The sequence below is a fragment of the Podarcis liolepis genome (genome assembly GCF_965112155.1).
Source record: "Podarcis liolepis genome assembly, chromosome: 11".
In the NCBI taxonomy this organism is placed as follows: Eukaryota; Metazoa; Chordata; class Lepidosauria; order Squamata; family Lacertidae; genus Podarcis; species Podarcis liolepis.
In genome coordinates, this window is record NC_139565.1 from 35,408,875 (window position 1) to 35,469,822 (window position 60,948).

The window sequence follows — 60,948 nt, forward strand, 5'->3', positions numbered from 1 at the left end:
ATTCTCTCAGAGAGCAACTCTGTGTCTCTTTCTATACTGATTCCAATGCAGTAATGTTTAGTGGTGAGGTAAGACAAGTTGAATATGAAATAGTTTTATTTAAAAAGTATGTACACCAGGTCTTCTCTCCTTTAGCTACTTTCTCATTGTGCTTCTAGCCCTGCCTCCTGCTTGGGCCTAATATTCTGAACTAGACATGGGAGGTATCCAACTGGGCTCCAAACTCAGTGTTATAGATTATTTGTTTAGTGGATGGCTCAACTTGCACTTTTTGCTCCCCTTTCTATACCCACTACCCTCTCCGTGCTTAAATTTCTATTCCAGCCATGCTCATAACAATTTCTAGCATACTCTTGATTTTCCCATTGATCCCTCAGATTTGCACAAACCAGAACACCGGACAAGCAAACCGCATAAAAAAATCACCGTATTTTTCCGTGTATAAGGCAATGCTTTTTGCTAAAGAAAATTAGGCAAAAATTGGGTGTCGTCTTATACCCAGATAGTGAATGCAGAAGGGGGACTTTCAATTAATGGCAGCAGCAAGCAGGAGATTGGCAGCAGCGACTGGGCAGATGATTGGTTGCTGTGGCAAGGCCTGCTGGCAATTGGCTGTGGCTGTGGCAATTGGGCAGGTGATTGGCGGCTGCGGCAAGTGGGCAGGTGGGCTGTTGGTGGTGGTGAGCGGGCAGACAATTGGTGGTTGCGGCAAGGTGTGCGATTGGCAGTGACTGTGGCAAGCGAGTGGCGGGCAGGTGGGTGAGCGATTGGCAGAAGTGACCTCCCTCACAGCCCAAAAAAGCTAAACAACTTGATTTCTCAATTTTGCGTTAAAAAAAAAAGGGGGTTCTCTTATACATGGGGGCATCTTATACACGGAAATACGATAATTCTACAGCAAAAATTACACAGCATTTTAATCTGAAAAGTATGTACTGAGGATTTACAACTGCTTTAATTTCTTTGACAGCTGTGGTCTACATTATTACCATTGCTCCTGAACAGAGGAGCATGCCTCCCTGTGTTTTATTTCTCAGATTTGCACAAAACCAGAAAACTGTACAAGCAAACCATACTAAGGGGAAAATGTAACGTGACTTCCTTGTACAATTTTCTGGTTTTGTGCAAAACTGAGGGATCAAAACAAAAATAAAATACATCAGATATTGCACAGCTACCTTCCCCACACCTTGTTGGTACTTAATCAGCATAATAGAATCAACAGATCAGAAGGTGGAGACAAGCACAAAAGGGTATAAACAGTAGAGACCGCAGTTGCTCCTCATATACAGATTCAAGGACGTATGGGTGTAGACAACTCTGGTATAATTCAAATGGGTGAAAGTGGATTAACAGCTTCTATAACGCTCAGATGTGGACATGCCCCTCACTCCTAGCCAGCAGAGGAAGGGGAAAACATCCCCTCTTCTGCTTATTTTCTGGAAAGATCTTCAATTGATTTAGAATACTTTCATTTGCAATCACATGGCAGTATACAGTAAAAAGAAAGAAAGAAAGAAAGAAAAGCATTTAATTACAAAACAAAAGAGCAGCTAGTAGGCCAAGAAAGGCCTAACATTAATTTGTTGTTCTTGTTGTTTAGTCGTTTAGTCGTTTCCGACTCTTCGTAACCCCATGGACCAGAGCACGCCAGGCACTCCTGTCTTCCACTGTCTCCAGCAGTCTGGTCAAACTCATGCTGGTAGCTTCGAGAAAGACTCTCCTCCCTGAAAGAGAGGGGAGTGGTTGTGGACGGGAGCCCGAACACCGCTCCTAGCAGGGGGCGTTGCCCCCTGCCTCCAGCTCACCTGGCTGGCGCTCACGCCCCCCCCCGGTGGCCGTCCAACCAGGTGCCATGGGGGGGCGTGTCCAGCAGCCTTTATGCTGCAGTGCCAGCCTCTCCCCGGCCTCATTTCTCTTTGTCATCCTGTGCGAGTCAGGAGGATACTCTCTCTTCAGTGTTCCTGCAGCGAGAAGCGGCCACGTGGAGCTAACTTGGAAGAGGACTTCTGAGAAAGGGAAGCCTTTAATTCCTCCTTTGCTTTTACCTTACCTTTACTTTACCCCCTTTACTTTGCCTTTTACGTTTACTTTAATCCCCCCCCAACTCTCCACCTTTAATTCCCTCTTTACTTTTCTCCAAATACCTCCTAATTGTTCCTAATTTCATCTCTGATCCTGAAGCCTTTGCTCTGTGTGTGTGTGCTTCTCCGACTTTAAATCAGTCACTCTGTGTGTGTGTGCTGCTCTTCAGGCTTCAAAACAGACACTCTCTGTGTCTTTGCGGGCAGCATCTCAGCGTGCTTGGAAGGGGGGAAATCTGAGCCTTCACTAGCAGGCTCCGTGGTTTGGCTTGGAGCCCTTCCTCCCCCTCTCCCCACGTGCTGCCTTCTCCCTTTGGTGTTGCTCCCCCACGCCTCCGCGATTTCAGGGGGCGGCAGCTCCATTTAGTCGTGTCCGACTCTTCGTAACCCCATGGACCAGAGCACGCCAGGCACTCCTGTCTTCCACTGTCTCCAGCAGTCTGGTCAAACTCATGCTGGTAGCTTCGAGAACACTGTCCAACCATCTCGTCCTCTGTCGTCCCCTTCTCCTTGTGCCCTCAATCTTTCCCAACATCAGGGTCTTTTCCAGGGAGTCTTCTCTTCTCATGAGGTAGCCAAAGTATTGGAGCCTCAGCTTCAGGATCTGTCCTTCCAGTGAGCACTCAGGGTTGATTTCCTTAAGAATGGATAGGTTTGATCTTCTTGCAGTCCATGGGACTCTCAAGAGTCTCCTCCAGCACCATAATTCAAAAGCATCAATTTTTCGGCGATCAGCCTTCTTTATGGTCCAGCTCTCACTTCCATACATCACTACTGGGAAAACCATGGCTTTAACTATACGGACCTTTGTTGGCAAGGTGATGTCTCTGCTTTTTAAGATGCTGTCTAGGTTTGCCATTGCCTTTCTCCCAAGGAGCAGGCGTCTTTTAATTTCGTGACTGCTGTCACCATCTGCAGTGATCATGGAGCCCAAGAAAGTAAAATCTCTCACTGCCTCCATTTCTTCCCCTTCTATTTGCCAGGAGGTGATGGGCCCAGTGGCCATGTTCTTCGTTTTTTTTTATGTTGAGCTTCAGACCATATTTTGCGCTCTCCTCTTTCACCCTCATTAAAAGGTTCTTTAATTCCTCCTCACTTTCTGCCATCAAGGTTGTGTCATCTGCATATCTGAGGTTGTTGATATTTCTTCCGGCAATCTTAATTCCGGCTTGGGATTCATCCAGCCCAGCCTTTCGCATGATGAATTCTGCATATAAGTTAAATAAGCAGGGAGACAATATACAGCCTTGCTGTACTCCTTTCCCAATTTTGAACCAATCAGTTGTTCCATATCCAATTCTAACTGTAGCTTCTTGTCCCACATAGAGATTTCTCAGGAGACAGATGAGGTGATCAGGCACTCCCATTTCTTTAAGAACTTGCCATAGTTTGCTGTGGTCGACACAGTCAAAGGCTTTTGAATAGTCAAGGAAGCAATAGTAGATTTCTTTCTGGAACTCTCTAGCTTTCTCCATAATCCAGCGCATGTTTGCAATTTGGTCTCTGCTTCCTCTGCCTCTTCTAAATCCAGCTTGCACTTCTGGGTGTTCTCGGTCCATATACTGCTTGAGCCTTCCTTGTAGAATTTTAAGCATAACCTTGCTAGCGTGTGAAATGAGTGCAATTGTGTGGTAGTTGGAGCATTCTTTAGCACTGCCCTTCTTTGGGATTGGGATGTAGACTGATCTTCTCCAATCCTCTGGCCACTGCTGAATTTTCCAAACTTGCTGGCATATTGAGTGTAGCACCTTAACAGCATCATCTTTTAAAATTTTAAGTAGTTCAGCTGGAATACCATCACTTCCACTGGCCTTGTTATTTGCAGTGCTTTCTAAGGCCCATTTGACTTCACTCTCCAGGATGTCTGGCTCAAGGTCAGCAACCACACTACCTGGGGTGTACGAGCCATCCATATCTTTCTGGTATAATTCCTCTGTGTATTCTTGCCACCTCTTCTTGATGTCTTCTGCTTCTGTTAGGTCCTTACCACTTTTGTCTTTTATTATAGTAATCTTTGTACGAAATATCCCTTTCATATCTCCAATTTTCTTGAACAGATCTCTGGTTCTTCCCATTCTATTGTTTTCCTCTATTTCTTTGCATTGCTCTTTTAAGATGGCCTTCTTGTCTCTCCTTGCTGTTTTTTGGAAATCTGCATTCAATTTCCTGTATCTTTCACTATCTCCCTCGCATTTTGCTTGCCTTCTCTCCCCCGCTATTTGTAAGGCCTCATTGGACAGCCACTTTGCTTTGTTGCATTTCCTTTTCATTGGGATGGTTTTCGTTGCTGCCTCCTGTATAATGTTGCGAGCCTCCATCCATAGTTCTTCAGGCACTCTGTCCACCAAATCTAAATCCTTAAACCTGTTCCTCACTTCCACTGTGTATTCATAAGGGATTTGATTTAGATTGTATCTTACCGGCCCAGTGGTTTTTCCTACTTTCTTCAGTTTAAGCTTGAATTTTGCTATAAGAAGCTGATGATCTGAGCCGCAGTCCGCTCCAGGTCTTGTTTTTGCTGACTGTATAGAGCTTCTCCATCTTTGGCTGCAGAGAATATAATCAATCTGATTTCGATGCTGCCCATCTGGTGATGTCCATGTGTAGCGTCGTCTCTTGTGTTGTTGGAAAAGAGTGTTTGTGATGACCAGCTTGTTCTCTTGGCAGAACTCTATTAACCTTTGCCCTGCTTCGTTTTGAACTCCAAGGCCAAACTTGCCAGTTGTTCCTTTTATCTCTTGACTCCCTAATTTAGCATTCCAATCCCCTATAATGAGAAGAACATCCTTCTTTGGTGTCAATTCTATAAGGTGTTGTAAGTCTTCATAGAATTGGTCAATTTCAGTTTCTTCAACACCAGTGGTTGGTGCATAAACTTGGATTACTGTGATGTTAAAAGGTCTGCCTTGGATTCGTATCGAGATCATTCTATCATTTTTGAGACTGCATCCCAATACAGCTTTTGCCACTCTTTTGTTGACTATGAGGGCCACTCCATTTTTTTACGGGATTCTTGCCCATAGTAGTAGATATGATGGTCATCCGAACTGAATTCGCCCATTCCCGTCCATTTTAGTTCACTGATGCCCAGGATGTCAATATTTATTCTTGCCATCTCATTTTTGACCACATCCAACTTACCAAGGTTCATGGTTCTTACATTCCAGGTTCCTATGCAATATTTTTCTTTACAGCATTGGACTTTCCTTTCGCTTCCAGGCATATCCACAACTGAGCGTCCTTTCGGCTTTGACCCAGCCGTTTCATCAGCTCTGAATCTACTTGTACTTGTCCTCCGCTCTTCCTCAGTAGCATGTTGGACGCCTTCCGACCTGAGGGGCTCATCTTCCAGTGTCATAACTTTTATATGCCTTTTGTCTTTGTCCATGGAGTTTTCTTGGCAGGGATACTGGAGTGGCTTGCCGGTTCCTGCTCCAGGTGGATCACGTTTGGTCAAAACTCTCCACTATGACCTGTCCATCTTGGGTGGCCCTGCACGGCATAGCTCATAGCTTCTCCGAGTTATTCAAGCCCCTTCGCCACAGCAAGGCAGTGATCCATGAAGGGGCTAACATTAATAAATACTACCAACTGGTATCTGTGGCAACTCATGGCTCTAGCTTGCACAATGAAACAGATACTTACCAGATCTGGCCGGGATAATTACTTAACATGGAAACTGGTGTGTCTATTTTTTGTAGTTCTTTCCAGTGAAGGAGCCCAGCCCAGTCTGCCCCCAGCCATCCCCTCACCTGTCTGCCATTTGAAGAGGTGGCACTATCAACTTCCTTGTCAGGGTGAGAAGTATCCCTCACCCATTGCAAGTAGCACTTTAGGATCCCATGGCCTAGCCCATTATATGAAGAAAACATCAAAGTCTGACCCTATATCTCTGTGCTGAGTCAACCAGTGCTTAGTTTCTGCCCTAGGACAACTTCTAGGATGCACGTGATGGAAGTTATTTTTATTTTATTTATAATGTTATAAATCTATTTAGTTATATTATGCTTTCAAAGCACTCAGGGCTCTGCTAGGAGCTCTCCAGATTCCAGATTCTATCAACAGCTTATAAGTTTCTTTAATACAATAGGCAGAAATAAATCTACGCTATCAATGAGACAGAACCGTCGGTGTAGATGGTGTTGTGCAAGACTCAATAAAATATACACCCTGAGCTACACGTCTTAAAAAAGGAATTTTCACAACTATCATGATCATAATACACATCTCATTGCCTTTTAAATTGAGTTTAAAATAAAGGTTCAGAACTGAGCTCTACAACATTGCGCGTTCCCTCTGTCATGCTTTGAATGTGGTTGTGGATAGCATAAGATAGATCATTTCATGGCACCACTAGCATACATATTCACGGAATTTATTACTGAGCTCATGCCAGCTGAATTATGGATGTCGGCCAAAAGACGCTTGAACACAGAACTCTTGGAATGTGTCCCTTGTGGTGGTTCGGAGGCAGTGAGCTGCATTAGGAAAGAGCGCGGATACCGAGCGAGGCAGCAACTGTTACATTCCTGGATAGTTTGATTTAGTGCAGAATTTTTTATAGACAGATTCAGTGGTAACCCTTTCATTCCCAGTGCCCCACAGGGACTCAAGACACTTTCCATGGTGCACACTTTAAAGTTCCTGCAGTGTTTGGAAATGTGATATTGCCAATGTTCCCTGGGGCACTCAATTATGAGATCCTTCTGTGGCTGTCAAAAGCCAGTCGTTCAGAAGATTACTCTTTTCCATTCTTAAAAATGATATGGGGAAAGAACCAAATATAGAATCGAGACTTGGTTCTTTCTCTCCTAAATATTTTTGGGGAACATTTTGAAATGTTTGGGTTTCTGAAAAGGCTGTGCTTTGTGCATGGGTGCCAACTTGAATAAAGTATTGGGCGGGGCGCAGGTAAGTCCCCGCCCCACCTAATCGATCACAAGCACCATCTGAATGGCAATGCCCATCAAATGGGGTGCAGCTCCCTCAAATATTTTATTGGGGGGACAAAGGGACCTCAGTCCTTAGAAGTTGGCTCCTGTGCCTTCATGTTTACAACTAGGCATACCTTGGAATAGCTGAGTTGGTAGAGCATGAGACTTTTAATCTCAGGGTCATGGGTTTGGACTTCATGTTGGGGTTAAACTAGATGACCCTTGTGGTCCCTTCCAAATCTACAATTCTATGATTCTATGATCTGTATGAAATATGGGTGTATGTTTGTGTATATAAATGGGTAATCAGTACAGTGGTACCTCAGGTTACATACGTTTCAGGTTACATACACTTCAGGTTACAGACTCCGCTAACCCAGAAATACTGCTTCAGGTTAAGAACTTTGCTTCAGGATGAGAACAGAAATCGGGCTCCAGCGGTGCAGCAGCAGCGGGAGGCCCCATAAGTTAAAGTGCTGCTTCAGGTTAAGAACAGTTTCAGGTTAAGTACGGACCTCCGGAACAAATTAAGTACTTAACCTGAGGTACCACTGTACCATCTCATATTTTGAGCTAATTGGACATTTATCTTGGAGAAAAGCTAGTTTTCGTATCTGGTAAAGTGACCTGTCAAATATTTTCAAAAGACACAGTGATGAAACATTGCCAAATATTCTATTAAGCCGAAGATGCCACTTTTGGATTTAATTATGATGTCCTTTGTTAGGAGGGAAGGAGCGTGCAATGCTTGCCCCCTAGCTCTGCAGCAGTCTGAGGAAAACATAGCAGTACAGCAACACTTCTCTTATGGGCTGCTTGCAGTACTTGCAGACATCACCAAACAAGAACAGCATCTCTCTGTCATCAGTGGCAATAATAATAGTAGTAGCAGTAATAAAAATAAAAAATTATTATTTATATCCCGCCCATCCGGCTGGGTTTCCCCAAACAATCTGGGTGGCTCCCAACAGATTAAAAACAGAATGAAATATACATCCTTAAAAACTTCCCTAAACAGGGCTGCCTTCAAATGTCTTCTAAAAGTCAGATAGTTGTTTATTTCCTTGACATCTGACAGGAAGGCGTTCCACAGGGTGGGTGCCACTACCGAGAAGGCCCTCTGCCTGGTTCCCTGTAACCTCATTTCTCTCAGTGAGGGAACTGCCAGAGAAGGCCCTTGGTGCTGGACCTCAGTGTCTAGGCTGAACAATGGGGGTGGAGATGCTCCTTCAGGTATACTGGGCCTAGGGCTGCCCATGACACCATCTTGATTTTTCTGCAGGAAATGAGAACACCCCTCATTGAAACCTCAGTGTTGAAACAATTCCCCTCCCCCAAACAATGGAAAATTGGACAATGACTAGTGAAACGCTAGAAATGCTCATTTCAATCTGAGCAAACCTTTGATTTTTAGAAGTCAACAATAAATATAATGACAATGTGGAGAAGCAGAAGAAACAGAAATGGATAGTCGTAGCTCTGAAAAATGAAACTGATTAAATTCCATGTAGTTTTAATTCAGTCCAGTTTATCTCTTTTTTCTAGCTCTTTCTATGAAAATGGGTGTTTTATATCTGTTGGGCACTGTGGAGGACTGAAAGGAAATGAAACCTCATTTCCTTCAGTCCTCCACAGTGCCCAACATATATAAATGCTAGTCCCACTATGAGTAGACCTGCTGATGTTAATAGACAGAAGTAAGTTAGGATCATTAATTGCAAGGGCTCTACTTTGAGTAGGAATTCTTCAATAGAACCCATAATATTTAAAGTTTCTTTACTATAATATTGATGGTTTCTTCTACTTTTGTTGTTTTTTGCCTCCTCATAAACTGGCAAAATGAAAGAGATGCTAGGTTCCTTACTGTTCAGCAGCTTATAGCTTATAAAAAGCAAAATCAATTGACTGAATAAATTGACTAAATAAATTATATTTTTTTAATATACCAAATATTTAGTTGCAAACAGGTTGTACATAATACATATTAATGTTCCTAAAGTAACAAAATGACTTTTGATCTGCAAGGGGAGATGGGTGGCACGTCCCCAGAGGCAGGGAGCTGTGGTCCTGTAATGAAGGCTAGCTGTATAAATGATTTCATGAAGGAAGTATGCAGGACAAAATTGCATTAGATTGCCCTGGTGTCTAGACAAAGAACCATGCCCTGTTCCGTGACATGGAGCATCTCATAGTAATCTATGAAGACTCACTTTCTCACTGTATTAGGAATTATTTGCAAATATGAATATGAAATATGAAAGTAACAATTCCCCCCAATTTTTTAGCTGCACAGCTTGACTGCTTGAAATTAAGTGCAGCAATGGATAACTGAAATAATTTCCTTCTCATTAAATACCACCTAGCACATGCCTGACTATAGGTAGTATAAATCTTTATAAGCTTTTCCAACATATGTGGAGTGCTTTTCAAATATTTTAATTTCAAAAGGGGCTATTAAGACCCTCTCTTCAGTTCTCCCACATTCTGCTGAAGTAACTCCATTTAGAAAGATGCAAAAATGTATTTCAAGCAAAGAACTTCAAATCCATAGCTTTTCTGTAATGCAAGAGACTGTAGGTGAGTCACAAATACTCTGCATCAGCAAAGGGCAAACATAATCCCTATTCCTTTTATAACATATGGTAAATGTTTATTGAATACATATATTTTCATACTATGGCAGGAATCCACCCAACGCTCATAGGAAAATATGGCATGACCTTTTAGAGTACATAATCAAATGAAACTTTATTATATAGCATGACAAAAGTCTGTTATTTTATCAGAACAAGTTATTTGTTGTTTACTGCTGCAACAATTTTTTTCTCAAAATGTATCTTCTGTACCTTGAAAAAAAATGTTATTAAAAACACCTCAGAAATGCTCTGCATAACATAAATGAATCCAGAATCGTCAAATAAGTAGTATCCACTCAGTACGGGTATAACCCACTCCTAACTAGCTCCTGCTAGTAAATGAACTTCTCAAAAGGGATAATATATTTTTTTAATAGTGAGCAAGGAATTTTGATGATACATTGAGACAAAATTCCAAAGTGCCAAGGTTGCCAGTGGATTTGACTCCAGGTGAATTTGGAGTTTACCTTTGAAACATTTTTTGTTGTTGAATCATAACATCCTGGGAGACTTAAATGCTACTGTCTGAGCACAGCGGGGGGTTTTGTGGGTTACTTTGTGTTCATGCAATATCTTGCTTAGCATCACTCAGGTTGGCCCATACATGGCAAACAAGTTCTGAAGATGAGAGTGCTGGCGGCAAAGGGATTGAAGATTAAGGATCCACATAAACACCCTTGCTGTGAGACTGTCTAGGCCGGACATTTCAGCCCCAACTCTAAACCAAGGTGAGGCCCACCAGACTTTTGGACTGGGCTATTGTTTATTTGGTTGTGTACTTTTGGTGCTTTGTCTATTGCTTATAACTACTTTTGTTATGTTTGTAGTTATGTGATTTTTAAAAATATTTTGGAAGCTGCCTTAAGCATGGTTTTAACTGCCTCAATGAGGGGGAAATCCCCTAACTGACATCTTATAACCTTGAAAACATCCATTAATCTATAACATAGTATAATGAGCCTGAGGAGACTCTTGAGAGTCCAATGGACTACAAGAAGATCAAACCTATCCATTCTGAAGGAAATCAGCCCTGAGTGCTCACTGGAAGGACAGATCCTGAAGCTGAGACTCCAATACTTTGGCCACCTCATGAGAAGAGACGACTTCCTGGAAAAGACCCTGATGTTGGGAAAGATGGAGGGCACAAGGAGAAGGGGACAACAGAGGACGAGATGGTTGGATAGTGTTCTCGAAGCTACCAGCGTGAGTTTGACCAAACTGTGGGAGGCAGTGGAAGACAGGAGTGCCTGGTGTGCTCTGGTCCATGGGGTCATGAAGAGTCAGACACGACTAAATGACTAAACAACAACAACAACATGAGATAGAAAAGAACTTAAGTGTCTTAGTTCCATACAATAATCCTTTGAACAATAATCATGCATATGTAATACAAATGCTTATGATCTGAAATCCCAGAGAAGTAATAAACTGTTGTAATCCTGGTAAGATTAGATTAAGTGGTTTGATAGGATGGCTAGCATAGGGACATTTGCTTTCATCAGTGCTTTTTTCTGGCTGAATGCTCCGGAATGCAGTTCTGGGACCTTTTTCTTTTCCCAAATCAGAGCCTCCCATCTTCTTCCCAAAGCCTAGGAAGCTTCTGCCATCTGAGGGAGGGAGGCGCAATGCTCCGGCAGAGTCTGAGAGCCCTCCCACCTCCTTCCCAAAGCCCACCCAGGCAGATTCTACCAAAGCAAATTCCCATGGAACTGCCCACAGACCAGTGCATCAAAATGTGGCCACTCCTTGCTCGCCTGCCATGTGATGTAGACTGGCATACGTGCGAGAGCATATTATATCAATAAGAGTATTCAGAAATGCTCTGCGGCAGCTGAAGACATACACAGGTCATTCAATATTTTTTACGAAGTAGGCTACATGATTCCTGTATCGAGTGTAAAAATGCCGTGGTTGGCGCTGCAGTGTTGCAACTGCCACCATCAATATTTAGCCTTGCATATCTGATGATGCAACTGCTCTGATGGAAAAATACAAGCATATCTTAGCCTGAGCAGTTGTCATTAGTGACATTTATCTGGAAATGTCACTAATGACAATGTGTTAATGGAAGTGGCTGTTACAGTACCATCTCTCTTCTCACCTCTCTTTCCAAAAAGCTTAATGGAGAGGCAAGAGTGATGAAAGTTAATAAATGTTGCTGTCGGGTCAGGGAGCCTTACCTGTCCATTTGAGAACAGTTTCTTAACTGCATAGTGATTTGCTATTCTAGATATCCAATGGTTGTATTAAAGTTTTTCAAATTAAATTATGTAATACTTTGGACTGGAGGAACATAAAAAATCATGAAAATGTCATGATTTACTGTTTATTTCTGTTTCTCCAAACTTTACTACACTAAGATTCTAAAAATGAAGTATACTTAGTTTTCTTCCTTTCAATGAAGGTTTAGAAGGTGTGTTTTTACTATTATTATTTTTTAGATCCACAAGGCATGGGTGGGGCAACCCAGTCAGATGGGCGGCATATAAATGATGTATTATTATTATTAAGGGCCAGATCTAGATATTATTAAAATATGTTCTTTTAAATCTTATGTAATATGCATTGTATATTTCTGAAATATGGGGGAGGGTTATGCACTGACCACAGGTGCTGGTATCTTTCTATAATATTCAGTTTATGTGGCAATATTGACTCTTGAGTTTTTAACAAATCCAAATTTGACACAAAGCGTATGGCCGCTTTAAGTGCAGGGCTGTTATCCCAGACTGTACTGAATTTGAAATTGTGTTACATATGAAACTGTTTTATATGTATTTATTGTTAAATTACTTTGAATGGTTTTGGCGAAGCAATTCACAATTGGAATTAAATAAAAAGTAAATAAGTATTTATAGGATGGCAACCTAAGAACAGGAATTTCTGAAGTTTATTGCACCTATGTCATATTGGGCCACACACATGCTACTCTTACTGCAAATATGGGAGAGAATATGGAATAAATATGTACTTCTGAATAAATATGCATGTGATTGATGGCACTGTATCAATGTAGCTGTAACTATTAAAGTGGACGTAAGTATAATTTATCTGGGGATTCAGCTAGATTGATAAAGAAAAAGTGCTTTATATACGTTGTATATGTGATAAAACACTGTGACACCAGATGCTATGAAGTCCTGCCCTTCCCTACCGGATTTCTCCATATGCGTTTACAACGTGTTTAACTGAATTGCTACTTTGACATGTCTGTATGTAGCCTGGGATTGACTGTTAAAAGGAAACCTGCTTAGGATCAGGTTGTTGGTTGGATATGAAAAAAAAATTAAAATCAAGAAATAAGGAAGAATATGTTACTGGTTAAGAAGAGCTGAGATAGCAACTGGTAAGGGATATTCAGATAAGATATCCAGATATTTAGTTGTGAAAGTTGTGTGAGAATTGTCTGAACAGCAGGTGAAAGGGAAGAGTCCTGGTTGTTTTTGCAAAACTTGAGGTAATTTTACAGAAAGTAAAATCAGTTTTAGGCAAATCTGTTGAATAGAAACTCTCTTTTTTTGTGGAGAATTGTATGCAAGTGTAGCGCACTATTTTTCCTAACAAAAATTGAAAAAGGCTGCTTACTTATTTCTTTGCCCTAGCTTAACTAAAAAGGCTTTAAACTACTGTCAGTTCAAATTGTGCAGAAAAGGGCCTCACCAAAGAGGTTACAGTGATCAAAGAGCAAACTGCGCAGGCCGCTATCGAACACAGTTACTTGCATTCGAGCCCATTGGCTTCCTTCCTTGCATAGGGTGAAGTGAAATGTAAAGGTCCTTTGATTTCATTAAGGGCTGTTTTGAGTATGATACGCATACTGAAATGTTTTTAATATGCTCTATATCAGATATGCAGAAACTTAAATTACTGTGAAATGTGTGCAAAAGGAGGGTATTAAGGAACAGTGGGGACGCATGAAAATCTGAGGGGGGAATTGGTTATGGAATTGTGCTTCCTCCAAGCCCAGGTCCCCTAATGCAATAATTTCTGTCAGTGGTAGAGAAGCAGCTACCTTTGCTCCCCAAATAATCCTTTGAGTGGATTTCCCTTGGGAAAACAGGGGTTGATTCACCTTCCCAAAAATTTTGTGCAAGAGAAGGGGTTTTATCATGGATTGAGATCTACGGCAAGCCTTCATAATTCCCTTCTTATCAGATCTGAGCGGCCACTAATATATATTAATTATTACAGTCCTAATGAGTCCAGCCCTTATTGCAGTTGCCTATCTCTAGGTTCCACTGAATCAAATATGAGCTTTGACTGAAAATAATTATTTCAAAGGTATTCCCCCAGGTTATGTTGTTTTCATAACCTATATTGCCTATACTAGTTGTTACTGGTAGATGTGCTGTGAAAGAACTAGCTCTTCCAGTCGATCAGATATGAATCAACACGAGTTCCTGGTCCATTTTTACACCCTTATTTGCACATTGCGCCTTGAGATTATAGGAACCAAAACATTAATTGATTTTTCTTGTGTGAAGACTGAAATCATTATTATGTTGGCCATTGTTATATGTTATACAAGAAACTTTTAATATTTATAAAAATAAATAAATAAATATAAAATAAATAAATAGACAAATCCAGTGCACTCAGTGGTCTGGAGGGCACAAAACTTCATTGAAGGGATTTAATCATTATACTGCATTTTGGTTGATAAAGTGCAGGTACTCAAATTATTCTAATTATTAATTATTCTTGGATATTGCTGTGTCTGACTAGATATTTCATTCTCCTAAATATATCATTGAAGACTGAAAACAGGTATGCAACGCAAGTTTTCATTGTCCAATCTGATGGAGACATATCTGTAGGAAATAGCATGCTACCAACTGCTGCTGATGGGTTAAGTTGACTTCATGGCATGACTCAACATTATGGTGAATGGGGTTAATTTTTAGAAACCTGATGTACCGTTCTTGAGTACTGCAAAGCTCTTATATGACATCTAATTATTAACTGATTTTAAAAATCATTTTTAATTCATCCTGTTTGCAACCTAAATTGGGAATAATAGCAGGGTGGAAGCAGGGAGAGGGTTAAGTTGCTCCTGAAAGTGGAAGTACATTAATATGAACTGCCTGAGAAACGGTTTTGCTGTAAAGTTGGGTTTTGACTTCTGCCAAAGTTATATTGATCACAAAGCTAGAGCTAGCTTTATTATAAAAATCATAAATCTGATTGGACAGTAGATTCTAGTTCTCTAGTGGTTTTCCTGGTCTTGGGTCCTCATCTTTTTTAAAAAAATACTGTTCTGGCTTTTTGCAGAAATATTTCAAGCTGCTGCTCCACACATCAAAATCATATGCATATGCTCATAGAACAGAATCACTTCCATCACTCTCAAAGTTATATTCACAGACATCTCTCACCTCTGCTTCAGTTCCAGCCATATCCATGGGGATTCTTAGTGAGTTTAATACCCACTGGTATAATACTGTCGTAAAAATATATAAGAGCTGTCTTACTCACGGTGTTTGAATTAATTTACAGATTGCTACCATCATGTTGAGTCTCTGCACTCCTGACAGGAACCACTGAGTGTTCCAGACATCCATTCAGAGTTTACATGTCTGGTCCTTATTCAGCATTTGTTCGAATTTGTTTTCAGGGATGTTATAAGACAATAAGCATTTGTTGTTATTTGCATGCCTATAAATCTTCCCATTAATCATATGTTCCTGCCACATTGCTCATTGCATTTCCCTGCCACATTCCTAACTACAAAGTCGTTTTTTGAAAATAGTGAATTTGGTAGTTGTTGTTTAGTCGTGTCCGACTCTTCATGACCCCATGGACCAGAGCACGCCAGGCACTGCCTCCCGGAGTTTTGTCAAATTCATGTTGGTCGCTTCTATAACACTGTCCAACCATCTTGTCCTCTGTCACCCCCTTCTCTTTGTGCCCTCAATCTTACCCAACACCAGAGTTTTTTTCCAGAGAGTCTTCTTGTTATGTACTGAGTTGAATAGGATCCAGAATGCAGCAGTCTGATTGGTCCTAGAACAGTAGGATCCAAAATGAAGCAGTCTGATTGGTCCTAGAACAATGCAGCAGTATGATTGTATGGGAGTTGGAACTTAACTGGTTAAGTTGTTCCCATGATGCCTCAGCATTCTGACGTCAGCTTTCGAAGCTGGGAGGAGTTTGGGAGGAGTTAGTCAGTCCCACTCTGTGTTCCGTGGGGAAAAGACGTAGCCTGTAATGGCGGAGAGGAGCCCAGGAAATCCCTGGGGGAATGACGGAATAAAGAGCTGTAAATAGACAAACTGGACTCTGTGTGTTTGTCTGGAAGCTGAATCAAGCTGGTGACAGTTCTACACCGCTGTGTGAAACTCTGCTGAGCCGTGACTGAGTGGCGCAGCTGAGGGAAGCGCGCCGGACCGGGCAGCCATATATCGCTAATCGAGGTTCGTAAATCAATTAGCGGGGGTCACGGCTAATAACCAAAAGTCACAGGTTATGGATCCTAAATCATCGCTTGTAAAACTGTCACGGAAGATACTGCCGGAATGCGTTTGAAGTCTGCGGTGTCGAGCAGGAGGCAAAGGAGAGCTGCGGAGCTAAAAAAGCGGCTAGCTGAAAAACGCAGAGGTTTGCTGTGGAGCCAAGGAGCTGAGAGCAGCAGGGAATCGTTTCTCCGGACGGGTGCTGGATGAGCTGGTGATCTTGTAAGTACAGCTTGGGGCCCCCTTGGGAGAACGGAAGAGGATGGCAGGCTGCCAGGTCTTGGAGGACTGTGGGAGGCTCACTTTAAGAAGTTGGGCAACCTGGCTGCTGATCTGAAGTCTACTGTTCTGGGTGCCAGGAAGCCAGAGGCCGTTCAGCGCTCCAGGGTGTTTGTGAGGCTGGAGGCGGAAAGCAAGGGCCGGGAGATGGCTGCTTCAGAACAGAAAGACAAGATGGCGCTGATCACCTACGTGAGAGCCGGTGCACAGCTGGGAAAGGCTGTGGGCCCCAGAGGGGGGGCAAAGGGACTATTGGCACTTGGAAATGTGCTGCATTTGCTGTGAAGCTTCAGCAGGAGGCCAGAGCCCTGGAGAAGGAATACAAAAGCCTAAAGATGGCTGGAGCCCCTGTCCCTGATGCTTTAGCCACAAGGAGTGCTGCTGAGCAGGTCGGGGGGGCGGAAGATTTCCAAAGGCACGTTTAAAGTTTTCCACTGTACGTGCTGGAATGAAGTGGAGGTTCAGAGGGGGCGGAGCTGGCAAGGAGTGCTTTTCCGGAAGAAAGAGAAGGAGGCCAGCTGGGAGGAGCCCCGGAGCAGTGTTTTTCCACTGGAGTTCGTCATTGCCAGGCTTCAAGGCCAGCCATCTGCTGCAGCGGGAGATAAGGCCTGCAGAGTTGTCTGGGAACTCTGAGATAAGTCCAGTCTTCGGAGCAACGGAAGAAGTTGCGGTTTCGGACGCTGCCAAGGACAGAGGGGGCAGCGGGACGTTTGTTGCTTCTATGGCAACTGTGAAAAACAACTCCAGCCAGGACACGATGACACGCTGGGTGTTTTGGTTCCTGCTATCAGGCAGCACCTGATAGGCAAGCTGCGGAACTGCAGGGCTGTTTTCAACAGGAACAATTGTTTTATTCACAGACGGAGCACAAAAAAGCAGTCTGTGGTGTGGCTAACGTGTTTTTTTCTCTCCTTCACAGGAGGAGCTAGAGATCTGCGTTGTGCCGGGACTGAATAGTTGTCAGTTATCTGTATCTGCTCTAACGAAGCAGGGGTTCAAAATGTGCTTTGAAAATGACAGCTGTTCCATTTTCAGAGGGGGGCGACAACGGGTCAACATGGCGAAGAGCAAGAACAATTTCTTTGTTCTGGAGTCACCTATGGAGGGTGGTGGGAATGCTGGAAAAGCACAGGTGCAGTGTGCTAAGGTTCCCAAAGATGTGCAAAAGTTGCACAGGTGCACAAAAGGGTGTAAAATCACACAATGTGGGAGGTCCCAAGGGTGCAGGGCATGCAAAGGTGCAAAGGTGCTTGGTTTTCCCGGGTTTGGGAGAGTAACCAAAGAGCCCTTTGAGCTTGTTCACACAGATCTGTCAGGACCCAAGAGGTCTGAGAGTCTGGGTGGGGCCAGGTATGTGCTGTCGCTGACAGGTAACCACAGCCAGGTTGGCTGGTGTTTCTCTCTCAAATCACAGGGGGAGGTGGCGCAACTGTTCCAGGATTGGGTTGCGGAGGTGGAACTAAGGTTCTCCACCAGGGTGCAAGGGGTCAAGAGCGACCGAGGGTCACAGTTTACTGGGTCTGCTCTGGAGGAGTTTTTCAAGGAAAAGGAAATACGTCACCAGGTGACGGGTGCAAAGTCTTCTCAAGGGAGAAGGGAGGCTGTGGCTGAACCCAGTGATGGGGATCAGGTCCAGAATCAGGGTTCAGAACCCGGTGATGGGGACCAAGTCCAGGGTCAGGGTTCAGGGCAGGTTTGGGCATCTCCAAAGGTTGTGAAAGGAGTGTCCAGGTGTGAGGCTTCATCTCCGGTAATGGAGAAAGCTCACGGAAGGGTTGTCAAGTCAGAGGGGGAAGAGTCTGACGGAGAAGACACAACTGCTGGCCCTAATGGGTCAGTGGGGTATCAGGTCACAGGTGCGTGGAAAAGTGTCGCACAGTGTGATTCTGGGAGTGTTGAAGGGGTTCAACAGGTGCCTGGGAAAGATGCTGGGAAGAAGCACAAGGCAAAGGGGAAGGTGTTGAACTCAAAAAGGTCTTGTCAGAATGTGATGCAGAGGGGGTATGGGAGTTGGAACTTAACTGGTTAAGTTGTTCCCATGATGCCTCAGCATTCTGACGTCAGCTTTCGAAGCTGGGAGGAGTTTGGGAGGAGTTAGTCAGTCCCACTCTGTGTTCCGTGGGGAAAAGACGTAGCCTGTAATGGCGGAGAGGAGCCCAGGAAATCCCTGGGGGAATGACGGAATAAAGAGCTGTAAATAGACAAACTGGACTCTGTGTGTTTGTCTGGAAGCTGAATCAAGCTGGTGACAGTTCTACACCGCTGTGTGAAACTCTGCTGAGCCGTGACTGAGTGGCGCAGCTGAGGGAAGCGCGCCGGACCGGGCAGCCATATATCGCTAATCGAGGTTCGTAAATCAATTAGCGGGGGTCACGGCTAATAACCAAAAGTCACAGATTGGTCCGCAGGAGCCACCCAATCCAGCTCCAAGTGGAAGTGAATCCACAACCTGATTGGCCTACAGGAGAATCCTGGAATTAGCCAGTTGTGTGCAGCCCATTGTGTAAATAATGTATATAAAGCAGATATTGTGGGGAAACTTCCTTTCCTCCTCACCACTATGAGCTGAGTAAAGAGCATGAAATCCACTCTCGACTCCGAGTATATTTCACTTCTCTTCTCATTAAAAGTGAATTTGTTACAGAATGCTTTAATCCCCTTTTGGTTGCACAAACCAAAATTTCCAGTATACACTGACAGGATACTGACAGTCTGGAGGCAACCTCAGTAATGGTGACTGGAACAACCCGTGTAAAAGTGGTTCTAAAATGATCAGGAAGAAAATCATGTGATACAAGTATGCTATTTTCAGCAGCATCCCCATAGCATGAAAAATGTGTGCACCAGTCATTATACCTGGGCTATGAGTCTCATCATTAGAGCTGGTGAAGATCCAGATGCCGTATTCTGGGATAAAGTGCAGTCAAACCAACAATTCATGTTTTGCTAGATAGGCACATGATAGGAGCCGAAGCTCACTGAATTCTCCCATAGGTTTCCTAGAACTCTGTGAGAGACACTCTCACTGTGTCCTGACAGGGGAAGGGCATATCTAGATATATATTCTCTTACCTGCCTTGGCACATCCTCTTTCTTTTTTGTCTCTTCCTCATCTCTTCATCACCAAGTGAGAAATGTTAGAACATCTGCTAAGTCTGACCTCCAGTGCTCAGACACCAATATAAGCTAGACTTAGGTTTGTCTTTGTAACTGAATTACCATTTTAAGCCTGCCTGAACAAAGGCCGTGTATCTGGTACTCTTCAGCAAGTATTCTGAAGTACCGTGTTCACAAGACTATTTGTGTTATTATTGTTTTAAGGGGGAGGAAAGGGGTAATACCAGGAAAATCAGTCTGCTTTAAAGCATCCTGGATTAACTAAACTAAACTAGCCTATCTAAACTTCCTTTCTAAGCTGCAAAAGGATGGTACTCTACTAAACTCAAGAATGGAAGGATAATATCTAACAAATATATCCTTTTCTAGCATCCCAATACTTATCACTAAGACTTATAGATGTTGGATGCCAAACCTTAGAAATTTTGAGCAAAACCTAAACAGAAGTTTCTCCATGTATATCATGTACGTATACAGATATAGACAAAAGCTGTGTTGTGTTATGAGCACTGCCATCTTTACAGTGATAAATGCTGCATGAGACTGAATAATTCAAATGACATTTGTGCACAGAGACCGCCCACTTAAATAAATTTGATTTCTTTCATAATGTCCTATCCACAAACTGCTCAAACTGACAGGAATAAACAGCTGAAAGCTACAGCTAGCATATGCAGTCATATGCTGCTTAGATATAATGGACTTCTAAAAAATATAAGTTTATTTCTTGATCATGTTTTGTGGTGCCTAATATGCTCCCCCAAATTCCTCTTTCATCCCATAAGCTTGCAAATAAGATTAAAATGGGCTGTTTTAAAATGAATGCTTTGCCAACATAAAAGAATGTGAGGCAGTGTTGAAACATTTTGCTTTCGTCTTGGAGCCAAGGCAACAAACTGGTGGGAACTCATTCCTTTTTTTATAAAATGACAAACCACAGTGACTCATCCTTCGTTCAAGCAGCCACTTTACCCCAATAATCTTGTTGTCATTGTTGTTCTTGAATTACTACTACTTTGAAGGCATTATGGGTATCCCTTTCCGCAAGGATAGCTTTATCATATGTGCCAAATTGTAATGCTGAGATTGTGCCGAAACATGTTCCGTCAAGGGGCATTCCCGACTCTGAGACCTTCACTGCCCAGAATACTAAGTCTAAAGTGAAACTGACTTGAAATTGGTAACAGGACAGGACAATGATCAAAGTGCAGCTGCCTCTCTTGAAATGAATCTCAGTACTTCAGACTCCTCTGCATAGGTGTGTGCAGCACATTTCATTATGGTGTGCATCCAGAGGTTTTTTTTCAGGGCGAACATTTATTGATACATACTCATAAACAGTCATAAAGAACATTATTTATAGGCATCAAACAAACTAAAGAAACTAAAACTTAGGTAAATGTAAATTTTTAAAATCAACAACTAAACTTTAAAAATAAAAACTTAACGAGACTCAAAATACCAACATTTTGTTGTACTGATAAACAAGCACATACAAAAATACAATTGGTTTTCATTACAGTGGTACCTCCGGTTACGAACTTAATCTGTTCCGGAGGTCCATTCGTAACCGGAAACAGTTCTTAACCTGAGACGCGCTTTTGACAATGGGGTGTCCCGCTGCGCACACACCTCTGACGTGCTATTTCCACTCACATCCTGGGGCAAAGGTTGCAACCAGGAGCAGCTGCTTCCGGGTTAGCGGAGCTCATAACCCAATGCGAACGTAACCAGAAGTGTTCATAAATGGAGGTACCACTGTATTCTTATATTTCACCTGATAATGAGCTAAACTAATCCAAACTGACCAAAACAGATTATGGTTTCTTCATCTTCCTGTCCTAGAGAGTCCCACCAAAGGTGGATTGCCTTACTGAAATTCCAAGGTAAAGTGTAGATTACCTAACATATCCAGACAGAAAGTTTTACCGTTTAGGAGTGATCGCTATCAAGATCCTGGCTCTCAGCCACAACAATTCCCATCTCAAGCATTGTCAGTAGGCCCAGCCTTAACTGGTGTGTGGGCTTCTTAGATACATTTTAATTGCTTTTGTAAAGGATTACTGCCAACAGAATGCTATGACTAAATGCTTATTAACAGGATTACGTAGAAGTTGCTTATTATTATCTCTGATGGCAATAGGGTCTCTTGCTTTTAATGCGTCTGTACAAAATATGGATTCTAACATTTTCAGTTAATTACAGTGGTGTTCCTTGGAGGTCAGCAGAGCATGAAGTCAGCCCATCTCTGACCAGGTCGGGATGCAGCTCTCAGAACTAACCTCAACTGGTAAAAGGTGCTCCATGCCACAGAATAAACCTGCAGGTGGTCGAAGCAGCATCCCCAAATGCAACCCGAGGGAATGCAACCCTGTCCATAACAGAATGCATCCACTCACCTGGGCAGATGAGACACTCGCCAATGAGAGGAGTGAGAGTAGCTCAGTCGGTAGAGCACGAGACTCTTAATCTCAGGGTTGTGGGTTTGAGCCCCACGTTGGGCAAAATATACCTGCGTTGCAGGGAGTTGGACTGGATGACCCTGGTGGTCCCTTCCAACTCTACAGTTCTATGATTCTAGGACTCCTTCGTCAAAAGGTGATTATAAACTCCCAGACAAGAGCCTTGACTTGCCCGTCTGCCTGTGCTACTGCAGAGGAGCCACTCTTCAATTTATACTTTAGTCACATCAATGCTGCGGCAGAAAAATCTAGTTGATTAAAATGAAGTTATTCAAATATTTGATTAAAGTAAAATGGCTGGTCAATGTGAAAAGAATATAAATTAGGAAGTGAAGGGTGTTTATAAGTAAAACATGAAGTTGTCTTCCGAATATTGGCATGTTATACTGCACAAGATTCAAAGTGTATTAGTCATTGTGAGATTTGACAGTCCTGCATTGTTGACAATACTCAGTGCATTTTATGAAGCACACAGTTTCTCTGTTGACAGGAGGACTTTGTCACCCTCGACCTCTTCACTTGCCGACATAATTTCCCTTGTAAGCTGAGGAACCTGGGCAGGTTAGGACAGCATAGGCTGACATGATGAAGAGGTTAACAGTTTATCAAGTACTGATTGTAGCTTTTAAAAAACAAGTTGTATTATCATTCTTTCATGGTGCTGATAGCACCACGGTTGCAGGTTCGATCCCTGCAAGGGACAGCTGCAGGGAGATGGATGAGATAATTTTCAGGGCCCCTTCTAATTCTATTATTCTTATCATGCCATATACAAAATAACAGGCCAGATTAGTTTATTATGTGTATCTTAATTTGTACTATATTTAGAAAGATAAACAAACTAGGAATGGTTGGGGTACTGTGAAGTGGTTAGGGTACTGTGTCTTATATGTAACTGAACAATTCAGACAAACAGGAGGCTTTATTCACAAGAGCTGCTGTGTTTGCAGAGTGTACGTGATTGGGGGGGGGTATTTGGCTAATAAGTAGAATAGAAATTTTAGAGAATTGATTTATGTGCATGTTTATTTAAAGCATTTCAGCCAAAAAAGGCTTCCAGAGGCGTTAAAGATAATTAAAAAACAAACAAACCAGGAGACCAGCTTGCAATCTAAAAGACATGACATAAAGTGGAAGGCAGGGGGGCGGGAACAAACCCAGACACCAGTTCTTAACATTAGAGAGTTCTTTTAGAAACAGCTGAGATGGAAATACTTCAGGGAGAAGAGGAAGCAAAAGGAGTGGGCCGTTCAGCAGGCCCAATGAAGTGGCCATGATTCCTATCTCTCCCTCTACTGCAGTCTAGTGGAATGGCTGTTGCCTGTTGGAAGAATAAATAAATGCATGCATGCATGTACAGTGGTACCTCGGGTTACATACGCTTCAGGTTACATATGCTTCAGGTTACGAACTCCGCTAACCCAGAAATCGTGCTTCAGGTTAAGAACTTTGCTTCAGGATGAGAACAGAAATCGTGCTCCGGTGGCGCGGCAGCAGCAGGAGGCCCCATTAGCTAAAGTGGTGCTTCGGGTTAAGAACAGCTTCAGGTTAAGTACAGAGCTCTGGAACGAATTAAGTACTTAACCCAAGGTACCACTGTACATAGTTTGCATATATCACCAGAAATCATTTGTACAGAATCTCCTCATTAGTTGTTAAGTCATTCATTCATTAAAGATAACAGCTTAGTCTTGGATAGGGTTGCCATATTTCAAAAAGTGAAAATCCGGACACAAAAGTTGTTGAGTTTGGTTTTTTTGGAATGTCCTTTGTTGCACCGAAGTATTGGAAATAACTAGTAAATAACTAGTTAGGTTTGTGTGGTAAGTTGCCTTGCTGCACGCTCTTTAGGACTCCTTCTGTAACTTCTAAATTACATTTCCACAGACATCAGTAGCACAGCAGAATATTTCACAACTCTAGTAACACATTCCACACTGAGGCTATAGGCAGTACTTTATCACCAGCCATGTGTATCAGTCTTGGATTGGCTTTTTTCATAACATAGCACGAGAACCTAAACTGTACCAAAAATTGCTTCTGAAAAAAATACTTTTTGCTGATCGCTATCTTTATTTACTTTAGCATAATACTGATTTTATTAAAGATCTAATATTTTTCAATCTTTGGGTTGTATGTAACTAAGTTATAGTCAAAGCAGACCCACTGAAATTATTGGACCTAAGTTGCTTCCACCATTTTGTTCTATGCACAGTCTGCATGCACACAAACAGTAAAGAGGGGTTATCTTTGCCCAGTTGCCTGTGATTATTTGGCTATGGCTCAGTGGTAGAGCACTTGTGTTGAAACAAAATATTGATATTATGTGGGTCTATTTACAACCATTCCTTTTATTTGCATACTCCATCTAATGGGGCATATTAAGGAGTCCAGTGACAACATAAAGAAGAGTTGAGGCAATAGACAACCCTGACTGTTTCCTCAATATTGCACATAAGAATTTACCCCTGTGCCATCCTCTTCATTGATGCTCAAATATGGCATTCCATTCAAGATGGCGATGGAGATAGTCTGGTGAGAAGAAAGCTCTTCGTTGTACTTCAGAGAAAATCTTTTTATGCATTGCTTGATTCTTGGGGGAGGTATTTTGCAGAGGTGAGAAATATTGCATGACTTCTACAAGGCAACACATTAAGACTTATAAGCTTGAAAATATTTACAGCCATGTTATAAAGTGCTTTTAGTTACCGTGTTAAAGCAGTTAGAGGCCTTAGCATGAGGGTTTCTAATTTGCAGCCAGTATTTTCATCTGTTTAAGTATAGATAGGCTGAACCTACAGAATCAGCCCTTTGGAACTTCTCAATTAGGGCCAGTTACTTTTAAGGAAAGGGCTGGTACTCTATTGTTTTTATTGTAACAATCTGTATGTGAACATTTATATGTATATATTGTATATGTATATGCAGGTTTTGGTGTCTTCGGGTGTCCTCCCGTGTAAGAGTTGGGGTGTCCAGGCGACGTTTCGACGAGGTCTCACTCGTCATCTTCAGGCTGGTGCTTTCGGCTTCTTGTTACTGGAACAGAGCAGGATCTCAGTGTTTGAGTTCCTATAAATACTGTTGAGGGGGTGTGGTGTATAGCCTCCAACGTTCTGGGCAGAGAGGAAGTTCCCAGGTTAGTGTGCCTTTTCTTCTTTTGTTCCTTAATTACTTGAGGGATATCATGAGTGATTTCTTGAGTGATATTCTGAGTACCACTTAGGTGGGTCATGTATATGTATATGCATCTATTTGAAAAATTAAATAATAATAATGATCATGATGATGTTCAAATATGGCAACTCTACATAGTCAAAAGCTTTAGAAGCATCTAAACTTTAATAGGGCAATCAAATCTGAACCTTCCTGGGCTGGTGTACACACTTTGGGTTATCATACCTGCCTTTTTAGCACCTTACTAGCCAGCTTTTATTAGCAGTTAAGCTGGTAATAGATGCATATTGGAAATTTTTAGAGGGTGCAGTGGTAACCATACAGTACCAAAAAGTCCAGCAACTAGTGCCGATAGAAAAAATAGCTACTAAACTTAAAATACCAGGCAGAATGAAATGAAAAGACACATATTCTGCGGATTGGCATACTCTTATTATATATGACCTCCACATTATTAAAAAAAATGGTTGCTGACTGCATGTGGTAATAGGAATTGCCACACAATTGGAATATGACTCGGGATATGTATTTGTAATGTAAGAATGTATTTAAAAACTATACAAAAAACAGTAATGAAATATCCAATCCAAAAACATTTTAAAAATTGTAAAAACAGCCCAAAACTTTATTTTCTGCTGTTCAATGTCAAGTCTAATGTCTGTATACAGATAGATTCATTTGGCTTTAAGCAGTAGATGTTTTAATTGTGTTCAAGGGAAATAAGGTTTAGGCCATAATGTCAGTGAAGGTGTAACAGCCTGATCCTGGGTGGGTTTCCTGTGAAGAAAATTCCACTGCATTCAGTGGGCTTCATCCCTAGTAAAAAATGTTAAAGATAAAAGTGTCAGCATGGAACGCACTTCCTTTTGGAGGAAAGCCCAAGTGAAGTACATAGCTGTTCAGGTTACGTTCCCCCTTAACTTGTTCTAATAGCCTGGGAGGAAGAGGTTAAGGCAGGGGTCAGCCAACTTTTTCAGCAGGGGGCCGGTCCACTGTCCCTCAGACCTTGTGGGGGGGCCAGACTATATTTTGAAAAAGAAAAAGAACAAATTCCTATGCCCCACAAATAACCCAGAGATGCATTTTAAATAAAAGGACACATTTTACTCATGTAAAAACACGCTGATTCCTGGACCGTATTTAGAAGGCGATTGGGCCGGATCTGGCCCCCAGGTCTTAGTTTGCCTACCCATGGGTTAAGGCTTCAATCCTTTAACCCTTTACTAGGGAGTAGTTTCACTGACTTAAATTGGACTTTATTCTGAGTATATAAAATGCATAGATCAATAGGGTCTTGAAACCAAGCATTATGAGGAATGTTTGAGGGAGTTGAGTATGTTTAGCCTGGAGGAGACTAACAGGAGCTATGATAGCCATCTTCAAATATCTGAAGGGCTGTCACATGGAAGATGGAGCAAACTTGTTTTTTCTTGCTCTGGAGGGTAGGACATGAACCAATGGCTTCAAGGAAGGAGATTCAGACTAAATTGTTGAGCTTTTTTCCCCCCAGTATGGCAAGCCTAAACAGTTTGACAGTGGAACAGAGTTGGTGGACTCTCCTTCCTTGAAGGTTTATTAAGCAGAGGGTGGTTGGCCATCTGTCATAGATGCTTTAGCTGAGATTCCTGCATTGCAGGGGGTTGGGCTAGATGACTCTGGGGGTCCCTTCCACCTCTACGATTCTAAGTGTGCACCAAAATTGCTGTTAGGAAAACGGTGCAATGACGTTTTTGGGGCTTTTTTTTAGGCCTGTGGGGAGACTCAAGGAGGGAAATTGGTGGGGAATTTCTCAAATGTAGGTAACAGGCATTGCTTCCTTTGGGCAGGAGAGGACTTTGCCTGCATCCCAGTCTGCTTAGATAACATGTTGTTGTTGTTTAGTCGTTTAGTCGTGTCCGACTCTTCATGACCCCATGGACCAGAGCACGCCACGCACTCCTATCTTCCACTGCCTCCCGCAGTTTGGTCAGACTCATGCTGGTAGCTTCGAGAACACTGTCCAACCATCTCGTCCTCTGTCATCCCCTTCTCCTTGTGCCTTCCATCTTTCCCAACATCAGGGTCTTTTCCAGGGAGTCTTCTCTTCTCATGAGGTGGCCAAAGTATTGGAGCCTCAGCTTCAGGATCTGTCCTTCCAGTGAGCACTCAGGGCTGATTTCCTTAAGAATGGAGAGGTTTGATCGTCTTGCAGTCCATGGGACTCTCAAGAGTCTCCTCCAGCACCATAATTCAAAAGCATCAATTCTTCAGCGATCAGCCTTCTTTATGGTCCAGCTCTCACTTCCATACATCACTACTGGGAAAACCATAGCTTTAACTATACGGATAACTATAGATAACATGAGACACCTCCCCATGCTCTCTGCCGCCCCCTAGAGCTTCGTCGGAATGGGTGAGTCTAGATTAGCAGGCCTCCCAGCGACAAGTGCGGGTTGAAGGAGCAGCCTCTTCTGCCTTCCGCGGCCTCCTCTCCCTCAGCGCTCGGCTGGGCGGTCCGAGGGGAAGCTCTCCTCTCTCTCGGCGAGGGCGGGGGGAAGAAGCCAGCAGCCCGGCGCGGGAGCGGCGGCTCTAGGACCCAGGGGGGTGCGGCGCGGCCGGGTTCTCCGAGCCAGATTGCCAATTCTCCTCCGTGACTCAGTCGGCTCTGCGCAGCGCACAGTAGGCGGCGGCAGCGGCGGCCGGGGCTGAGCGCAAGCGAGCAGCAGGTTCGTGGGGCTCCGGGGGAGTCGGCCGTGTGGGGAGGGGGGGAGGGGGAGGGAACTAGGCCGGGCCCATCCGCTCGGAGCGCCGCCGCTTCCTCCGCCGCGCTGCCCTCCCCGCTCGGGCCTAGCGTCGCCTCCTCCTCCGCCGCCGCTAACGGCGGCCGCCGCCTGTTGTCTTTGCAGAGCGCCAAGATGGAGTACGAGTGGAAACCCGACGAGCAGGGGCTCCAGCAGATCCTGCAGCTGCTCAAGGAGTCGCAGTCCCCGGACACCACCACGCAGAGAGCCGTGCAACAAGTATCCTCCTCCCGAAGGGGTGGCGGCGCCGGGAGGGAAGGAGGGAGCGCCAGGCCGGGCACCAGCGGCGGGAGCCCGGCCGGGCCCAACGCCTGGGCCCCCCGCCGCCGGAAGGGCAGAGGAGCCGCGGAGGAGGAGGAGGAGGCCGCTTCCCTTCGGGGTCGCCGGCTGGCGGAGGCCGGGGGCGTTGTAGGCCCGGCCGTGGCGCGGGCTTTGAACCGCCAGGAACGGAGGCGGCGACCCTGCTCTGGCCCCGCGAGGCTTCGCGGCCTCGCACCTGTTGCCAGCCTGGCGCCGAGCCCCGTTTGGCTTTTTAAAGGCTTGGCAGCTCCGGTGTCGGGATCTCCCCTCCCCTCATCTCCGGGCCTGGGCATGAGGACCTTTTCGGCCATGAATTCTTCCCCCAGCTCAAGCCCTCCGCCGGTGGTTCCTCTGGATAACCTGGCCGGCTTTGGACGAGACACGTGTGGAAGTGGTCCTTTGTACCCCCGGGGCACGGAGTCGTGTCGGGCCACCCCGGCGCACGTGTGAATGATAGCGCCCGGCGAGGCAGCTGGCTTTATTGGCATTTCGCTTAACAGGTAGAAAGAACGGCAGGTCGCTATTGCAGACGGAGAGGGTAAGGGTCACCTTCAGAAGTGGGGAAATAGGCTGCAAACCGTTAGTTCCCCGTTTTCCTTTTGTTGCATTGTGAAGACCCATTGTCTGTTGTGGACTCGGTAGATAGCTGATGGATGGGCTTGCTGTTGAATGTCGGTGTATAGGAGACACTCATACTTCTGCTAAAGGCTGGATGAAATCAAAGGTTTCTGGGTTGGTTCTCTCCCCCTCCTAAAGCATGTAGTTCTTACATGTGCATTGGTATGGTTAAGACAAAGCTTGCGGATGTATGTTTATAGCATTAGGGTCCAAAGTTACTGTGTTTGTTTTCCCTTGGACTAGAGATCTGGGTATGATTCAGAAGGCTGAACCTAAGTAAAAAGCATGCAGCTAATCAAACATAAAATGTACGACAGCACAGTGCTACTAAAATGAAATGATTGAATAACTGGTGGTTGATAGGTATGGTTTGTTCAGATTTTCAGTTTACAAATGTGTGTTTTATCCCCATTAAATTCAGATTTCCAGAGTACTTTACAATGAAATATCACTGAGCATGGTGTAGTAAATGGATGGGAGAAATGTAAAAAAAAATAATCTCATTTTTTACAAAAAGTGGTCATGATGGGTGACTTTCGCCCACAACTCTACAATTTTATGAGCCTATGCTGGGTCACACTAGATTGGCTTATTTCGTTTTCCCATCTGCACTCCCTCGGGGTAGGCTATTGTCAGGGACAACAAACTATTTTGGAACCTAATTGCAGAAAAGTGTCACAACAATCCATGGGCGCAGCAAAGGTGGTAGATTTCCCTATGAGTAGAAAATAATAGAATTGTAGAGCAGGAAGGGACTTGAGGATTATCTAGTCCACCCCTTGCAATGTAGGAATCCTGTCCACAACCATCCCTGGGTGGGCTCGAACCACCAGCTTTCTGGTTAACCGCCAGACGCACTGACCCATTGTGCCACTGACCTGCTCTTTGGCTGACCAAATGGGACGAAGTTACTACTTTTCTGACATGAATGTCACAACCTGCATCTTGCAAAAGGATCAGTGAGAAACTTGATCCTTACTTGACAACTGTCTAGGCTTCTCTGCTGAAGTTCTTACACTTTGAGAACCATTGACAAAGCAGTGGGAACATAAGGAATTTTCTACTTTAGTGGAGTCCTTGTAGCACCTTAACCATTATTTGTAAAGAACCTTAATTACAAATTCCAAAAATAATATGCTTTTATATAGATAGTAGGAAGATACAAGCAGATATTATTTTCAAAGCATTGCTCAATGACTGGAATATTTGATATGTCCCTCCTACCTCTTTGAGTGTAGGAAGGGCTTAGCTAACAGCCCATATTCAGAAGTAATGTACCCTCTTATTATTATTATTCATTAAATTTGCATATTGCCCTATACCCACAGGTATCAGGGCAGTTCACAGTCTTTCTCCTATTGTTTTGTGCCCACTCTGATTGCTGGGTTGGTTCGTTTGTGGTTAGAAGTATTATATCACAGCTGCTGATAGATGGTGAAGCTGCACCTTTTTAAAACATAGGTTCTTGAAATAGGTATGTGTTTGACCACTTTCTCCCATCTTAATTTTGATACATCAACATGCAGTATGCTCAGTTGATGTTTTATAATAGGGAAGAGTAATTGGGTACATTGCATTGCCTAGAATGCCAGACTAATTTTGCTAAAATAGATTCATTGGCTTTCTTCAGCATCTCTGAAAGTGACAAGAACACTGGAAAATAACTTGGGAGCAATCAAACTCAATAGAAGAGAACAGAAAACACTCCTGTAGCGACACCACACTGTTTTCTATGGCTTGCACATATTTCTGACATTGTTAGTAAGATAAACTATAACAACCATATGTGTACATATGTGTACATACGAATATTTATTTAAAATACTTACAATGCTATTGTATACATGCCTTCAAAGGAGTTAAATTTAATTCAGTGGGGTCTGCTCCCATGGATGGGCTTACAAGATTGTATCTTTACTGTCTGCAATAGCATTTTACTAGAATACTTTATCAAAGTTTTATTTATTTCTAAAATGTCTGAATTCTTCACATTGTTTCACATTTAGATTGCAATCCTAGACACGGGTACAAATCTTTCAAAGCTAGCGTGACTCTGAGAGTGTGAGTAGCTTTCATTGCAGCCTAAGGCTGCAATCCTATCACTCTCAAGAAGGTTCCCTTGGACCCAGTGGGACTTGTTTTTGAATAGGTGTTCATGGGATTAACCTATAGGATGTATAAGCATGCATAGTGTAAACAGGTATGCTCACTTAATCTTGAAATGAGTCTCTATGCATCAGTTGATTCTCGCAGTAGTCAGTCTGCAAGTAACTTAACTTTAAATGACAGCAAAAATCTAGGTGAGTTGCGAAAGTTAGCACTGGGTTTCTGCCAATGTGGTACTCACCAGATGTTACGGACTATAATTCACATCACCCCTGACCATTGCCGTGGCTTGGGGCTGATGGCAGTTGTGTTTCATTGCTTGAGTCTCATGGGTTGAGCCCAGCAGAGACACTAATTTGCATCCATTTGCTTTGGATTTGACAAGGCCTAAGGCAAGTGATGGGGAGGAATGGTTTCTGTACAGTGGTGCCCCGCAAGACGAATGCCTCGCAAGACGAAAAACCCGCTAGACAAAAGGGTTTTCCGTTTTTCGATGCGCTTCGCAAGACGAATTTCCCTATGGGCTTGCTTCGCAAGACGAAAACATCTTGCAAGTCTTGCGATTTTTTTCGCTCCCACCCCTTTTTCTAAACCGCTAATAGCACTAATCCGCTAAGCCGCTAATAGGGTTGCTTCGCAAGATGAAAAAACCGCTAGACGAAGAGACTCGCGGAACGGATTATTTTCGTCTTGCGAGGCACCACTGTATATGCAAACCCCTACTAAGCAGGGAAGAGGAATGATCTGCATTGTATTTGCATCCAACAGAGAGCTAGGAAAAAGTGTTGTATGGGAGGCTCTTAACAGCAGAAGAGAGGCATGGCTATACATGCCTTCCACATGGCACTGCGTTAAATTTCTAGTTTTTTCTATTGTGGTTGTTGGTGGCAAATGTTCCTTGTTATTGACAGCCAGTTAAATGGCAAATAACAAGACCTCCAGATTTGTACTGAAGTACCTTGCTGTGTTTGCGGTCCTGATTACACTTTGTCAGTAGTTAGAAACTTTATACTTCCAGTTTTGATCTTTTAGAAAACAAACAGAAAAACAAAACAGTTTCAGCTGCGTGTTCAATTGTATTGAGAACTTGCAAACAATGCACAAGAAATGGTCTTTAACAGAATGCTCTACTGTAGAAACTGGAACAGCTCAATCAGTATCCAGACTTCAACAACTACCTGATATTTGTTCTTACGAAGCTAAAATCTGAAGGTGAGTTACTAGCTCTATACCATTTTTAATAAGCACTCACAAAACTAGAAAAAATACCCAGGCACTTTTCATGTTTGGGGACTTTTTACTTGCAATTTTGTAGATTACAATCATCCTGTGTTTGCTGTGTGTGATGAAAGGCACCGTAGGAATTCAGTGCATACATAAATACAGTCTGTAGACTTGATTATAATCAAATGTTCCTTACGCTGTGGTGCCAAGATCAGTTGTTTTGAAATAAATGGAATTTGCTTTCAAGCACATCTGTTTAAGTTAGGGTTGTGAGTAACAGGTATTGGTGGAGCTTCCAAGATTCTTACTAAAAAACCCAGATGTGTTCATGTCAATGAAACAGGTAATAGTGTTACATGGCTACAATATCTTACAGAAAAGCAAAAGTTGTTCTAGGGCAAGGGTCGTCTCCCCCACAACATTTATAAAATGATGGTGATGTTAAATAGTACAGATATTTTAACTGTGGAGGGGAGCAGAGAACCTCTGCTTAAAGGAGTGCACAAAATTATGCACTTTTGCTAGTCTTCATTTATTTTGAGCTACTGTTGTTCCTGTGTGCAAGTCAGTTCTGCCAATTGTTTAGATATTTTATGCCCCCTTTAGTAATCTAGCTCCCTATACATTAGCAGTGGCTCTGTAACAATGCATCCATCTTTAAAAAATAAAACATTCTTTTCTAATCCTGCTTTTGATGCAAGGCTCCCTGCTAAGGTCTTCTAAAGGCCAGTGTTTGGATCCATAACCATGTATTTCCTGCTAAATTATTCAAGCCCCAGATTCTTACTAAATTTGGCATTTGGATAATAAAAAAGCACTGGTTTGTGTGACGGTAGGATTTGGTCTTTATGCAGGGAATGTACCTCTAGTTTGGGTTTTGTGCTTGGCTATTTTATTTCCTGTAACAGTGGAATCCTACTCATGGCCTGCTTAGAACTAAAGACACGTTAAGTTCTATTGAATTTATTCTCAGGTAAGTGTATGCAGGACTGCAGCCTTAGTCTGGGTGTTCAAATCATGGAATGTTTTCCAACAGAAGTCTATATTTTTAACACACTTGAAATTCTGTTTAACTAAATAAGCAACAGGGTTCATTCTTAGAATGTTGGTATCTAGCCTGGCTCACCAAATTATCCAGGAGGGGACAAAGAAGCAATGAAGACATCCTATGTCAAAACTTTCTAAAATGTGGTTAAGACAGATTCTTCTTTGGCATTTGACCAAAAGATAAAAATGAAAGCTTTTTAGTAAAAATATACTAATAGGGTCTAAATTGTATTATACTTTCTATTCCTTGATTGTACTTTCATGTGAAACTATTTTTAAGCAAAGGTTTTCTTTTCAGATGGGTTTTAGTGTATTAAAAACCCTCATCTGCCTTGTACTTTTTTTATTTATTGGAGGTGAAAATATGGCATTACCATACAATAGTTAAGAAGGAGACTTATTCACATGACAAGACTTTTTAGGATTTCTTTTTCCTTAAATTTTGAGGCAGGCCATGGGAAGGTCCCCATGTGCAGTATTCTGGGCAGATGGCTTCCCACAACAAAGCACAGGATAAATAAACTCTGGACAAAGCGAGGTGTTGTTCTCAAGATATTACTCTAGTACCATAGGCCTTAATCCTTAGTGACAGCCATGAAGTATAAAACAATTTAAATTTTATACCTGATATTGTGAGCCCTGCTACAAGATGGCTGGTGTGTCCTGTTTCTAGGTAAAGGAGTGCTTGACTCATACTGTACAATCAAGTTCTTGGGGTTTTTTAACAGCTAAGTTTAATGTGTTCCTGATAAATTTTTGCCATATGAAATATTAGCAGTGTTTAAAGCTTCCGTAGAGTATGTATTATTTTACTAAAATATTTAAATTCCTCTTTAAAACTCTTCATTTTAGATGAACCTACACGGTCGTTGAGTGGTCTCATCTTGAAGAATAATGTGAAAGCTCACTTTCACAATTTTCCTAATGGAGTAACTGATTTCATTAAAAGCGAGTGCTTAAACAATATTGGAGACTCCTCCCCATTAATCAGAGCCACTGTAGGTGAGTTGCAGGTATTTAAAAGTATTTGTAGGCCAGTTCTTGGTGGCAACTGTTTGCATGCTATGCTAAATGACCTGAAAGCTTCTGGGAGAGCTGTTTTAGGGCGTTTCTTAAAATGTGTTTGTTTGTTTGTTTGTTTGTTTAATAATTGAGAGGTCCAAATATGCTAGTGTACCAATCCAATCTGATTGGATAGGATAGTGTACTGTACTTCAATATTTTAATTAATATTGGAATATTGTGGTCTATATTACCCGTAGTGAGACATTTTGACATAAATCAGTTTAATATATCATTGGTTTCCAAGTCCTTTGTTCTTATCTTCACAGAAAACAACATTTTTTTTTCTTCAGATGTTTTTTTTTTGACCATTTACTATGCTTCTGGTCAAGATGTGTGTTAAAGTAATGTTTCATCTTTGTGACTAAAAATTGAAATGGGTTTTAAACTTCATCTGACTGTGAACTGCCCTGAGATCTTCAGATGAAGGGCAGTATACAAGTTAAATAAATAAGACTTTACTACATATACATTTTGGTTGTAGTGACAATCAGCAGTGTGTTATATGTTAGTGCAGGAAAGAAGAAAGAAGTTGCTGTCTACAAGTCTTTGCAATGAAAAATCACACACAAAGTAAAGGTAGCTGTGTTGGCTCATAAAAAAAAATTAGGGCAATACCTTATCTTGGGCTAACCAAAATAATCACAAAATGGTGGGCAAGGTTCTGAAGAACTCCTCATCAGATTAGCAGGAGGAAGGGGTCCACATCTGGTAAGACTCTTCAGACAGAATGTGGGAGGAGGTAGCAGAGATCCAAATGAAACTCTTAGGTGCTGTGCAGTTATCAGGTTGCACAAAGGCCTAGTGGGAAGAGGAGAAACAGTGGCTGATTCCTCATTTCTGGAAACACACAAACTCACTGCTACCCAGAAGATAGTCATTGGAGTGTGGAGTATGGTGACATTGTTTTGACATGTGGAAAGGAGGATGGATTAAAGCTTTCTCCTTGCACTTCAAGGAAGCAATTACTTTAAAATCGATTACATTCTGTGAATATATGGTTGGCTAACTTCTGAAACATTTAAATGGCTTTTTGCTGGATGCAGCTGAATTCTCCACAGTTCAGTCTCCTCCACACCTCCAATCCATGTTGATAAATAACAATTTCCATGCTTTTGAAATGTAACATTTTAAGGAAAATGTGTAGAGTATGATTATCAAGGTGGGATTTTTACTTACAGAATGCAAATACAGGTCATATTTTCTTCTGTGAAGTAGGAGAGGAGCACGTTTCCTTTGGCACAACCACATTTTGCAAGTGGAAGTGTTTTCTTAGCTGATTCTATAAACTACAATATTTAAAGAAGAATTATATGAATCAGTGTTCCGCAAATGGTTTAAGAGAAGCTATTTATATTAGTAGGTCTATCCTCTTGACCACTACTTGTGATGTAGCCATTCAGTACATTGCATATCTTGGAGCTGGATCACAAGGATTTTAATCAGAAGTAAGTTCCCTGCTCCCTTGTAAATCTGCACAGGGTTTCAACATTAGGTTTGAGCCACAACATTGGAAGTTGTTGTTTTGAAGTCTTTACCGCTAGAAAAGTTTAGTGTAATCTGTTTTGCCTGTACTAGTTATTTACTGATAGTTCTCTTATTTCCCTCTGCCACTCATTAGAATGTGAATATTTTTATAGCTTTGTGGTGTAGCTAAATGACTTCAGTCTGAAATGCTTGGCTTGTTTCTGTGCTTTGAAGGTATTTCGGAGATCTTTCAGAGCTGACTGGTAATTGTTCCAAAGAGGAATGACTTCGCAACTCTGCCTAAGGGGGATAGTAGTTCCATAATCTGAACCTAATAAATGGTTTGTTATAAGGCAAATCCAGCTATCAGTTTGAGTGTGGTCAGTGTTAAGATTGGTGTTAATTTTGTAGAGCAAAATTATTGATCTTTCTGCACTAGTATAACTTGGTACTCACATGTTTACTTTAGGTGAACAAGTGTGGTCTCCAAGTGTTCCCAATGCTGCCATAAATGGCTGCCTGCAGCTAGAGTTGTAGAAGCATTACTGCCCTGTAAATACGCAGTTGAAAAGCTGCATATGTAGCTATACCACTGCCTTTCTAGATTCCCTCAACCCCTGTAGGAATGGCCAACAATCTATCTGCCTTGTGTTAAACAGTGTTGCTTGGAATGTTGATTTCATCACTTAATATTTCTGTAGCTTTAGAAAAACGATGGATTTGAGAGCAAAGGAATTTCTTTACTTGTCAGATTAATTCTGTTCACAGACCGAAAGATCGAGCCATCTTTCTGTTTAATATTCTAAAGAGGAAGACTGCTCCTGTTTCTGGTATAATTTATTTGCTAACACTTGTATGCTTACATCAGAATACTAAATGGGTTGGTTAACTTTATTCTTTTTCCAACAAATCCAAGGTATCCTGATTACAACCATTGCCTCAAAAGGAGAATTGCAGAATTGGCCTGACCTCTTACCAAAGCTTTGTAGCCTACTGGATTCTGAAGACTACAATACCTGTGAGGTGTGACTTATTTTCCATCTAGTACTACATTTGCATTTGGTAGAAGATAACCAAATTTTAAATTGCATTTAAACTGCATTGTAATCTAACCATAATTACTACTGAACAGTGTAGGAATCTATTTTTACCCTTAATCTTCCAAAAAGCGATTTAAATGATCCTGCTCACCCAAGCACATTAGTGTTGATCTGTTACCTGTAAGAAAATAGCATAATTCTCAGTGAAAGTTGATTTAAATATCAGGGTAATTGTTGTATAACAGACACTCAATAAGGTCCAGGTTTTTTTATGCCTGACACTCAAGTGTGCAAATGTACTTTCGCATGTCAATGTAATCCTACAAAAAAAGAATTCCTGTTTAGTATTGGAGACATCCAAGAGAACATGCTAAGCAAGACTTGTTCATGCAGTTTTTTGCATTTATTCAATCTTGCTTATTAACCTATGTTGTTCTAGGTCTAGGAGATCTGGGAAGACTTTAGGCAGGATGCTTGGGTGCCAAAACTTCTCTGCTTTTTGATGCCCAGATGCTGGGTGCTTTCCACTCCATCCACTTCGAAGGCTAATGTGGGGAAACCTTCCCACTTCATCCCTGGAGTCAATCTATCTTTTGCTTCCACAGCAAATGGTTACAGGATCGCAGCCAGGTCTAACTGATTGGTTCCAGCAGGATTTTCTTTTGCTTGCATTTTTAATCTAGAAATTGCTACCACGTGTTATTTTTTAAATAGGAGTGTACTGAGATAAGGGAGTAAGGATTTCTAAAATAATAAGGTGTCCATATAGAATTTTCAAACAATCACCAAAACATGTGTTTATTTGGCAGGGTGCATTTGGAGCTCTTCAGAAGATTTGTGAAGATTCTGCTGAAATCTTAGATAGCGATGCATTAGATCGCCCTCTCAATATCATGATCCCTAAGTTTTTACAGTTCTTCAAGCATAGCAGTCCAAAGATAAGGTAAGAAATAACCTTGCATGTTTGTACACACACACACATTTTTCAAATACTTCAGTTAGCAAGATTTTATGGGGAGGTATTTTAAACATGGCTAACTTAAATGCCATTTCAGGCCAAAAAAAATTTGTTTATCTAGTCTGACTGATACTCTTCCAGTTTCTGAGACCTCGAACAAATGCTTTGCATTTGCTGAAGTCCCTCAGCATTGTTTCATGAAAGCATGGTTCACTTCACTGGAGCTTAGCACCATTGTAAACAGCTATTTACCTGGCCTCTAGGAAGGGAAACTATTGTAAACCAGAAGCATCAGTTCTTTTTGCCCAAGGCAGTTGCTGTGACGCAAGTGATTACCAAGTACAAGTGGGAAGCCAGTCAATAAACTTTTGTCATTAAGGCAGCGTAGGTGTATTTTTACTGGATACTAACAGAAACACTTCCAGTTGTCTCCTGGATGTAAACTCTTTCTCTCCCCTGCCCCACATCTTAGTGTTCCCAAACTACTCAATTAACCACACTTGAATCTTAATGTGTGTATGATATTTGGAAAGAGCCTTGACTTTGGAGCGGCAGTCCAAAAATAAATGTCTTGACTTGCATGCAGACCTCTTTGGATCCCAGCTGCAGTGTTCATGTTTTGTATCTTGTAAACCCTTGGACTCGCTTAAAATTTGGGCATGCTTTGGAGATTACACCTGGTTAGAACTGGTGTAGAATGTTTTTACTGTTCCTGAGTCTTTTTTGGTTGCTAATAGTTGCTATACACACATGCTATAGCCATTGTACTATTTAAAAAAAAAAGCTGGTTGTTTCTTTCACACATCAGTTTCAAATCTGTTTTGAGTCTTAGAAGTGGTGAATGTACTTTTTTATTTGATTTTTAAAAGAAAAATATTACCTTTTGTAGGTCCCATGCAGTTGCATGTGTCAATCAGTTTATCATCAGTAGGACTCAAGCCCTTATGTTGCACATTGATGGATTTATTGAGGTAGGTGACACAAAGTTTCTTGTCTTTTCTGAGTTTGATCTTTTAAAATTGTTGATAAAAAGTTTAATTAAACTATAGAAATTAAACACAAACATGCAGGTCTCCCACACCATGAAAGCAGGGTAAGAATGAAATGTGTGAAGTCGTAAAGTTTATTAGTGTGTGAAACCATTGCAGAGCCTAGAACTTTGAACAATAGCTGCTTTCAAGTTCTGTATTATATATACAGCAGGGGTAGAGGACCATTTTGGCCTGGCAGACCACATTGTCGGGTAGCTGGGGGCAACCTGGTATGCTTCCCACATTCCCTTCCCTTGAGAAAGGCCAGTGGGCTTACCTGGTGAGGAGGTGGCTACAATTTTGGGGTAGCCACGAACTGTAGATCCTTCCTTGTGAAGAGCTACAGTAGTAATTAAATGGAAACTTAAAAATGGTCCCTGCAGATATCAAAGCTGGTAGAATTCCCACTATAACAATTGTTTCATAAGTGTTTTCCCCCCCGCCCAGCCAAAAGACTTTTAGAAGCAGAAATTTCATGGCTATGCAACGGATGCAATTCATGGGTGTCTGTGCATAAGTGGAATTGACTTCTGTGTGCACAACAGAACTTTCCTTCTGTCTCCTCTCCCTGCTTGCCCCCTCCCCTAAATCAGTGCTGGAGGGTTGAGGGAGGCACGGGAGGTGTTATGCAAGCAGAGGTGTGTTCATGCAACATTGGATTTCACCTAACAGCTTTTGGCTTGAGAAAACACAACAGACCCCCAGTCTCCAATATGAGCTAATCCAGTAAAAATGTCTATTTCAGTTGACAGATGCTTTTCCCCCAATGAAGTTAATCTTTTTATCTTTATAACACAGTAAAAAAAACTGCTGGAGCTCTGAAGTAAATCTGAGAGTAAGGCAAAATAATAATTCTAAAAAATTAATATTTAGGTCCACTTCTTTACTTCCAAATACGGGGATTACTAAAAATGAATCAACATATTTTAAACCTCATAGGTGCTGTAAACCATTTAGTTTGCTCCTATTCACAATACCTTTCCCCCTTCAACAGAATCTGTTTGCGTTGGCGGGCGATGAGGAGCCTGAAGTACGTAAAAATGTGTGTCGGGCTCTAGTGATGCTACTGGAAGTTCGAATGGACCGCTTACTTCCTCACATGATTAGTATTGTTGAGGTAACTTTTTTGAATTTTGATTAAACACAAATGAATACACGATAGAAGTTTTTTGTGTGTAGGAGGAGAGGGAGAAGTAAATGGGTAAGATTCACATATGTTCAGACATACATGTGTGTGTGAAATGTAAAAAGAGGAGGCACACGGAGGAGGGCCTCAGAAGATGATCTCAGGGTCTGGGTAGGTTCATATGGAAAGAGGCGGTCCTTGATGTATTGCAGTCCTGAGCCATTTAAGGCTTTATAGGTCAAAACCAGCACTTTGAATTGGGCCTGGAAACTAATTGGTAGCAGTGCAGTCGGACCAGGATCGATGTAATATGCTCAAACCGTCTTGCTCTGGTAAGCAAGAATTCTGCACTAGCTGACATTTCTGAACTGTCTTCAGAGGCAGCCCTATGTATAGCGCATTGCAGTAATCTAGCCTTGAGGGTTTTTGGCACTAGATTAAATATGTATTGGCTGCCCATTGCAAATCAAATACACTGTTGAGGATTGTTCTAAATGTTCTGTTTTATATTTGTGAGCTGTTTCTCCATTTGCCATATTCTGTGTGAAGTGTGGATACCTAAACACATTTTGTGAATTTCCTGATTCAGAAAGGCTCAGCTGTGATCTGCAAGGTTTTACAAAATTCCCTTGCCTGCCCCAGCGTCATCTCTGACTGTTGGACATTGGACATCAGCTGGAGTTGATGAAAGCTGGAATCTAGCAACATCTAGAGGGCCATGAGTTAGCCACCCTTAATCTTCCATCCACATCCTTAGCAGGGCATTAGAGCAAGTGCTGGTTCTCACATGCAAATGTCTGAATATTTTCTCAGTGTGATCTTTGCAGTGTATAGGACATAGCTGTCAACTTTTCCCTTTTCTTGCGAGGAATCCTATTCAGAATAAGGGAATTTCCCTTAAAAAAGGGGAAAGTTGGCAGCTATGGTATAGGATCACATGGAGAAATCTCATTATGAACTGCTCTGTATATTGATACAGTTTGCAGTGATTAGCAAACATTCCTACAATCATGGGAATACCTTTTTTTGGACACTGGGAGTGGCATGGAGAAAATTATTTAGTTATTCATAAGATTTTAATTCCCCTTAAGGGTTTCCTTATGTCTTTCTCATACATGTGACCAGTCCCAAGTAAAGAATGCACTTTCTCAGACTTGGAAATGTCAACACTAGGTAGCTGCCAAGCAAATCAGTTTGTAAAACAATCCTGTGGTACTACATATTTTCAAATTAACACTAATCTACATCTACAGTGTTTGCTGGTTTAAATGATCATGCAGGAAACATGCAAATCTAGGGGAAGCGGAATAATCTAGGAACACACACACTACCAACATGGTTAGCTGTTTGTGAAATCTGAGCTTGAGCACAAAAATATTATCATAAAGGGTCAGTCAGTGCAATGGGAAAGAATGAATTAACTGTGGTGTTCATGCTTATCTGGTACTTTCAGTTTAAAAAAAAACTTTTGTAAGCAACCCCCTTGGTGGTGGATTGCTACTTTAAACTCTTTTTAATTAGATCACATTTACAAAGAAGCTGACACCTGTGCCATTTTATTCCCTTGTCATTGTGTGTAGTATATGCTACAAAGGACTCAGGACCAAGATGAAAATGTGGCTTTGGAGGCTTGTGAGTTTTGGCTGACTTTGGCTGAACAGCCAATTTGTAAAGATGTTCTGTGTCGGCATCTTACCAAGTAAGTTGATCCTACGCCCACCCTCCATAATTATATGGATTCAGAATTTATTTGCATCATGCTTTCAGCGTCTTTAAAAAAAAATTGATTTTGGGAACAGAGGCAAGAATCCACGTATAAAACATATACATTCTTTTGCATTGATGGCAGCATAGTTGAGAGTAATCATTGGTATACCTTGGTGGTGTTTCAGTGTGTGCAAGGAAGATAACTGGCACACCTTATTAATACTGGGGATGTATGCAAGGCTGCTGAAATCTTATGCTTTCAAGTGGGGTTGAAGGGGGGTGTCCCTGTAAGTGCTAGAGGCTCAGAAGCCACAGATGCCTCAGTGAATGCTTCCTGGATACCTCCATATTTTATTGGAGGCAATTGAAAATGTATAGCTGCAAACCAGCTGATATTCAAGACATGTCCTTTCTCTTTAGGTTGATACCTGTGTTAGTAAATGGCATGAAATACTCAGAGATAGATATAATTCTCTTGAAGGTAAGCATGATTTCCCCCCTCATTTGTTGAAGATATGCCACTGTCCCTTATATTAGATACTCTTACAATGTTTGCCTTTAACATGCGCAATATACGCTGCAACATACGCAACATTCAACAACTCTCAGTTATTTGTGGACTCTGACCGCTTTGTTGCAACATTGCTGGTTTTTGCAGCCTTCCCACTTGTTGGTTCACGGGCTATGAAGGGAAGACTCAGCCACCCTGCACCCAATCCCATTGTTTAACTCAGTGCACTATGAAGCTAAAATATAAGGCAAGCTGTATTTTCCAGAGTAAGATCAGTTTTTGGAAATACGCCAGTTTGTGCTTATATGTTGTAAACTCAGAAGTCCACCTTCATCTTGTGAATAGATTTAAATCACACTTTTACTTTACCCCAGTGCCCAGAGGTTTAGGGCATGTAACATAATGTTGAAGTCTCAGCTCTGCACTGATAGTACAAAAACGAATACACTGAGATTACTTCAGCATGTATAGGCTCTTTGCCACTTTGGTTTCTGATTACAGGGAGATGTTGAAGAAGATGAAGCTATCCCAGATAGTGAGCAAGATATAAGGCCCCGCTTTCACCGTTCACGGACGGTAGCACAGCAGCACGAGGAAGATGGCATTGAAGAGGAGGAAGAGGAAGAGGATGAGCTGGATGACGATGACACTATTTCTGACTGGAATTTAAGTAAGGCCATGTAAAATACTGTGCAGTCAAAATATTTATGTGGTGAATTCATAGAATTGTAGATTTGAAATGGACTCTGCAAGTCATCGAGTCCAACTCCCTGCAATGCAGGAGTCTTTTGCCCAATGTGTCTTAATAATAATTTAATAATAATTTGGGACTCAAACCCACAACCCTGTGATTAAGAGTCTACCAACTGTCCTTATTTTATTGTTCAGCAATTGTTCACCTATTCAGCAATTGTTCTGAAGTTATAATGCCAACTTTGTAAAAATTCCCTTAACTTGGTTTTTTAAAAGTCCTCTGGATTTTGTTCTGTACTTGTAATTTATCAGTCACTGAGCACAAGTAGAATATTTCTTCTGGATTTTTGCAGCTGTTGCAGCTTTTCAGTAAAAGGGGTGAAAAACATTTATGAAGTACAAACCCTATTGAAATTAAAGGGTTTGAGGGCCTTTTTAGGAAATCGTGCTCACAGTTGAGCAAATAAAACTTTTCAAGCTTTTCAAAAAGTTCTGTTACCTAATACATGTCTTGAGTGTTACTCAGATGTGATTCAATGAAAGCATTCAAAACATGTTGCACATCTTGTGAATTGCCTTCATGAATGCTGTAATGAAAACTAATTGAGCAGTTAAACCTCCTGATAATATGCATGGAATGATTTTGTTTTGATTATTCTATAAAGCTTTTGTGGCCTACAATTAATACGAACGTAGGATTGAGTTGAAATTTTATGACTAAAATGTGTCTCAGGTGTATGAAATGTGTGTTTGTGTATCTATTTTAGGGAAGTGTTCAGCTGCTGCCCTTGATGTCCTTGCCAATGTATTCCGCGATGAATTGCTGCCACACATTTTGCCCCTTCTAAAAGAACTGCTTTTTCATCCAGAGTGGGTTGTGAAAGAATCAGGCATCCTAGTACTAGGAGCAATTGCTGAAGGTTAGTCAGTACTTTCAAGGACAGGCTTAGCATCCTGTATTCCGTGCCAGCCCCTAGCTATGCTTTCTCTCCTCCTCCTCTCCCCCCTCAAGCAGGCTGTCTGCTTGTTGTGATCTCTGTCTCTTCCTGCCCCAAACGCCACCTGTTGTTAGTTGCATCTGCCCTGTTGTTTTCTTACCTTGTTCTCTCCACCATCCCCAGTGGGCAACAGCCACCACTTGTGTTTGCTAAAATACGTTGCCTCCTGGAAGTTTGTTAATATTATGGATTGTTTTTTCATGCTGGCTTCACTCCTTTGTGTGTGTATGGAGGGCAGATTCTGCTAGGCATATCTAATTTGTAACCTATTTTTACAGGTTGTATGCAGGGTATGATTCCATATCTTCCCGAGCTAATCCCTCACCTTATTCAGTGCCTCTCTGATAAAAAGGCTCTTGTGCGCTCCATTACTTGCTGGACTCTTAGCCGCTATGCACACTGGGTAGTCAGTCAACCCCCAGACACGTACTTGAAGCCATTAATGACTGAGTTGCTAAAGCGCATCCTGGATAGCAACAAGAGAGTACAAGAAGCTGCCTGCAGGTAGGTCAGAGTCATAAATGTATTGCCGGTGGTCCTCAAAGAACAGGGTGAAGATGTGAAACCCTTTTTCATTGTGCTGCAATATTCTGTTTGATCTTGAACAGCTTTTCATTAGTCTAGACAAACATCTTATTTTTGAAGTTGTCCCCCCAGAAAGAGGAAGTTGTCTCTTCTGTTCTAAATGCCCTTGTTTGTTGTAGCTGCTTTTATTTAATTTTTTTGTGGGAATGATAACATTTGTCACTGATTCTCACTTTGCACAGAACATGAATGCTGTGTATTGTCAAGTCAGCAAGTTCTGTTCTAGGTATTATTTTAAGAATTTAATCCAGAAGCACATTCAAGTAACCCGTCACACCCACTAGCACTTTTGGATTTCCGTACCTTTGGAGCCTAGCTTTTACTTGGAAACTTGGGGACTTTTGAAAACCCTTCAGGTTTATGGTTTGTTTTATTTATTAAAATAATTTACTACCCTCTCTTCATTGTTCACACAATCCCAAAGCAAGAAAGAATTTTGAAATACAATAGAACAGCATTTCACTGAAATACAATTTAATGTGAAACCAGACAAAATATGACTACCTTGGCCAGGTACTTTAATCAGATACTTGGGTGATGAGCAAAATCTTTACTTCAGTTTAAAGTAGGGTTTCTCCATCTTCAGAGGTGTTACGACCTGTGAAAATAAATGCAAAGCCAAGTTCCAGTGCATCTTACCGGAATGGTCCCCCCGCCCCGTGTGACCTTTTTAAAAAAGCTGTGAAAGTTTGTCTCAAAGAGAGGAGTGCATTCTCTAATTCTGCATACTAAAATTTTGTTTTGCTTCTTAGTGCCTTTGCTACTCTAGAAGAGGAGGCTTGTACAGAACTTGTTCCTTATCTCGCTTATATACTTGATACTCTGGTCTTCGCATTTAGTAAATACCAGCATAAGAATCTGCTCATTCTTTACGATGCCATAGGAACTTTAGCAGATTCTGTAGGCCATCATCTAAACAAACCAGTAAGTATTGTTATCCTTTAATTCAGATTAAACTGATAATTTTGTTCACCTCTTAATTAGTCCTACATTCTAGAGGTTTATTTCCTTGCTCTGGTGCGTTGCAAGCGGGAATATTTCAACACACTCCATTGTCTAAGTACCAAGCAATTTGCCCCAGCATCCTTTAACAAAATTTCAACATATCTTTCACTGGCCTGAATATTGCTTCCTTTCTGTTTGTTATGAAATGTTATGAAATCTGTGGTGCTATCTTCATCAAATTGGAGAACTGTGCTAAAACTAACAAAATGAATTTCAGTAGGAACAAATGTAAGGTTCCACACTTTGGTGGGAAGAACCAGCTTCACTAATATAAGATGGGGGACACCTGGATTGCCAGGTGAAAGGGATCTGGGGGTCGTAGTAGACCACAAGCTAACATGAGTCAACAATGTAATACAGCAACGCAGCAAAAAAGGCTAATTCTATTATAGTCTGCACCAAGTTTAGTGTCCACAACAAGGGAAGCAATAGTACCATTCTATTTTGCCTTGCTCAGACAATACCTGGAGTACTGAGTCCAGTTCTGGGCACAACAAATTATGGAAGATACTGACAAGCTGGAACTTGTGCACTTTCTCCTTTCAACATTCCTGTCATGTAGGTTAGACTGAGAGCTAGTGATTACCCAGTGATCTTTCTTATGGAGTGAGATTTGAATCTGGGAGTCTCCAGACCAAGGATGACACTCCTTTTTGGGAGTTTGTGGTTGTCAGTTGGTAAGGTAAACTTTTGGAGATTATTCCTCCATAATTTTGATAACACTGGATTTTTTGAAAAACGGTGTCACATGTTTGAAGTGGAAACAATGTTGGGTTTAATGGAATTTACAATGGCTTACTTAAATGTGTCATTTTATTTCATTGTCTTTAGGAATATATTCAGATGCTTATGCCTCCATTAATCCAGAAATGGAACATGTTGAAGGATGAAGATAAAGATCTTTTCCCTTTATTAGAGGTAATTGATTGATTATTTAATTTCTTTAACGCTTAATATATTAAAAATATCTCTAAGCAGCGTACAAAAAAAGAAGCAACAACAGACAACTTAAATGAAATATTACAAAAATACACAGTCACATATAAAAATGTTTCATACACACACACACACACACACACACACACACACACTTTCCTTCTGACGCTCTCAGCCTCTGGGTTGCTGCCGAGGGTCCAAGTAAACTCTCAGCTCACCCACAAAAGTCTCTCAATGGGAAGAGTTCCTGGAAACAGCAGACATCACTCTAGTCTCTCACTCTAGACTTGTTTTTTAGGGGCAGGCCCAAGGTGGGTGCTACTCCCTCAAGCTCCCCCACAGCTGTGTTCTGTTCAGCTGCACTCTCCACACCCAGTTCCGGATAAAGCAGGTTTGTTGAGTTTTGCAGGGAGTCCAGAAGAGGGGGAAAGGGCTCCTCTCCACTCACAGCTCTTTCTTCATCCTCTCCTCCTCCAGCTGCTCACTAATAGTTTTGCAGTTTTCCTTGATATACACAAGAGAGGGAAGCTTCTCCTGGGAGATTAATTCTATTCCCATTTATAATTCTACACCCCCTTACTTAGGAATAAACCCCATTCCGACTTGGTGGGATTATTGACTATATGTGTATCAGAATGCATTGAGCTCATTAGGATATATTTTGAGGGAAGAACACATAGGGTTGAGCTGTAGGAATTAATGATGCTGGTAATTGCATGGGTCTTGGCATGGCCAAAGCTAGAACCCTGGCCACACTGTTATGAAGTTCCTTAATTCTGCAGTTCGTGTACTTCAAAAAGTTGGCCTTTCTAAAAGAAATTGATTGTAGCAAACATGCATGCCTGCAGTTGAAAGCTCCTATCAGTTGAATATTCTTGATACTCACTACTTTTTCTTCGGTATTTCAGTGCCTATCTTCGGTTGCCACTGCCTTGCAATCTGGCTTCCTTCCATACTGTGAACCTGTGTACCAGCGCTGTGTAAATCTGGTACAGAAGACTCTTGCACAAGCCATGGTATTTTTCTGTTGTTGGCCTTTAGAGGATGGGGGAAATTATCTTCAGTTGCATTTTAAGTGAAGCTTGTTTTCTGGAGAGATTTGTAATATTATTTCACCTACTTAAAATAATGTTAATAGCAAAAATGGTTCATTGTATGTCGCGTAATTAAGCCTTTTAAGCAGTGTCCAACTGTGTGTTTTTATTACAGTTGCACAATGCTCAGCCAGACCAGTACGAAGCTCCAGATAAAGACTTCATGATTGTGGCTCTTGATTTACTTAGTGGTTTAGCTGAAGGTCTCGGTGGCAACATTGAACAGCTAGTGGCTCGGAGCAATATCCTGACACTCATGTACCAGTGCATGCAGGTGAGGCAAATAATCCCCTTCTTCTGCCTCGCTTTTGAAATAGAATGCTTAAAAACACAAACTTACTTCTGTTTCTCTCTTTTAGGATAAAATGCCCGAGGTACGACAGAGTTCTTTTGCCTTGCTGGGCGATCTGACAAAGGCATGTTTTCAACATGTGAAGCCATGCATTGGTATGTGACTTAGCAAGGCAAATTCTTCAAATTTGGAATCTTGTCCATGCATGGCATCATTGTAACTAGAAATGCTCCTTCTATGTGTAAAGGGAAATTTTGAAAGTTTTGGTTTTTTCCTAACAGGTTTATGGTACAAAAGAGAATATATTATTGCCATCTAAGTTTGATGTAGAACTTTTCCTCCAGGACCTTGTTTCTGGCTAGGCAGTGCCTAGTAAACACATGCTTACTTTATAGCAGAAGATCCTGTTCAAAATGTTGGGAATGTCTAAAGCTGCTTTTTTTTGTTTCATCGAACACTTGTGGTTATATCTGCATCCCACGCAAATTGGTAGCTGAAGTCCCTTTCTTGCAGTGGAATTGAATTTAACCTTATTGGGCTGTACCAGGAGTTTCTTATGCCTAGGAAGAGTTTCTGGCTAAGAAAAAGTGATTGTCCTTCACATGGGTTTTCTGCTGAAGTTACATGAAACTGAACATTTGTGTGAAGTTCTAGTTGTGGGAGAGTTTTAACAGTGTGGCTTATGTTCTTTTCAGCTGACTTCATGCCAATTTTAGGAACCAACCTTAACCCAGAGTTCATTTCTGTCTGTAACAACGCCACGTGGGCAATTGGAGAAATTTCTATTCAGATGGGTAAGGTTTGCTTCTTTAAAGTTATAGTTTGGATTTTGCATGGTATAGATTAAATTTTTTACCAGTTGTAAATTCTGGTGTTCAATTGCACTTATGTACCTGTTATGAAAGCATATGTTCAGGTTTTTAATGAACTGTTTTATGTGTTTTTTTCTTTCTTTCTAGGTATAGAGATGCAGCCTTATATTCCTATGGTCTTGCACCAGCTTGTAGAAATCATTAACAGACCCAACACACCAAAGACTTTGTTAGAAAACACAGGTACCCTACAACTGAACTCTTTGCAGTGAATGAAGTTATGCAGATGTCTGTTTGTAAACCAGACTATTCAGAGAGCTGTAGGTAAACTGCATCAGTTTTAAAGCAAAAGCAACTCAGTTTGGATGGTGTTGCAAACCTCAGCCTTGCAATTAAGTGTCAAATTAAACAGATTTAATTTTCAATTAGCAGATGCTATTGATTAAGGACTTAAACGTAGCATTGAATTTGACATCCTTTTTTGTACAAATTGTATGTGTGTTCTGTGCACATAGCTAATTTACAGAAAGCTTCTAACTGTAGCTGGCAAGAGGATGCAAGCAAACTGCCATTAAAAAAAAGAGTAGCTGACTATTATATATTATATATATCTTGCTAACTTGTTACATAGTTTATTAAATATAGCATGCTCTTAAATGGAGACCTTAGAAATTGCAGATTGGTTGAAGATTAAAAGACCCTTTAAAATTGAGTTTGAGGCTTGTTCTGTGCTAGTAGAAAGCATGTTCTGTGTGTGTTTCTTTTTTTCTTTTTTAAAAGAGCTTTTCATTTTCTGAAAAATGCTAATTGTCATCTCTGACTATCTCTGTCTGCACTGTAATCTGATACCAGTGATACTAAGCCTATGAATGCAGATTTACAGTTACAGTCTGAAGTGAAAATGAATGGTTACCAGAATTTCAGTCTAGACATTGATAACTTGGCCATTGCCTTCACGGCTGTGGGTGGGAGTCAGGTATTCTGTGCATGTTTGTTAAATATCTAGCAAAGAGTGCAAAGACCGTAACTGTATATTTTATGTTAAACTGGAAGATAAGCTACATGGTAATTTGGCACATTATGTATTGCACTATTCACAGTACGTTTGCAAACACATGATGTGTGTTGTGGAACAACTCAAAGAAGTCTCCTGGCAATAACTGGGAGTGACACCTATACATTTTCTTTATGGTCATTGGTACATTACCTGTAGTGCTTGCTTTTTACACAGTGCAGAAGTTAAGAGACATTTGATCCCTCACCATAACTTCTAAATATTAGTTGTAAATACCCAAAAGGCTGATACTACAGATAAATGTTGAATGTGTTGTACTTTAGGTTTGTTGTGGGATATTCTGGTCTATACTGTAGGATGTTGTCATACTTGAAATCTCAGTGCAGATCTACCATCGATCTACCAAAACTAGCACCTTTTAACATTATAGTGCTTTTCCTAATTGACTTCTTATGTTGAATGGCTACTTAAGAAATGAACTCTGTAAGAGTACTTGCCCAAAATAACAGGCTTTGTGGTCTAAATTCCACTCTGTATTCTCAACCAGTACATCATTTCCATTATTCTCTAAATAATGGGAATATAATTCTAATGGGAATTGAATGAGTGTTGCGGCAAAATCATACAGAAAACCTTGTAGCCCATAGCATTGGAAGTGATCTCAAAGGTCATGTAGGTCAGTCCCTTGCTGACACAGGAAATCCACTACTATAACATCCCTAGTTAATGGTAGGATAGGAATTGTTAATATTAGAGGCTGATTCATGTATAGCACAATAAATAATTGGAAAACAAAGCCAAATATTTTATTTTAGCTGTATTAATTATAATTCCATTTTATAGTGTTGGTATATCCTACACCAAATCTCATAGTGAAAAGAGCATCATCTGCTTTATTGCATGTGTTCATGAGATTGTTCACAAATGCCTGTTCTGGAGTGTTGCACAATGTCTTTTAAGCATAGGCTTCTCTGCTTCATATGAATCTGCTGGATTTTAGTATTCATGTAGTTTGCTTCAAATAATCCTTAAACATACCCACACTCTCCCTTTTCTGAAGAATTACTCTGCGAGTTGAGAGAACACCATTAAAGCCACACAGGATCACCGTCCAAGCAGCCTCTTCACATGAACGGCCAGGGGCCTGACAGATCAGTTCACACTGAACAGATCCCTTCATACTTATGCAGGATCTTTGACGTCAGAGATTAATTCTGGCAATTGTTGAATCGTTAGATAATAAAATTAAAAGCTGCCTTATCTTGTAATGAAAAGCTAATACAACCCCCGATTCCTGCTGAATTTAGCTTTTATCTTTAAAAGAATTCTTTGAATGTTATGAACAGAATTCCATTTTCCCCTGGAAAATCGTAAATGTTAAAAGTTTATGTTACTTTGATTTTAAAATTAAGATCTGCCGTTTAAAATGCACTTACAAATAGTATTCTTTCAAGGCAACTAAGTAGCTGTGGGTTTTTAACCCTGAGAAATGGGCTAGCAACTCAGTGTAATAAATAACAGTCACTTGTTACTAAAGGTGACTCAAAATACCTTTTGATTAAATAGTGTTGTCACAGTTTGAAGCATATTATTTAAACTGAGCATTTGGGTTTTAATTTGTGCTTTTGGTGTTCTCTCATTCGCTTAATTCCTTTCCCCCTCCTCCAAATAGTATGCCACATTTGCTACCCCTTATTTTTAGGGGTGGTAATGAACAGCACTGGTGAAATCTTATGTTATTATCATACACAGGTTCTGTTGGTTTCTGTTTCTGAGTTATTTGTTGTTTTTTCTTTATTTTTCTCCTTCCCCCCTCATTTGCTCATGTCTTGGTTGGCGTTTGGTGGTGTATAACCGTGATTGCGTTACCTTAGCAATAACAATTGGTCGTCTTGGTTACGTTTGTCCTCAAGAGGTGGCCCCCATGCTACAGCAGTTTATAAGACCCTGGTGTGTATTATTCAATCTTTTTTTTATTCATTTTTTCTTCACTTTCTTCTTTCTTTCTTTCTTCCTTTCTTTCTTTCCTCTCTCTATCTCACTTCTAGATATACTTTTCAGTTGGTTACAAAAATCACTATTCTTAATCATTGCCAACCATGTGACTAATCTTGTCCTATCAGGTTTGTGAGTTTTTTTAGCAGTACCGTCATGTATATATTTCATGTTGTGGCTAACAACTAATTAATGCATGGGATAAGATTGTCACATGCTTGATGTGTTAAAGCTTGATTATTAAAAGCATTTTTAAAAATCCACCAGTATGATTATGTGCATGCAAATAGCATAAAACGTTAAAACATCGCATTACATTACTTCAAACTCATTTGCGATTTGACTTGCTGTCTGAAATATATGTTTATAAACTTGTACCAAAATAGCTTGCTTGCTGCTGTAAACAAGTGAGAGATGTTCTGTTCCTGGTATTTGATAGACTTCAAACTGTGGCAGTATATGCTGCTTTTAGCGATGAAAGCTAATAATGATACAATGCAGAAAATAGATAGAGGTATTTAATGGAATATAGGTCACTTGTGCACTACAAGAAAGAATTTGAAATTGGCTGATCTGGCATCTATAAAATTCTATGGGTTTCAAATCAGGTTGAAATGTACAAAGTAGGGGTACAAAGTAAAAAACCTGACATTATGTGCTGTATGGTCCTTAAGCTTCATTGGGACACTTATTCCATCAAATACAATACCAGCTAAAGTTGGATGCAGAGATTAATCTAATCCTTTGTTCTTTGTTTTAATAGGTGCACCTCTCTCAGAAACATAAGGGATAATGAAGAAAAAGATTCAGCATTCCGTGGAATTTGTACCATGATCACTGTCAATCCAAGTGGAGTAGTCCAAGTAAGTCTTGTGTTGGTCTTGATTGGCTTAGATGAACACATCGCCCCATTGGCTGCAGATAATAATTGAGGGCGTGGTGTGTTTTTTAAGGAAAAAATCAAGACACATACTGCCCAAAGTACTGTAGCAACAATGCTGGGAGACATTAAAAAGTGAGGATCAGAGATTGGTAGGACCCTTTAAGCCAGACGTGTGGTCTAAAATTTGATCCTCTGCCCCATGTCACATCATCATATTTAGATATAAGATTTAAACTGTGCATATGGTATGAAACCAATGGTGTTCACACACAAGCTGAAGGGGCTTCTCCTTGCGCAGTGGGACTTCACCTTCCTTTCCTCCCCACTGCAGTAACTTGCACACACCCAAAATCTGTTTTAAGGACTGGGAGACTATCCAGAACAAATTTTGAAGGAGGCAAAGTGGTGGTCTTATTACATGAGCAGAACTGCACTCACACAGTGTTGGATCAAACCAATAATGATTCTCCAAAATGCCTCAGGAAGCTACCCCCTCTTAATTCTGTTACTCATGGTAGCCACTTTTGAGATTGCTGTATTTTGGAAAAATAAGAAACTGCCCAAAGTACATTCATAGAGTGGATAAGATCTCCACTCAGTTGAAGATTATGTCATATCTTAGATAAGCAGATAGTTTTCTTGTGGGGAAAATGGTACTCTATTCTTGGCTCTGCATAAATGTTTTGCAAAAATTAAATGCTGGAATTCTGCTCTGTCTTTATTTTACTGAGGTATTGTTTGGCCGACATATATTCAAATCCCTTTTTGAATAACAGTTCTTAGATTATTGCCAGACTAGAATACCTGTAAGCAAGAACTAGATAGTGAGTCTGTCAGCACCTTTATTTCTATCACTTTGTTGCCACATACATACGTACATGTTTGTCCCAGTTGGCTTCAAATAACCTCAAGTGTTGGTCTGTTTCACTGTGGATTGGTCACTGCAAAATACATTGTTAATGGCTTGGTCTGAGTATATACTATTTCAAATACCAGAATTGAAAATGGACACTTCAAACTGTTAGTGTGATTTAGTGATATGATGATGTGTTGTTTTCTCTTTAGAATGATGAGTAAAACTCAAGAAAGCTGGAGTTGTAGTATTTAAAATCTTACATTTTGCATTCTTCAGACCAGCTTCTAATAGGAATAAATTTGATGCAGAAGGTAGAACTTGAGGGAACCTTTTTTGGGGGAGTCAAAATATCCCCCTACCCCCATGACAGCTGCTTTTTAAGAAGTGGTGGAAACAGTGGAAGTTCAAATTGTGAAACTCCTGCTTCCTCCTCCAGTGGGGTCAAACTAGATGCTAAGTTCAGTTCTAAAACCATTTATTGCTTAGCTATTCTTTTACCATCAATGGGACTTGCTTCCAGATCAAGTGCTACAAAGAGGAACCCTGCACATTTCTCACAATTGACCATTTTAACCTTCTTAACTAACTCCATTCTCCTGACCCAAGCCCCTGCATGTGTTTCACAATTCACATGAAGTTCTTGGAGTTACTGTCTGGAGCCCAGCCACCCATTTGAAAGCTTATACAGATCACAGATTTGTTATTGAAATCATTGCTACTGTTCCCTATAAAAAGGATACAGGAGAAGGAATTTGACATACCGTATTTTTCGCCCTATAGGACGCACCGTCCCATAAGACGCACCTAGTTTTTTGGGGGGGAAATAAAGGGAAAAAAATTATTTCCCCCCCAGGCGCGGGGCTGGGGCAGCCCGAGCTTCCCCCGACCCCAGCCCCCAAACAGGCAGCTCTCTGCAAGCCGTGGGAGCCCAGCGGTGGCTCCCGCTGCTTGAGGAGAGATCCGCGAAGCCTGGACGCGCTGAGATCAGTGCGCGCAGGCTTCGGGATGCCGGCAACTCTCCCCAAGCAGCGGGAACGTTCCCGCTGCTTGGGGAGAGGTCCGCGAAGCCTGGAGAGCGAGAGGGGTGGTGCGCACCTACCGCTCTCGCTCTCCAGGCTTCAGCGAAAGCCTGCATTCGCCCCATAGGACGAACCCACATTTCCCCTTCATTTTTGGAGGGGAAAAAGTGCGTCTTATAGGGCGAAAAATACGGTAGGTGCAAAAGGCTTCAGAATTTTTATTGTATATAATGTTTGATGGAGAAACTATAAAATGTAGATCTAGGCCTCATCTGCACGATACATTTACAGCAGTATCATACCACTTTAAAGTCATGACTTCCCCCAAATAATCGTCAGAACTGTAGTTTGTTATGGGTGCTGAGAGTTGTAAGGAGGCTCCTCGTCCCCTCACAGAGTTAAAATTCTCTGGGAATTGTAGCTCTCAGCACTCTTCACAAACTGCAGTTCCCAGGATTCTGTGGGAGGGAAGCCATGGCGATTTAAATGGTATAATAGCCCTTTAAATGTATGGTGCCGATAGGTCCCTAGAATTAAATTACACTGATATTTCTGTGCAGAATCTGCCCATTTGTAAGTACTCATCTCTAATTTGCACATTTTGAAAACATTTGCAGGACTTTATATTTTTTTGTGATGCTGTTGCATCATGGATTAGCCCAAAAGATGATCTTCGAGACATGTTCTGTAAGGTAATGAGTTATTTCACATTTTTTGCTTCATGGGGCTGTATTATTAGAACATGTGAAGTTAGAGTGTACTTAAAGTGGCACAAAAAGGATGTAGCCTATTCTGGTGTTCTGAAAAATTGCTCTACAGTATTTCTATCTGAGCATTCATAGTTAGTGGTGAATTCATTACAATTTCCAACAGCCTGATAGCTCCTTCCAGAAACTAAGAATTGTTAGCGCACACAGTTCCATCACTACCCCCCTTGATCTTTTCTAAGTAAAACAGCTGGAGAATGGAATGTGTGTGCAAGAAGAGATGAATATATGCCTAGAATCTAGGGCTTTTTGAAGGAAGGAAGGTAGTAAATCAGATAAATTTGTGGCACAAATAGAACTCATTTTAACAAGTTTTGGGTCCATGTGACTTTTTGCAAACACTGTAACCATTATCAATGTGCATCTAGTTTTCTGTTATCAGATGGTCACTCTTCTAAGGCTTTTAATTCAGTTGATCTTTGAAGAAAACATTTAACTTTCTGCTCCCCTTTAGATCCTTCATGGATTTAAAAATCAAGTTGGAGATGAAAATTGGAGGCGTTTCTCTGACCAGTTTCCTGTTCCCTTAAAAGAACGCCTTGCAGCTTACTATGGAGTTTAACCTAAAGTATTCAAGCTGCAGTACCATAATGAGGGGTAAGCTGGGTTGACTTTAAAAGCTCCTCCCTTTTTCCAGTGCATGAACTGTTCTGTATTGTGTATGTTGACTGGTGGATAAGCTGAAGCTTTAACCTCCCTCAAATAACCACGTCTCTTCACCTATTTAGCAACAGCTAATGGAGGAGAATCATTTAGTAGATTTTGTTTGTTCATTTATTCCAGGGCTGGGAACCTTTTCGGCCCCACTTATCAGAATGGCGTTGCACATCTGCCTTCCAAACACCCAAGTGTTGCTGTCAGTTTCTGAGAGGGAGAGGTGGGGAGCTCAGCATAGTGTGGGCACAACAGTGCAGCTAATCTGACAACTCTACTGCCTCAATGAGTCACCTGCACCTAGCCTCTCTCTGCAATTGGCAGCGATGGCTGGTGAAGGCAAGTGAGCATCACTGTACTGCCCCACCAATCACTACTACTTGCAAGCCAAATTGGACACATCACCTAGCATGGCAAATGATTTGGTGCTTTGAAGTCCCAAAGTCAGCACTTCAAAGTGCAGCCAAACGGAGCAGGTGCAGGTCCCTTCAGCACCTATAGCACACAAGATTGGCCACCCCAAGTTATCAGCTGATGCACAGGTGTACAATCTTCTTTTATACAAAGTTTCAGAAGCTCCCAAGAACAGTGAGCACTTTGGAAGGTGTGCAAGGAGCTTTGCAGACACTGCAGATCACCATGCCTGCAAAGCCCCTTTTGGCCGAGCCCCCACCCTTGCCTGCTCCACATTGATGTCAGGTGCAGGGTAGGTGAGCACGGCTTGACCAAAATAGCCTCATGGGTCAGATGGGGAAGACTGAGAGGCCAAATCTGGCCTGTGGGTTGGAGGTTCCCCAGGTTAATTCCTTCTCATGGAAACACGGCAAAGGCCATAAACTGCTGCAGTAGCATTCTCTTTATTCAGCTAAGCTAAGCCTATAGCTAGCTTCTTTTCTGCAAGCTTTTTTTGTTGACTTCACATATTTTAAAATTATCTTATGGAACCTTCCATACCCTTGCATGGGTACAAAGCAGCGTTCATATATGAAGTGCAAGAGTTGCGGAGGTGAAACTGCCAACCATTAATGGTCATTACTTGTCCTCTTCCATGGTCTCTTCTGAAGGGTTACTGGTTCTTCCTGCAAAGTCCCACCTCATGGAAGAGAAGCCACACCCCTCATTTACTCCTTGGGGAACTTGGGGTGAAGTTCAAGGCTTTTGCAGGAAGGACAGGGACTGTTGCTAAGTGAGGAAGGGTTGTTTGCCGCAATCAAGAAAATAAATTTATGGCATCTTCACATACAATCATTGATAGCAGGGTAACCGTTTGTCCATATCACATGGAATTTGCCCCCTGTCTGTTGGCAGGGGCTGAAATAGAGGGAAATATATCCGATACCTTAATTCTAGTAGTTCTGCATATAGCTTTATAACTATCCTGCTAGAAGTTTTGTCAGTTGCTTGTCTGGGATAAACATCACAATTGTATGAGCTTTCAGTAAAACATCATAGCTGATGTTTTAAACCTAGAATGATTTAAAGTATGTAGAAGAATCTACTTCAGGAGCATAGAACCATAGAGTTGGAAGGTACCCCCCCCCCCGAGGGTCATTAGTCCTCCTTCAATACAGGAATCTCAACTACAGCATCCATGGTGGATGGCCATCCAGCCTCAGCATGGTTTCTCTGCTGAGATTTCTTTCGCTTCGGAGGTTAATTCAGCTGGCTTTGGAGTAGAAAGAGGAGAGTACCAGCTGCGAAAACTGCTTGTCATTTGCTAATAAAAAGAAAGTTGGAGGCAAGGAAATGGAACATCACTCTAAATCTGTTAGTACTGCTGTGACTTTCTCTTGGGGGTTCACATTGCGGAAGGGCCATAGTTTAGTGCAGGCTTCCTCAACCTCAGCCCTCCAGATGTTTTTGGCCTACAACTCCCATGATCCCTAGCTAGCAGGACCAGTGGTCAGAGATGATGGGAATTGTAGTCTCAAAACATCTGGAGGGCTGAGGTTGGGGAAGCCTGGCTTAATGTATGCAGAAGGTCCCAAGTTCATCTCGGCATCTCCAGATAAGTTTGGGGATGGCCCTTGGCTGAAACGCTTGTGAATTGCTGTCAGTTGGTGTAGGCAGTACTGAGTTGGATGGACCTTGAAGGTTTGTCTCTGCATAAGGCAGCTTCTTATGTTTTTAACTTAATTACTTTGCATTTTTCACTATGTATTCATATAGTGGTGTATTTAGTGATAACATTATTTTAAAACACTTTCTTTCCGAACACTAAATCTGTGACTTGCTTGCTTCTTTCAGGTCCTTCAGTCTGGAAGACTGGGAGGGAGCCTCGACACCCAGGGAAAAAAATGTTACCCTTTACTGGGGGGAAGGGTAAACCAGTAGGGAATACAGTACAATCCCAAGCCTACTGGGAGGGGCGGGAGGGAGGTGTTGCCGTCACTGTATTAAGCCGATGTTGGGAAATGTTTTAACATCTGGAGCTTTTGTGGGTGGAAGTCTGTCTCCTGTTACAACTCTGCACTGGATGTGAAGAAGCTCAATATATATATATAAATATATATTTACAACAGCACATTCTGCAATATTATGGGGAACTGTACCAAAATGAAAACTATAAAATTGAACCATAGAGATATGTAAAGAGGAAATACACTGTGTGGACACGATAAAGGAAACCGAAGGGTAGCGATTGCAGAGAGCAAAAGGTGTGTCGTAATAAGGGGTTTCTGCATTGTTTCATCTTGATGGGATTCCTAGGTGTTGCATGTTAATGAAGAACTAAACAAATGAAGTTAGTACAGTTAAAATAAAGCTTGCTGCCTGTATTAGGAGCAGGCACTTGCAGCGTACAAATTTAAATAACCCCATAATAAAGTAATAAAGGTTAACTTGAACAAAATGAAGCAACCTGCAAGATGCCAAATGAGTCACTCCTTTTCATTTTTTTGGGTGGGGGGAGGGGCATTAGAGAAGAAAGGTGAACCTTTTTTTAAAAAAAACATTGAAACTTCAAAGGTAGTGGATATGATTTGATGGTTGTACTTCATTAGATTTAATTTCTAGAGTAAGGCATAATTCTTAATGTGCCGTTTAAGGTTCAGGCATGCATTTTGGATCATAGTGATCAAGCGTATTTTTAGTGGGAAAGTAGCATGCTTGCATCAAAGGGTGAGAGTGGTATACATTTACTTATGTTGCGCCAGTTTTGTGTTGCAGTTTACCAATTCAGTATAGCCCTGCGTTTAAAATTCCTTTATGATTCTGTGGATTTTATTTTTTCTTAGGAATATAGGTATAAAATACTGTAGTGACAATTAGGCCTCAAAATATCTTTTTAGGATCTGTTAGGATTAAGATTGATATTGTATTGTGTAACCTGCACAATGTGGAAAGCTGATATAGATGTGCAAAGTATTGCCTCTGTGCTGTCAGTGTGATGTGCTTTCTGCATGGTTATACTAGTGATTTTTATCAAACCTAAAAATGACTTAACATGGTAAGACCTGTTTAAAGGCTACATAAATGTTAGTTGGCACGTAAAGACAATGGTAGAAAACTGATAACATGATTGCTACATTTCAGTGTTTATTCCCACCCAACGTATTACCTTTCTATAATTTTCTCCTCCGCAAAGTATGATCTTAAGAGATGCATAATTTGGTGGATGTAAAGCAGGGTATCTACACTGTATTGGCGCAAGTTGGTGGCCCTTTGTATCCTAGAGAGGACACAATGGTGCAAGTTAAAAGCTACAGAGTGAAAGTTGGTTTGGATCCTCTTCATTTCATTTGTTTTTAGCTTTTCTGTTTCCCCACCCCCTCTACTCACTTGTATTCCTGTGAATAAATCCTTGTTAAGTTAACCCTTTACTTTTCTTTCCATGTGTATTTTCTTACGTACTGTGAATGTGAAAACCTAACTGGTACACTTGATCTCGTGTTACTATTAAAAAAAAATGGAAGTTGTGATTAATTTAGATAGCATAAAGAATATCCCATGATGATAAAGGAAAATGGAGAGACAATAACTCTGCTGGTCAGAGGCAAAAGCCACACGTTTCCATTTTCCCTTAAGTGCTGCAAAATTAATCTGTGCAAAAAAGAAAAAGAAAAAAAAAGCCATAACAGCCGCCTTACATTTTTGCTTCTCATCTTTGCATTGCAAAAACAACTACTGGAAAACTGTTTTTGCAGGGTCTGACTTTGCATGATTTGGTTCTTATAAAGGTTGTTGGATGATTTAGCCATTGCACTGACGTTCAATCTTGTGTGAGTGAATTAAAGAAATCTGGCTTCAAATTTTTGTTTGATGCACGGTAGCATGCATAAATCTTACACATTCCTCTTTTTTTTTCCTTTACAAATTTGAGTGGATTAAACATGCTTGAAAATGACCTTTTTAATACTTGTCCTATATGAAAGCCTATGAAGAATGGAATTAATGCTACTAGGTCTTGAAATCTACTGGAATAAAACTGCATGTCGTGATCTACTTTAAAATTGCTGTGTCAGTAGCTACAACTTTTCTTTTGGCTGAAAACTGTAGTTGTAGCATTTCCAATCATCAATTCCTAAGAAAGGAAATCTGAAAATTTATTTAGGGTGAAATTTGCCTTAGACAAGGGTTTGCATTAATCTTTCTGAAGACAGAGCATTAGCCCAAAAATTCTATATGGAATTCTCTAAAACAAACTTATTTGTTTTACCCTTGTGAAGTTGAACTGTTAAGTAGCCACTTACATAAATATATATACATATATATATATAATTTTGTTACATGGGTTAATGTAGAAGGAAGTGACTGTTCTACTGTGACTTAGTTGATCAGGCAGAAAAGTAACAAACAAGAAAGCAATATTGTGGTTAAAATGATAATTATTGTTATTAAGTTCATAGCAAACCAAAACATATTCATTCTGAGTAAAGTATAGCATATTTGCAGAAACCTCTTGGGTTAGAATTTGAGATGAGGAGAGCTCTGATACAACACTAACAATTGTAATTCAACTATATTGCATCATGGGATATATAAAGCATCTTTTCATGTAGTCTTGACAGTTATTTGAATGTTGACTGAATGTTGATACTGGTAGACTTGTGAGTTTGTCTTTGTTACATTCCAGTGTTCTCTGCCTCTTGGCATGCTACAAGCACGGCTTACTAAATCTGCTCCTTACACAGTGAATAAAGTGCTTAGTGTGCGAAACTACAGAAATAGCCGCTGCTAAGTGATGTAGATTTTCTACTTGAATATTTTTGTTGTAGGAACCTCAGGAGG

At 41.2% G+C, this 60,948-nt stretch overlaps 1 protein-coding gene across 2 annotated transcripts; it reads left to right on the forward strand.

Moving 5' to 3' along the window:
* Positions 1–27,477: 27,477 nt before the first annotated feature.
* On the forward strand, positions 27,478–59,540 carry TNPO1 (transportin 1). 2 transcript variants are annotated; one of them, XM_083465234.1, is made up of 25 exons: positions 27,483–27,843; positions 28,024–28,137; positions 32,079–32,154; positions 34,066–34,215; positions 36,659–36,765; positions 37,592–37,725; positions 38,630–38,711; positions 39,766–39,888; positions 41,478–41,596; positions 42,025–42,085; positions 42,617–42,785; positions 43,576–43,728; positions 44,085–44,310; positions 45,144–45,315; positions 46,228–46,314; positions 47,241–47,348; positions 47,542–47,700; positions 47,786–47,873; positions 48,414–48,512; positions 48,678–48,773; positions 51,420–51,495; positions 52,304–52,403; positions 54,916–54,990; positions 55,520–55,662; positions 57,967–59,540. In XM_083465234.1, the coding sequence occupies exons 2-24, from the start codon at positions 28,033–28,035 to the stop codon at positions 55,625–55,627; spliced, it is 2,673 nt and encodes an 890-aa protein (XP_083321360.1). In that variant the 5' UTR covers positions 27,483–27,843; positions 28,024–28,032; the 3' UTR covers positions 55,628–55,662; positions 57,967–59,540. The 2 variants fall into 2 exon arrangements, 1 of the variants encoding a protein (XP_083321360.1); XR_014517060.1 differs by lacking the exon at positions 51,420–51,495 and having other exon boundaries at positions 27,478–27,843.
* Positions 59,541–60,948: the final 1,408 nt, after the last annotated feature.

Bases quoted from the DNA above. Each gene is read 5' to 3' on its own strand.
- TNPO1 (XM_083465234.1), top strand. From the start codon at position 28,033: ATGGAGTACGAGTGGAAACCCGACGAGCAGGGGCTCCAGCAGATCCTG. The intron at 47,349-47,541 runs GTATTTTTCTGT...TTTTTATTACAG, and splicing joins AGACTCTTGCACAAGCCATG to TTGCACAATGCTCAGCCAGA. The intron at 54,991-55,519 runs GTAATGAGTTAT...GCTCCCCTTTAG, and splicing joins TTCGAGACATGTTCTGTAAG to ATCCTTCATGGATTTAAAAA.